The sequence below is a fragment of the Benincasa hispida genome, chromosome 10, assembly GCF_027475165.1.
Source record: "Benincasa hispida cultivar pf3 chromosome 10, pf3_genome.v1.1, whole genome shotgun sequence".
NCBI lineage: Eukaryota > Viridiplantae > Streptophyta > Magnoliopsida > Cucurbitales > Cucurbitaceae > Benincasa > Benincasa hispida.
Genome location: NC_143487.1, coordinates 13,481,294 through 13,553,382, shown reverse-complemented (window position 1 = coordinate 13,553,382; position 72,089 = coordinate 13,481,294). Strand labels below are relative to the sequence as shown.

General features: G+C 31.5%; 2 protein-coding genes, 2 non-coding genes and 1 pseudogene across 10 annotated transcripts; 3 read left to right on the top strand and 2 right to left on the bottom strand.

The window, feature by feature from the left end:
* Positions 1 to 14,735: 14,735 nt before the first annotated feature.
* On the bottom strand, positions 14,736 to 14,807 carry TRNAH-GUG (transfer RNA histidin (anticodon GUG)). The gene has a single exon. It is a non-coding gene; the product is annotated as a tRNA-His (tRNA).
* A 25,954-nt stretch (positions 14,808 to 40,761) lies between these two features.
* On the top strand, positions 40,762 to 44,557 carry RAD51D (DNA repair RAD51-like protein). 6 transcript variants are annotated; one of them, XR_016523907.1, is made up of 10 exons: positions 40,762 to 40,911; positions 40,988 to 41,067; positions 41,150 to 41,268; positions 41,330 to 41,411; positions 41,634 to 41,768; positions 42,558 to 42,671; positions 42,759 to 42,849; positions 43,273 to 43,343; positions 43,573 to 43,746; positions 44,315 to 44,557. XR_016523907.1 is itself a non-coding variant. In XM_039045830.2 (10 exons), the coding sequence occupies exons 1-10, from the start codon at positions 40,824 to 40,826 to the stop codon at positions 44,351 to 44,353; spliced, it is 969 nt and encodes a 322-aa protein (XP_038901758.1). In that variant the 5' UTR covers positions 40,762 to 40,823; the 3' UTR covers positions 44,354 to 44,557. The 6 variants fall into 6 exon arrangements, 4 of the variants coding, with proteins under 4 accessions (XP_038901758.1, XP_038901757.1, XP_090162079.1 ...); XR_016523906.1 differs by having other exon boundaries at positions 42,759 to 42,858; XM_039045830.2 differs by having other exon boundaries at positions 43,597 to 43,746.
* A 1,406-nt stretch (positions 44,558 to 45,963) lies between these two features.
* Positions 45,964 to 47,802, bottom strand: LOC120088549 (uncharacterized). The gene is made up of 3 exons (XM_039045939.2): positions 47,167 to 47,802; positions 46,992 to 47,067; positions 45,964 to 46,431 (listed from the first exon to the last, which is right to left on the bottom strand). Exons 1-3 carry the CDS (start codon positions 47,638 to 47,640, stop codon positions 46,247 to 46,249), a joined length of 735 nt encoding a protein of 244 aa, XP_038901867.1. The 5' UTR covers positions 47,641 to 47,802; the 3' UTR covers positions 45,964 to 46,246.
* Positions 47,803 to 50,102: 2,300 nt separating this feature from the next.
* Positions 50,103 to 50,176, top strand: TRNAR-UCG (transfer RNA arginine (anticodon UCG)). The gene has a single exon. It is a non-coding gene; the product is annotated as a tRNA-Arg (tRNA).
* A 13,800-nt stretch (positions 50,177 to 63,976) lies between these two features.
* On the top strand, positions 63,977 to 66,481 carry LOC120089299 (exocyst complex component EXO70H1 pseudogene; annotated as a pseudogene). Its single transcript, XR_016524100.1, has one exon. The product of XR_016524100.1 is annotated as an exocyst complex component EXO70H1 pseudogene (transcript).
* Positions 66,482 to 72,089: the final 5,608 nt, after the last annotated feature.

The following is a 72,089-nucleotide window of genomic DNA, read 5'->3' as shown; positions in this document are numbered from 1 at the left end:
TAAATTCACATAAGATAACCAAGGAGTTTTGTTTATTAGATATGAGTAAATGCCAAAATTAAATAACAATTATTTTATTCATCAAATAAAGTGTATCTTTACAAAACAATGAGACTCCAGGAGAATTAGGACACCAATCCCAACATCTCATACATCACACCAAGGAGTTTTCTTCTAAACTCTTTAAAAGTCCACATTTCACCAACTGCTCAATCCTATTGAGGTTGATGTAACCTAACCTTAGATGTCAAAAATGGGTGTTTTTTTTAGGAGAAACTTTTGGTCTTTTTGCAGTTGTCACTGTACTGAACATTTCAGTATTAAGCAAGGCTTTTATGACTAACAGTCTTAGTACATACAAGTTATTTTCCACTGAACCAAAATCAATCTCTATACCATTCTTGAAAATAAATACTTTACTCTCAGAAAATGAGACGGTATAACCTTGTTCAATGAGACAAGAAACCGAGATCAAGTTCCTCTTGATATGAGGAACTACAAAAATATTATCCAGTAACAGATAACGTTTCTTATCCAAAAATAACTTCAGCCTGCCCACAGCAACAACTGAAACAACCTCACCAGTACCAACTTGAAGAGTCAACTCTCCATCTTACAATGTTTTCCAGGAACTAAATCCTTGGTAGGAAGGACTGACGTGATTAGTAGCACCTGAATCAAGTATCCAGGCAGAATCATCATTCTCTACCAAACACATCTCTAAGACCAATAAATCATATTCATTGTCTTTAGACTTTTTCCTCTTCTGGAGAGTAGTGGGACCAGTATCAGAACTTAAATAAGCTCCAAGTTCCATTTCAGAGAACACTTCTCGTCGATGAACTTCACCAGAATCAGCAACACCTGCTTTCTCTAACTGAAGGTCATCTTGGGAACTGATACTACTAGTTTCTTTGTCATCCGTCCCTTTATGCTCAAAACGTGAGAACTAACGTTCAAACAATTCTTGCAACAAGTTCATGATCTCACGTGCAATGACCATCTTTTAAACCCTTTTGGCTAATGCATCAGGTGTGCTAGCCAAAATGTGAAGTCGGGCCAACAAGTTAGCCTTCATCCATACCCATATGCATTATGAACATTTTACGGTGCATCAAGGGTCGAGACTTGAGGACACTTCTCAATCATGACAAACTCGAGTTCGTTTACCACGAAATATGTTTTAACGGACTCTTTCCAATGAATATAATCAGTCAAATTAAAAGAGGCAACTAATGAAAAATCATTCATGTTGCTGGGGAAAAAAACACATTAACCTACATTAGGTTTTAGCAAATACTCGTTGAAAAAACAATATCTAATACAATTTAGTAAAACTGAAATGAACCCTGTGTGACATCTAGTTTCACAATGACGCTTCAAAGGTTTAGGACAAAAGCCACCGAAGGGTAGTCAATTTATCCCTCCTCTGAATTGAGACATTCTCAACCAGCCATTAATACCAGAACAACTTTTGTTCCCTATAATAACTAGCCATCATTGATTTGGTCAAGAAATCATTAACTTGCTTAACAATTTCTCATAAGTGTGACTCGTGATTTTAGGCCTTAGAGTTCCACCCTAAGCAGTCAATCCGAAGGGAAAAAATCCTATTGGAGCAAAAACTAAAGTGACCCTATCCATTTCTAGAGTTCACCTTAATATTGACCAACTGCACAAAACCCATCCGAAGGGGGACGCTCTCAAGGCGCCACGAAGGAGTGCAAGAAGATCTCACGGTACGAACCAATGAAGGAGACCGCAGGACGTGTTGACACACACCCTTCACTCACTTACTATAAATACTCTCTTCGTCCACCTTGATATTGACTCATGCAAACACCATCCAAAGGGGATGCTCCTAGGACAGCACGAGGCCAAGCATGAATCTCACAGCGTGAACATTCAGGGAGAAACGTGAGTGGAATCATTGACATATCATATATATCTCTTCCCCTCACTAAGTATTTTATAACCTAGAGTTTAGTTTACTTAGAAAAAAACGGGGCTAAGAATTTTAACTAAGTGACTTTTTAGGTTTGCCCAAAAGTAACTTTTACTTTGGAAAGTTGAAACAACTTTTTATCATCATTCATTAAACTCTTTAACGAAGTCTTTGATCAACTGTCGCATGCTTGCAGAAAATCTATCTAATTTATCTTTCCAGGTAGGTTCCCAAGTAGGGATGTTCCGTTTCCATCATCTTAAGTACCCCAATCTAGATAGAACCTGCCTTAGACAAAAGGTTCCTTATAGATAGATTTAATAAAAATTTAATCTTTTATGCAAATCAATTTAATCCTATTAAACTGATTAAGATTAAATTTAGGTATCCAATCTCATTAGAACCTTAAACCTAGGTCTATCTCAATCCAATTTTAAAACCCTTTAAAACATGAGTTCGCCTAAGTTCGCATGCAACTCTTTCTTATCGATTTTAGTTCTAATTTCCATTATAACCTTATAACAGGAAACAACCAAAACCATCCACAATGCAAAGTTACACATACAAGGCATTCATAACTATTACAAATAATCCTAAATATCATGCTTCATGCATTGTTCATTCATTGCTACTTTTATAGAACACTTATATAACACAACAACGAACCAAGCATACATGCTTCCATACACACTTATACTATAACTCTTATAATATAAAGATGATGCATGAATATGCTTAATGCATGCATAAATATAACTCTTATATTTCATGATGCATGTGCATGCTTTCTTGTAATTTCATCATGCCAAAAACTATATTATAACACTTATAATATATGATGCATGAATAATTACATAACCTAAGGTGGGTTTCAAATCTATATGTCATACATTATGGCATATAAACAACATACATCCCATGTACATTTAATAAAAGTTGATGAATCGGGATAATTAGCCTCAAATCCACAAAAAAAAATCTAACTATTACAAAGCACAATGAGTCTCCAATTCAAATAAATGAACCGGGTCTTGAACCGTCCGAGCGAAGAAACGCGTCTCCTTGATCGTGTATCAACTCTTTATGATCGCCTACCCGATAGAGCAAACTCTTTACTCAATTGTTTACCAATTCTGTGTGAGCATAGACGATCGTTTAGCAATGATCATGTACCTTTGACTATGTGATGAAGCATGAAGGCATGCGATCGTGCAGTGTGCATCTTACAATGCAAGCCTTAAACGATCAACTGAACGACAATGATGCGGTGAAGCACAATCGTCTAAACAATCATTGAGCAAGCGTAAGGTATTGTATACCGCGTAATTATGTAGTCAGTGACTATGCGATGAGGCATGTTGAACTACACGATCATCTAGTGCGCGCACCTTTTATTAAACGATAAGCATTAAATGCTCTACGCGATTGTTTACCTCCAGCGTCCACGCGATCGAGTAACCAACGCTACACGATAAAGTAAACACTTTACCTCATCATTTAGCATTAGCTAAACGACCGTTTAGTAAATACTACACGATCGCGCAAAACTTTTCTACAAAATCGTTTAGCCAAATCTCAATGATCGTTTACCTTGGGCTACATGACACGACCAACCTTTGATCTTCTTCCTCGATGAGAACCGCATCTTCATGATTCAAAACTTCATCACAAACGACTTAATAACTTCAAACACTTTGAATTACATACTTGATTTCTTGTTAATTATGCCAAAAAAATGCAAAGGTCCTTACAAATTAACACTTTGTAATCTTAAAGAAAGCTTTAAACAGAGGCAACCATTCCATAAACATTCATCAACACATCCACAAACACATTTAACACTTAAACGCAATGTAGAAAACCCACCACAACTGTAAAAGAAGTTCAAAACAGGAATGAAATTTGGAATATCAGAATAATCTGGCTTTAATACCAATTAAAGAAAATCAATCACAAGAATTTTCATGAGCAGCGGAAGAGATCGTTTCAAATTCCATTCGAATGAACATAATCAACTACAGTATAAACAAAAACTAATAGGTCATGCACAACAAGAAATTACAGCATGCTAAACAATGGTACAAGGGATAGAGGATGCATACCTTTCAAGAACCATTCTTCAAGACTCCCTCGATCAATCTTCAAGCGTCTAAGAACAGTACACTCGAACGCAACGACCGGTACACAACACGAACACGATGAACACAACCTCCACGATACCAATCGAGTCTCACTCGATCCACGAACTAAGTGAGGACATCACTAAATGGTTACCTTGGTATTCTCGTGTGAGAATCCAAAAGTTGTGGGTTCTGTCTTTTCTTGGCTTAAGGAAGAGACTGGAGGTCTATGATCGAATATACGATCGAGCAAGTGGGAGACATGACACTATCTATCATATAGACGATGTGCTCAATCATGTAGCAAACGGCGGCCTATCGTATAGACTTAACCATTTGATCATTTAGCTACGATCAGCTGAATGACTATCGCATAGTCAAAGGTAAGCAATCGTTTGGTCTCTCAACAGTTATCGCTTAGTGAAACTCTTTCACTTGATAGCTTATCTGTGAGTTCTTTCCGAATAAAGTAACTCCTAATTTTAGGAAAATAATTTTCCTTTTATCTCATGATTACCATAAAACCACCAATAACCTTCCACTCAATCGGTTATTAGAGAAAAAGAAATTAATTATCATATAATTAATATATTATAAATAAATACGATAACCAACTTACCATATTATATTTATAACCTATAGTTTTAATATTTCATCTCATGAAACATATAAACTATATTTTTCTATTTTATGGTACTTAATGTAAATCATATTTACATTAATTCCTCTATTTGATGTATCTCATACATCACACCAATTATATCATATATATAATTGAATTTCTTCTTGTTAATTTGAACACTTCAAACTAACTCCAAGAACTAATTTTCAACTTGAATTCATTTAGCTACCAAGGGGACCTTATGGAACTGTAGCTTAAAGCTCCAATGATACGTAAATAACTGACTAAACTCTTTACTCATGGGATCCACCATCCGTTAACTGTCGAGCACTCCATTAAAGACCGACAGTTGCACTCTTCTCACTACAGATATATTTATGTGTCCATATCAACCAATCAACAGTGCGATAAAACTTCACAGATCGCTCGTAAGTACAACTGGGCCAATTTATCGTTTTGCCCCTGTAGTTACATCTAACTCCTTAAGTACCACTGATTTCTCTAATGAACAATAAGTCATAGTCCTACTATGACTAGGTCCTCTCTTCTAAAGAAAGGATGTGGCCATTATGTTCAAGACTCTACTTACCCCTGCTTTGGGGAAGGAGTGAATTCCGTCTTGTGTAACTGAGTTCTTAGCTCCCCAATCAGACAAATCCCCAAAAAAGTAGGCTTGTTGAGTTGGCAATTTTTCCACTTTCACTCATACTAATCAAAAGATCGCCCTCATAGGCAAGAGTTCCCAAAACACTCAGGATTAAGGTCATGTCACCTATAGTCGTTTTAGTGAGATATAAGTCTCAATATCAACAACGTTAAATAAAGAGACGAATCATCTCATGGTTCAATCTTATATAAACTCTTTGTATAGGACACTCCCGCTCGCATGTCTCCACATGACTGGTCAGGATCAGACCACCTATAGTAGTTCATAACACTTATAAATCTCTACAAAGAGGGTCGTATCCGTAGTGTCACCAGGATAAGGTATCTCTCCTTAATCCATATACTATAGACCATTTAGGTTATTACTTAAGGCATGATCCACTTGTATATCTCATATACATGCTTAAGTTTACATACAATAATCACGAATCTTTTTTTATTGGATATGAGTAAATGCAAATAAAATAACTCTTATTTCATTAATAACAATGTGTATAATGTTTACAAACTACGAGACTTCAGGAGAATTAGGACACCAATCCCAACAATTCCATGAGGCCGTAAGGAATGGACCACAAATGTTTGTATGTATTAGTTCTAAGACGTCTAGGCATCTGTTGGCACTTAATTTTCTTATGTTTGTCTAAATTCCCTTAATACATTCCACACAAATGTTAGAAGTTACTTAAATCAAGGGATCAAGAATTTCATCTGACACAAGTCTCTAAATTCTCTGTGTTAGAGATGTGACCTAAACGCTTGTGCCATAACATAGTAGAATTCTCATTTAATTTACGCTTTGTACCACATGAATTAGATAACAGGATCTTGTTAAATGAAGCAAAAGAATCAAGCATATATAGACTATCAATTAAAGAACCAGTACCAATAAGCTTAGAATCTTGAAAAAGACTAACTTTATTATTTCCAAAAGAGCAAGAAAGACCAAATTTGTCCAAACTGGAAATAGAAACTAAATTTCGTCTGAATGACGGTACAACAAAAGTCTCATTTAGATCCAAATAACAAACAGTTTTTAAAAGTAATACAAAATTCCCAATAGCTTCAACTGGAATTGCTTTGCCATCACCCACATAGTTGTCTTTCAGCATCACTTGGCGATCGGCTCCACAAGCAATCCTGCATTGATATACTTATGTGAGTAGTAGCACCAGAATCTACCCACCAAGTATCTGTAGGTACAGAAGCTAAATTAGCTTCAGAACAAACAAAAGTAAGAAGTTTACCCTTCTTTACACGCCACTTGGTGTACTTAGGACAATCTTTCTTGACGTGACCTTTCATTTTGCAGAGAAAACAAAGATTTTCAGTAGCTTGTTTTTTGGTTTTATTCTACTGAGATGTCTCCTCTATAGCATCCACAAATTTTCTTTTCTTCTTGTCATGAGAGCCCGTTGCCAAGTGAGCACTTTCTGTCCTTTCTCTCTTAATCCTATCTTCTTCTTGGACACATTGTGAGATAAACTAATTAATACTCTATTTATCCTTCTGAGTATTATAGTTTATCTTAAACTGAGTGAATTGTACAGGAAAAGAGATAAGTACCGGATGCACGAGTAAATTTTCATTTATCTCGATAACAAGTGCCTTGCGAGATTGGACATTTCCATAATGTACTCCCTTACGTTTCCATTACCCTTATATCTTATAGAAGTTAAAGAAGTCGAAATACTACTTGCTTCCCTTTTCATTTTTAGCAAAATATTTCTCAATATGAGCAAGGAACTTATTGGCATTTTCACTTTTCGTGATAAAGCCCCGAAAAGACTCCGGAATGGAGTGCCTAATGATCATCAGACACATGCGATTTGACCGTTCCCACTTCTCTATATGTAGAAGTAGGTTTATCAGTCCTTAATGCAAGGTCCAAATTCATACACCCAAGAAGTATCTCTAGGCTTTCCCTCCAAATCTTGAAGTTTGATCCTTTCAACTTAGGGATTGAACTCAGATTTCCAAATATTTGAGTAAGACAACTAAAACAATAAACAAAAAAACATATGCTCACAATTAAAATATAATAAAATAATTTCACATATGTGGTGGGTCCCTTTAACAAGATACCTAGCACAATATTGATGTCCAGCCTTTGGGCAAAAAACACCAACTATAAAACTGTAAATGGTACTCTCACCATAGTAATCAAAATACTGACAATTAACTCTGTAAAAAAGTGGCCTTTCTTTAGATCGATTATTTTTTACATAAGCAATCCTTATAATTACCACATACTTATCACCACATGCATACCCACAATTTGGCCAAATAATTACCTTCCTTTGGGCCGATAATTATCCGCATAAATTCATGAATATGCACATATTATATTTCACAATCAAACCGATCTAGATAATATAGGCTACTTTGGTAACATATTATTTTTTACTTCAATAAAAAATATAAGACACAATAATATAATAATATTATTGTAAAAAAATAAAGGATGAAGAACACCAAATAGTCTTTATTAATATTCACTTAATAATTGCATACACGACATATAATTAAAGCAACATAAACATGTGAATATCACCAAATATCATCAATCAAATTTAATTTGAAACCACAACATGATCAATTAATCTTTGAATCTACAACATGATTAATCAAATTCAAACTTAAATCCACTATCTGATTAATCAAATTTAAATCTAAATTCATAATATGATTAATCAAATTTTGAAATTGAATCATCAATCAAACTTTAGATTCAAATTCGCAAACTTATCAATCATCAACAACTATCGGCCAGAACTTCACAGAAAGAAATGCCGACATGAGCACACAAGAAATTGTTTCCAACTGATATCCTTAAGAAAAACTTAGATTAAACGTAAAAATTGAATTATTAAATCAATGGCAGGTTGCCATAAAACCCATTTAATACAAATTGATAATTCAAATAAATTAGTCAAACTGTTGACCCAAAAAAAAAAAACAGTATCCTAATTTATCAATCAAATTGATAATTAAAAAGGAAACAGTGCTTGATGGACTGTGTGATTTGGTAAAGTCAATGAGATTGCTGCTGACAAACTAATGTCGGTGATGTCCCTCCGCCGGCGAGGCTACAGTCGCCGTTCGATTGCACATGGTTCCTTCTTTTTTTTTTTTCAATTCTCTCTCTTTAATTTTTTAACCAAAACAAAAAATTGAATCAAAATCTCAATGGAAAATAAATATAAATAAAAAATCCAACGTAAAATTTATGCTCTATACCATAAATTCTTAATATCTATATTGAATATATAAATTATAGGATCATTCATACCAAATTGTCATGAATAACATACCGGATTCCATTACAAATTTTTAATATCAATCATAGATCTCGAGGTACCTTAAGGAAATAAAATTTTAAGAATATTCTATTTCATTAATTTAAGAAAATATAATAAGAATTCACAAATGTACGTTTATTAATTGGTGTAACAATAAATTTAATCTATCGAAATAAATAGAATAAAATTTAAAATATAGAATGAAAAATGAAAGGGAGTGAATGTAGTTTGAAAAAAAGAAATTAGAATAAATCTTTTTTTCTTACTTTCTCTATTTTTTTCCTGTGTTGACTTCGATTTACTCCTCATCATAGGGTTATAAAGAGGGCAAGTTTGGGGAGTAACTATCACAAACATATATGGATCGCATCACAAACATCAAAATTCATGTAAAAAGATAAACAATAATTATAGAAATTGATGATTACCTTGTTTGCAGAAGATATATTAAATTTTTCAGAAATGTGTGTTCATAAAGGGGTAGCTTTTCCACAAGTTTCAAAATGGAGGACTAAGGAAAAATTGTATTCATTGAAAATTTTCACATAAAAATGAATGTAAAATTAAATGAAAAAGGAAAAATGTTAAATAAATTTATATATAATATTTATCTGATTTTTTAAATTGTATCTACTCCTTCATATTTATTAATTTTATATAGATGTGGTTGTTGAATGAGGAATTTTGGATCAATCACAAGTTGCCACATTGTATACAATTCTAAATCATTAAATTTGGGTCAAATTAAAAGTTAACATATGTCCCGAATTGAATTGAAGACAAATTTCGATGACGCCACAAGTTGAATATGAGATTAATTTGGCCCAATTTGATATTATTATTTAGGTTTAAAGTCTAACTAAAAAACTGAATTGGACCCAAATTTCAAATCTAAGCCCAAAACCAACTAATTGGGTACAAGGGTCAAGCTTATGGACCAACCAAGCCCAAGCCCATGAAGCCCACTTGAGAACTCTATAAATAGAGAAGTTATCAGTAATTCTCTAGAGAGCTTATAGGGAATTTATAGGGAATTAACTCTTTGACTCTTGAAGTTGACCACACCTGAAGAGAGTTTGAGACCGATGAGGATGTTGTTATGGTCTTACTTCTTTACTACACTGAATGTATGATGATGGGAAAAAGACAAGTACGCTTTCGTTGATACAATGTTATTCGTTGACCACACCTGAAGACTGAAGTTTGACCTGAGCTGACCAAAGACTGAAGTCCATTGAAGACACAAACATTCTGAAGGTTGAAGTCCTTTGAAGATACATACAAGTCAAACAATTCTATGACCTTTGAAGACACAAACATTCTCCCAACACTTCTACTTGTTCGGTGTTTTTCTTCTTCAAGTAAAGCATATCCACCAAACTGAGAGAGAATCAGAGGATCAAGTATTAGAGATCGAACCACATCGCATCAAATCGACATCAATACCAACTCAAGTTCAATTCCACGAAAGTTTATCCAGAAACCTCATGCCAACAATAATCCTCCAAGAAGATCAACAAGCCCAAAGATCGATCATCCAAGAAGATCAACAAGCCCAAAGGCCGAGATCAACATGTCCAAAGCCCGATCATCCAAGAAGATCAACATGTCCAAAGACCGATCGTTCAAGAAGATCAACCAACTTAAAGATTATAGTTTATTTTGAAAGCATCAAAATACTCCAAGTACTCGCTTCCCACAAAATTAATATAAATACAAAGTTCAAGTTCCACGAAATAATTTTCTCTTGAAATCTCGTGCGAACAGTGGCAATTGGATCAGATCGACGGCGACACGACAATGGAAGAGAGGAGCCAATGTTGTAGCACTAAAAGACCTGTGTTGCACTTGATGCCAGTGCGACAACAATAAAAGACTTGTGTTCACTTGATGTAGCTGCACTAGAAAACGAAATATTTCATAATTTTGGAGAAAATAAATAAGAAACAAATTTGGAAAGATTTTGGAAAACTATATAACCAAATACGATATATTCCATAGATATACAACCCATATATTTAATAAAGGGGCCTTTTTAAATATTTGCTCTTTTGAAACTTTTTGCTACAAGGTGTAAATATTTTAGGAATTTTTTTATTTATAGGAATTTTCCTACAATAAAAAAAAATTACTCTAACAATTTATATATAAACATCATATCCAAATGACCAACGAAATCTCAAGACAAATCTATCATAACAATTTTCTGTTATTTCTCTTCTTCTTTTCTGCACTTAATTCATTTTGTTCTTAATAATTGACTACCATAACAATTTATATTTCTCAACTTTTTAGTCTTTTTTACTAAATATCCTTTCTTATTCTCTTTCTTTCAAAAATAAAAAAATAAAAAAAAGAATGAAACCCATCTTGATCCAGAAAATACTTCCGTATGAGAGTCTTGGGTATTAGTGACAATAGAAACCCGTTGAAAAAAACAACCAATATAACAAATATACGAAAGAGGATCAAGACCATCTTAAAATGGAGAACAAAAACTTCATTCTAAAATTCTTTCCATAACAATATAAAAATGAAGAGATGGGGCAAAAGAAAGTTAAAATGTTTGTATTTATTATTTGAAGATTTGGTAGTTATAATGTGAATCAATGTGTCGTAATTTTGTAAAGAGATGTGTCTATATGAAGTAAGTGTGATGGTAAAATAAAAAATATTGAATGAGCGCAAAATAAGAAATTTTAAAATATTTAAGGGCAAAAAGGGGAGACGAAAATTCTGTAGATAGATTATGATAAAATAAAAGACTGAGAATGAGTTTTCAGATGAATTTTTGACAGATTTTAGTAAGAAATGAATGAATTGAAAATTATATATTTTATAATGAAAAAAAATTAGAGAAATAAACATTTTGAAGAGTAAAACTTTTAAATATAAAAAGAAATTAGAAAGTGGGGGTAGAAATAAATTTTAGAAAGAAATTTAAAGTTTCAATAGACGTGAGAAATAGAAGTTTTCGGGAAAAAATTTTGAAAAAATATTTAACTGCATCATTTAAAGAAAAACATGTGAAACAGAAAAAAAATTTGGCAAAGAGTTTTTAAGTTGAAAGATTTAATTAAAAATCAAAGAATTGAAAAATATTTATTTTAAGTTAATTAGAGAAGAAATAATTATTTTTTAAGAGAAAAAAACATTTAATGCTAAAAGAATTAGTAAGTGATCCAAATATTAAAGAGAAACAATTGAAAGTGAAATGAAAATTGTTGGAAATAAAATTTAAAATTAGTTTTTGAAATCTGAGAAGACAATGGTTGAGGATTCGGAAATCGGATTAGACATTATTATAAACATCTGAAATAAATAAACAAAATCAACCATAAGAAAAAAATACCCCTTAAAATAAACACACACCAATTTTATCAATTGTTTAAATCAGCTCTAACTCTAATAACAATCATAGAGAAAATGGGTTTTAAATCGGAAAAAGAAAAATCTCAATACAGGCAGCGGAGGAAGGTTATTTTTATATATATATATATATATATATATATATATATATATTTGAAAGTTTGTTAATTGATAAAATGATTAGAAGCCACATTGGAAGGAAACTCAGAAATCCCAGCTTCGATTTTGGAGAGCAGAAGAATGGATTCACAGTAATAAATTAGGATTCATTAATATCATACACTTAATTACTATATCAATCACATCAATCTCTACGGGTGTGTTGTTTTTGTTTTAGTTTTTGAAAATTAAATTTATTTTTTCTATTTTTTTATAATGATTAGTATCTTTTAAATATAATAATTAAAATTTTAATCAAATTCCATAAAAAAAAAGTTCATAAAAACTACTTTTTTTAGTTTTAGATAACAAATGAAGAAATTTGGAACTGAAATTAGTATTTATAGGTTTAATTTTCAAAAACTAAAAACTAAAAACGAAATAGTTATCGAGCTTTAATTGTTAAAAGAATCAAAAGTGATGTAAAAAAACTCACAAATAGGATTTCCGATAAGGGATGAAAATATTGCAATTCGAATGAGAGAAAATGAAAATTGAGAATAAAAAATCTCTCACACAAACCGTTCTTTGAGTTTATTTCTCGTGAAGTTCGTCTCTTGAAGTTATTTTACGAGACGAGCTTAACAAGACAAATTTAAATCTAAATCATCAACTTATTCAAATAAATTATTTGAATAATTTATTTGGACAAATATGTTAATTTAAATGGTTTTGTGAGTGACAACGACATTTTAAATCTATTATTGAAAATTATGATTAAACCAACTAATTTAAAATTCTAGGAATCAAATGCACTTATTCTAAAAAGAATCGGAAACTAAAAATGTATTTTTCCTTGATTTATTTTATACAATGAAACTACTTTTTTCCACATGCCATTCGTTATTTCATTTTTCAATTACTGTCTACTGGCTCTTATTTATTTATATATATAGTTTATAGTACACTATACACATTCTTATATGATTTTTAAATATAGTGTATTTTTAGAAAGAACGATGTAAACAATTTTGACTGATAAGTGATAACACAAACACTGTCTTCAAATCTAATTTAATAATTTAACTTTCTACGATTTGGATAATGACTACGTTTTGGCACCTATTTTAATTTTTGTTTTGAGTTTTGAAATTAAATTTATTTTCCCTCATTTTTTTTTAATGATTTATATCTTTATCAAGTATAATGATTAAATTTTTAGTCAAATTCTAAAAACAAAAACAAGTTTCTAAAAGCTACGGCCCCGTTTAGTAACTATTTGGTTTTTTGTTTTTTATTTTTGAAAACTAAGCATATTTCATACACATTTATTATAATCATTTGTATTTTTCTTAAATAAAATGGTTAAATTCTTAACCAAATTTAAAAAATAAAAACAACTTTTTGAAAGCTATTTTTTTTTTAAATTATCAAAAGTTGGCCTGGTTTTTTAAGCCATTAGTAAAAAGTAGATAACAAATGAATAAATTTGGAGGTTTTGGAGGTGGAAGTAGTATTTATAAGCTTGATTTTCAAAAACAAAAATAATAAACAAAATGGCTACCAAACGGAGCATATTTTTTCTAGTTTTCAAATTTTGACTTCGATTTTTTAAACGGTTAGTAAAAAGTAGATAATTAAGGAATAAATTTTGAGGTAGAAGTAATGTAGCTTAATTTTCAAAAAGAAAAACAAATAGTTACCAAACGAAATTTATATTCTTATATTTTGTAATTCAACTAAATAATCTAATTTTTAATTACATAATTTCAGAGCTTTGCCATCTAATAAATCTCTCTTTACTAATTATAAATTAAATTACAAATTTAATCTATATATTAGAATCAAATTTGTAATTTAATATACTTTTATAAATAACTTCAAGAGGTTTGTGTAAGTGTGTTGTTCGCTATTATGTATCGAAATTTTTTTAGCTAATATATTCTATAAGGGTGTAAATGGATTGAGTTGGATTGGAGATATTTTTTGGATCAACCCAATTGGATTGGCAACCCAAAAGACCCAAATGAAGTCTCCAACCCAATCATTGGGTTATAACTTTTTTTTTCTTTTTAATTAAAAATATGTTAATTTATCTACAATAAATGACTAATAACTAAATCTCATAACATTCAAATGTTAAATATCAAATATGTATAATATTTATTACAAACTTTAAATAGAGACAAACATCGTTAACAATTCTAAAAGAAATAGATTGAAAATACACAAATTAATCAATCCAAAGTAATTAAATTTTAAATCAAGAGAAATATAAATATATATTTTTTTATTAATATATGTATAATTTGGATTGGGGTATGTCAATCCATTCTTTTAACCAACTCCTAACCCAATCTAACTTGTCAAAAATTGAAAAGTTTAATCAATTTTATAAATTGAGTTGGATAATCCGAATTGTCGTGTAACAGAATCTCGTTTAAAAAAGAAAAGAAAAAAAAAAGTAATATTCCGTGTAACTACAAAATAATAATAATAATAATAATCTATCGGCCTCTTTGGTAACTACAAAAGGCCACCCTTGAATTGTAGGCCCAGAATCACTATAAAACTGATAACGGAAAGAGAAAGTAAAAAAAATAGATAATTCCTGTGGCTGCTGGGATTCGAGCCCAGGTCTCCACGGCCACAACGTGGAATTCTTACCACTAAACTACAGCCACTTTTTGTTATGATATACAAATTTATATATTAATTAGTCTTTTATTTTTCAATTTGGTCCCAAATGTCAAAACTGTCAAATTTGCTTGTTTGGTAGGAAATCTAAAAGTAGAAATTCGAAAATAAGAGAATGAATAAAAACTAAATTATATTACAAGTTTTTAAATATATGTTTTAGTTGTAGATACAAAAATAATATTAAATTTTAACAACGGTTTTAAATGCGTTTGATAATATTTATAAATTATATAACTAGTTGTTGTAGTCTACACAATTATATATATAAGAGGATTAAATTCAATAAATGAATTGTACGACATAAATATCAACATATAATAAAATCATATATCAACTTCTATGAAGAGTCTATATTTTTAAAAATTATGACCTGAAATATTAAATGAGTTACTTCCAAGCTGAGCTTCCAAATAGACTTGAAGAGTTGCATCCCTTCAAGTATTAAAGCCACTAAGAGTCACAATCATTCTTAAAATCTAAATTCATCCACAACCATAATGAATTATTTATCAATTTAATATAATATATTTATATCTATGAGGTAGTTGAAAGGATATTAGATGAATTTAGACAATTAGATTAAAGGTTGTGACCTTTCAAGCTGACTTTTCAATTAGTATAAATACCCATGTACTTTTGTTATTTGATAATAGGATTGGAATTGAAATTCGAATGAATTTTTACTATAGAGTTTAGTCTCTCAAGCTTTATGTTTTCTTTGTATTCTTGTGTTTAGAATGCATATTTATAGAACTGTTAATCTAGTTTGATTTATTAGATTGTGGAGATTTTGAAATCTTAAAGTTAGGAATAAATTTTCCTTTCTTCTTGGTCATCGATTAATCTTCCAAGCCAAATATGTTTTAGCTTTTTTGGGTTGTGATCATCTTATTCATTGGGGGTTATTCTTATTAACGTTGTGGGGGTTCACTTGGAATTGGGGTGTTTTCATACGTGGTTGAGGTAGTTCCCTTTATCACTTGAATGATAAGCAAATAAATGGCAATCATAAAGAACTGACTAATGAAGGAAATATTAAGGTTCTATCAGATGAAAGTAAAACTCAAAATCTCAAACCAGCTTAAAGGAAACTCATGTTGAAATTTAATGGAAGATCCCTTGAAGTCAACCCATTATAAAGGCAATCACTATATCACAAAGACCAATGATGAGCTAGAGCTAAAAGATCTTTAGAAAGATTAAATGCTTACTTCAAAGATACGTTTCTAGCCAATGGTGAAGAGTTGCAATCTTTGAAACTCCAAGAGTCATTTGGTTACCCAAAAGTCATAATGAATCTGAAAATTTATATTCATTTACATTATTTTTCTATGTATCTATTTAATTTATGTATTTGAATTTATTGAAGGTTCATGCATTTAGTTGATAATGAAATATTGTGTCCTTTCATAGTATCTTTTCAATTAGTTTAAATAATGTTGTAATTTTAGCATTTAGAAAAGAGAGAAGAAGATTTGAAAATGTAAAATATTAGGTTTTAAACCTTTGAAAGCTTCTAAGCTTGTTTCTTGTGTGTTCTTATGATAGAATGCAAGAATATTTGGAGCATTTAAGTGAGGGTTGATCTATGCTATTTATGGAGTGCTTTGAAGATCAAGTATTGATGGGAGTTGTAAAACTCTGTCTAATCCTCGGTTTATTAGAATGTTTAAGAAATATGTTATCTAGCCTATCTTAAGGGTTGAGAGCAAATTGGTTTTAGGGTCTATTGGGGTCGAGTTCTTTGGCTCTTGTTTTTCAACATGGTTCTTAAATCTAATGTCTAAGGGTTTTTTATCATTCGGTATCAGAACTTGGGGTCTAGATCAAATATATCTTTCCATTGTTGTAATCACTTTTTCTTTTTTAATTTGAAATTTCTATGTTTTTCCTTCTCATCTCGTCACATTCTATCTATTACATAAATATATATATATATATATATATATATATATATATATATATATATATATATTATTGTTTTCATATTACATTTTCGTCTTCTTCAAAATTTTAGATATGAGTTTAATCTACAAGTTTTTGTTTCAAGGCCTTCCAATTCGGTTTCCTTCAATGTCAAATGTTCTTGTTTTGAAAATCTGAAGAAAAAAAAAGGTGTAATCTTATAGATTTCCCGTTGAATTTTGTTGTTCATGGATTCAAGTACAAGAAGATGACTACAAAGTTGCATCGTAAAGACATCCTTAAGATTCGAGGATAAATCTTCTCGAAGAAATGGAGAATGATAAGCAAATAAGTGGAAATCATAAGGAGCTAACCAATGAAGGAAATAATGAAGTTCTACAAGGTGAAAGTAAAGCTCAACAATCTTGAACCAGCTCAAATGAAGTTCATGTTGAAATTTAATGGAAGATCACTCGAAGTCAAACCCAATTATGAGGCAACCAGCCACAAGGACCAATGATGAGCTAGAGCTAAAAGACTTCTAGAAAGATTAAATGTTTGCTTCGAAGATATGTTTCTAGCCAATGGTGAAGAGTTGCAACTTTTGAAGCTCCAAAAGTCAAATATTTGATTACCCAAAAGTCATAATGAATCTAAAAATTCATATTCATTTACATCATTTTCCAATGTATCTATTTAATTTATGTATTTGAATTTATTGAAGGTTCATGTATTTAGTTGATAATTCATAGTATCTTTTAAATTAGTTTAAATAGGGTTATAATTTTAATATTTAGAAAGGAGAGAAGAAGATTTGGAAATATAAAATCTTGGGTTTAAAACCTTGGAAGCTTTTTAAGCTTTGTTTCTCGTGTGTTCTTGTGATAGAATGCATGAATATTTGGAGCATTCAAGTGAGAGTTGATCTATTTTACTTGTGAAGTGGTTTAAAGATCAATGGTTGATAGGAGTTGTAAAACTTCGTCCGATCCTTGGTCTATTAGATTGTTTAAGAAATTTGTTATCTAGTCTATCTTAAGGGTTGAGAGCAAATTGGTTTTGGGTTCTGTTGGGGTTGAGTTATTTGGGTCTTATTTTTCAACATGGTTCTTAGATCCGACGTCCAAAGGTTTCTTAACATTTGAAGATGACTAGCTAATTCAAGATGAGAGAAATGTTCCACCAGCCAAAAAGGAAGTTTCCAATGATGAGGTTGTTGAGATGAATGATTTCAATCATCAAAGTTTGGGAGAAGAATCAAAAGGTAAAGTATTTATGGAGAGTGAATAAATATTTAAAATATATGTTGAGAATGAGATCATGACCAATTCTCCAAAGAACAATGAAGATATCGTGGAGATTAAGAAATTAAAAAAGAGCGAAGAGAGAGAAGTGACTAAAACAAGAGAGAAAAATGAGACAAAAGAAGCAAAAAATAGTTGTTACGAAAAAAAATCTTCAAGTGAGAAAAATCATGAGTGTGGGATTTATTTTTCAATTAATTTTCTTTCTCATTTCTTTTCTTGTGCTCTTAATGGATCATTTAAGACATGTTAAAAGGAGTGGCTTACTCTACGTATGAAGTTCACATTTATGACAAAAGAATATGTTACAATCCAATTGCTGAAACGAGTTGAGATAATGACTACAAAGTTGCATTACAAGGCGATCCTTAAGATTCGAGGATGAATCTTTTTGATGAAGGGGAGAATGGTAAGGAAATAATTGGTAATGATTAGTTGAAGCATTAAATGGGTTACTCCCGTTAAGTTTCCAAAAAGAGTTGAAGAGTTGCATCCCTTCAAGTATCAAAGCCACCAAAAGATACCATGAATTTGATATTCCATATTCATCTACGTGTTTAATGAATTATGAACCAATTTAATTTCATGTATTTTTTATTTATGAGGTAGTTGAAAGGGTATTAGATGAATTTAGTCAATTAGATGAAAGGTTGTGTCCATTCATAGTGTCGTTTCAATTAGTTTAAATATGGTTGTAAACTCCATATTTTAAAAATAAGACTTTGAATTTGAATGAAATTTTCTTAGAATTCATTCTCTTAAACTTTATGCTTGCTTTGTATTCTTGTGTTTAGAATGCATGTTTTTAGAACTTTCAATCTAGTTTGATCAATTAGATTGTGGAGAGTTCGAAATTTTGAGGTTAGGAGCAAATTCTCCTTTCTTTTTTATCATCAATCAATCTTTTAAGCCAAATCTGTTTAGCCAAATCTGTTTAGCTTTCTTGGGGTCGCTTACCAATTAGTTAATCAGGGTTACATATTCTTATTATTGTTGTAGAGGTTCACCTTGTATAACGAGGAGTTCTCAAACATAATTGAGGTAGCTCCTTTATCAATCGAGATACCATTATTAGACTCCAACTTCAAATAATACTAATGTTAGATATTTTTTGTCCCGTTTGATAGTCATTTTGTTATTGTTTTAAAAAATCAAGCTTGTCTATTCACAATTATTTTTTCATATTTTTTATACTACATTAGAAACATTTAAATTCTTAGTCAAAATTTCAAAACAAAAACAAGTTTTCAAAAACTATTTTTTTTCCTTTTTAGTTTTCGAAATTGACCTTAATTTTGCAGTTCAATAGTCCAAAGTAGATAACAAATCAAGAAAACTTAGAAGTGGCAATAGTGTTTAGAAGTGTGTCTCATTTAGGTTAGTGATTTGTTCGTTTTTTTATTTTCAGAAACAAACAATATAAAGAAAATAATGAAAATGTTGTGCCTGGTACACTTATTGTCAAAAATAACAAAATGTCATTTTCTTGTTTGTTAATTTTGTTTGCAAAATTATGAAAACTCGGGATGAGCTAAAATCATGTTATTTCCAAATGAATTGAGTTGGTCATTATTGTTTGTGTTTGGAGTGCCAAGTTGAGTAAGAAAAATTGTGTTTGGGGTGTAGAGTTGAGTTGAGTTGGACTATGTGGTGCAATTTTTCTAAATGAAATTGATTATATATTTGTTGATTTTGATTTTTCAATTATACACCTATTTTTCTAACTTTTGTAAGACAAAAAAATAAAAATAAATAAATAAAAACTTCAAATTTTTTTCTATTATTAAAACATAACAAATTATTCATATACTAAACACAAAATCTTCAATTCAATTTTTGAATACTCAATTACATAACATATTTTTTTCTTCATTTATAAACACCAAACATATTCCAAATAAATTATAACTGAACACAAGTACTTAGCGCTCAAACATGAACGTCGAAGAATCTTAAATATTGGACAACATTTTTTTCTCTTTTTGAAAAGTGTAACATATTTATTTTTAATCACACAATTTGAACACTCACTTGCAAATTTTTACACCAAAATAAATGTCACATTCTAATAATATGCATATTTTCACTTCTATCTAACGATCACTTCTTAACCCTCAATTACTTATGCTCTGCTTCATCAAATGTTTCATACGACTTGTGTACTGCTCCCTTGTACTCACTGACTTGTCTACGATATTCGTTTCAAGATAGGTAGATCACCAGGTTACGACCAACGAAGACCACATAGAATTTGGATTTTCCCATCTACCTATAATTTCATAATATGGGTAGTCGATACCAGTGATAAGTGTTAGGTGAAGGGTATTTTTTGGGTTAGGATTTAGGGTTTCAGTGGTTATGGTTTAGGGGTTCTCATTCAACACCCTCTACTGCATAATAAAAGATAATAATTGAGCAACTTTGCCAAATTTTAAGTGTAACTCGGTGACATCTAAATAATTTTTTATAACTAATGGTTAGTTAGGCTTATCTTTTCAGTTAGTATATGATTAGGTTGACAAATATCTCATGGACTTAGACCCAATGAGAGATCAATAAGTTTACCTAAAATATGTTTACCAACTATTTTTAAAAAAATTATTTACCAACTATTTTTTTTTAATTTATTTACCAAATATATTTTTTTAAAAAATATATTTACCAATAATTTTTTAAAATTTATTTACCAACTATTTTTTAAAAAATTTATTTACCAATATGTTTTTTAAAACCGGAACTTTCCTCTAAGGTTAAAATTTAAATTTTTACCAACAAGAGCGTAACTCGCTTGACCTAGTGTTCATATTATCGACCTCGAGTTAGAAATTCGATTCTCTTAGCCCACATTTTAATTACAATACCTTTGCAAAATAATAATAATAATAATAATTTTGTAGGGATATTCAAAAAACCCGATGATTCCAAAAAACCGATCAACCCAACCCAACCCGTGCAGTTTGAGTTGACTCATTTGGGTTGGATTGAGTTCAAATAAATGAAAATTTTATGAGTTTGGTTGATTCATGGGTTCACTTAATATAACCCGAACCAGTCCGAATTTATGATTAACTTTAAAGTATATATTTTTTTTTATTTATTATAACACAATTATTTATATATATATTGATTTTAATTTTATTTAATTCCAATCTTTTTTGAATAATTTATTCTTCAACAACTTTTAAAAGTAGTTTCTTTGCACTTTAGAAAGAAAATTTTCACTACATAAATTGAAATTGAGTTGTTAATCTTAATTCAATATATGAAAATAATTAAATTATATTTTTACATATTTACGTTTTGCTTCATTCTAGAACGAAATTTTAAATAAATGACCTGATTAACCCGAATCAACCCAACCCAAATATTTCATGTTTGGGTTGGGTTGGGTTCATTTTTTAATGTGGGCTATTTGGGTTGAAGAAATTTACAACCCGAACAATTAGATTGGGTCTAAAAAGTCTTTCAATCCAACTCAACCCAACCCATGAACACCCCTATAATTTTGTACAAATTTTAATAAAATAATAATTTTTTACCTTTTGCACGTCAAATTCAACAAAAATTTATCTGGCATTTCAAATGAAAGTGTTGAAAACTTTTGTATTTCAATGACACTTGAAAATGAAATATCACGCTTTTTTATGTGTTAATCATACATTTTTATTGGTACGTTTTTAAACATTTTAAGGTATAAAAAATATCATCGTAGAAAAATATAAATTGAAGATTTTTCTTCAGATTGTAGTAAGAAAAAAAATTGTAATTTCATATTAAACATGTATTATGAAAGAATAAAATTCCTTGAGGAAGCATGTGAACAATGTACAATTTGAAATATGTGGAAATGTAGAGAAGGAAAACATTATTGTATAGAACAATAAGCATGTTGAAGAAAATTAAACAAAAGTCCATGAGAAACTTTCCCTTGAAGACACCTCTTCAATGTAATTCCTTTCCAAGTCCCGAACAAAATCAAACTTGATCTCTCTCGAACAAACGAATACAAACCTTCTCCGGATCCCAAACAAACATGAACACCACCACTTGGGCTTCTTTGCTATTCTATGGCAAAGGAACAAAAGATTGTGGAAGCAAAGGGATTTTGTGGGAGAAAAGTTAAAGAGATCTAGAAGAGTTTTCTATAAATCTTTTTATAAAAAAAGACAATTTATCAACCCATTTTGAGTATTCTATGTGATTGATGATGAAAATGAGGGAGAGTCCTCTGTAATAGCTCCCTCAATATTAACTTTTAATATCTCCCTTGTGGGTGTTATTTTAAATATATATATATTTATTTATTTATTTATAAAGTTAATTAATGTATAATTAAATATCATATATTTAATTTCATTTGGATCTTATTCAAATGATATCATCTCACATAATCTATAGTTTTAATATGAATCATATTCACATTAAATTTTAACCTATATTATTTATATGAATTATATTTATACATAATGTCTGAACCTTATTCAAATATATCACTCTCATATGTTATATAATATTAATTATAAATCATATCTATAGTTAACTATATATTGTAATGTATCAATATGCATTTGATCAATTTCAATCTCATTCAAATATTTATCTCTCTTATGATTATAAATCATATTCATAATGAACTATAATGTATCAATAAATATTTTATTTAATCCCTTCTACATAGTATTAATTATAAATTAATTCATAATTAACTATGTATAATGTATTAATATACATTATACTTTTATTAATCATATTAATATAAATTTTTCCTTAAATAATTTGAACAGTTCAAATTATTCCAAAATATTTGTTCCTTGTTTTATCCTTTGTGAGCTAGCAAAGGGACCTAATGGACTTACAGATTAGAAGTTCAAATATTATTAGATTAATTAATTAAACTCTTTAACTAATCAACTTTCATTAACTGTTGGTGACTCCATTAAAGATCGACAGTTGTACTCTTCGCACTGTAGATATATTTCTGTGTTTATGGATATAACTAGTCAACAGTGAGTTGACCCTTCACGAATCGCTCGTAACTACAGCTAGGTCAGAATTACCATTTTACCTCTGTAGTTACATCTAACTCCTTAAGTACCATTGATCCCTCTAATGAACAATTAGTTATGATCCAATTATAAACTAGACCTCCCTTTGGCCAATGAAAAGGTGAGGTACCTCATCATTCAAGATTCGGAATTAACCCTTAAAGGAGCAACTCATTTACTTACCCTGTGACCGAAAATGAGCGAATTCTATCTTGTATAGCTATATTCCAAACTCCCTACTCAAGAAAATCCCAAAATGGTAGGCCTATTGAGTTGGTGAATCGGACCACTCTCACTCATGCAGATCAAAAGATTAACCTTATAGGCAGGAGTTCACAACTCATTCAGGATTAAAGTCAAGTCAAATGGTCATCCTAATGAAATGTAAGTATTTTCAAGCAACGACGTTATAAAGAAAGACTAATTATTTCGTGGTCCAGTATTATGCAAACTCTTTATATAGGATACCTCCACTCACATGTCTCTACATGAACGATTAGGCTCAAATTGTCTGTAATACTTTACAACTATTGTAACAATTACAAAGTGGGTCGTGCCCATAGTGTCACCATGATAAGACATCCAACCTTATCCATATACTACATACCAATTAGATTAGTTACACAGTTTTAAATGTCAAGTAAGATAACTCGTTTTTTTATTAAATAAATGAATATCGATATTTATACATTACAAAACTACAAGATTTAGGGCATAATCTGTTGGATTTTATGTCCTAAAACTCGTAGTTTGTAAATTGATAAACATATTCTATTTTGTTTTTCGATAAAATTGTTTTGGAATTGTAATCTCGAATCCAATAAACTAAGGTCCTGAGGCTATTTAATGTAAACTTGAACTTTATGTAATGACATAAAACATGGATCAAGTTCGAGTATATAGCCTAAAATGATCTGTAGTATAGGGATAAGATTGGGCGCCTTGTTCTGGGGACACTATGGATACGACCTACTTTGTAGTTAGTACAAACGATGTGATCCTGAATCATTCATATAGAGATATGTGAGTGGAGGTATCCTAGGCAATGAGTTTGTATAAGACTGGAGCACGACTTAGTCGCTTTTGCTTTATAACACCGTTTACTGTATAAAACTGACTAATTCAAATTTGATGACCTAGGTAACTCGATCTCAATCCAGAGCTAACTATGAATTCTTATTTATTTGGAATTATCCTTAGATCTACGTGGGTGAGAGTAGCTCAACAGTGCTGGGTCGCTGGCTCAATAAGCCTCCCATTTCAGGGGTAAGACCAAGTAAATAGTTGGGAACATAGGGTGTAAGACGGACTTCACTCTTACCCGTCTCTAGTGGTAGCAGATAGGTTGTTCCTTTAAGTGTTGATTTCGGAATTAGAACAAGGGGCCCTACCCTCTCACTAGGCTGAGAGGGACTCGATTTGTTGGTTGGATCACAAATCAATTGTTCTTTAGAGATTCAGTGGGACTGAAGGAACAAAAAGTGTTCTCGGGGGTAAAACGATATTTTGACCCAACCAAAACCACGAACAACCTGTGAAAGATTGACTTACTAGTTATGGTTATATCAGATGGACAGAATTATATCTACATTGAGGGGAGTGCAACTACGAGACTTTAGTAGAATGGCCCGTTGGTTAACAAATATTGATTAATTAGGTTAAAGAGTTTTACCGGTTAATCTCGGATTGTTGGAACCCATGATCTGTAGGTCCATTATGTCCCCCTGCTAGCTCATATGGATTAAACTTAGAACAGTGTGTTGGATTAATTCGAATTGTTCGAATTAGATTAAAGGAGTAAAACCGATAAGTATATGTGATATCGCTATCGATTTTTTGTATGGTGCTTTATATTTAAATGTGATTTGAATTTTGAAAATATAAATGCGGATTCATGTTCGGAAGGTCAAAATTAGTCAAGAGGGTCAAAACTGTAAAAAGTCAAAGGGTTTACTTTTTCGCTAGGGAAAGTCAAAGTTTGACTTTGACCAAATGGAAAAAGACCATTATGCTCTTAACTAGAGTTAGTGGAATTATCCAACATTCTATAATGTTTACACATAGTCCACTTAAGTTAGTGGGATTATCCAACATTTTTGTTGGATAATCCCATTAACTTAAGTGGACTATGTGTAAACATTATAGAATGACACATAGCCCACTTTGGTTTAGTGTTTTGTGAGGTGTTGATTTTTGGTGAGCTTTTACATGCATTAAATGCATGTAATTGTTTTATAAAAGAAAGTATTTGTTTTTGAAATAAAAAGTTTTTTGCTTCTTCTAGCTGAATTTTATATATTTTATTTGGTTTCCAAATTCTCACTAAAACTCCATTTTTCTCATATTAACCTTGAACCTCCTTTCTTCTCTTTTCATTCCTTCATTTACCATGTCCCACAACCCGGTTCTGAGTCCAGAGAATAGCAAGGAAACTCTAGTGATGGTCCGGTAGAGTTCGGGTCGAGATTCAACGAGAAAAAGCATTTTTCGGGTGTTACAAAGGTTGTACACTATCCCTTTTAATTTACTGTTTTTTTTTTTTTTCATTTGCATGCTTATTTCCTTTTAATTAGAGACAATTAGAGTGTAATTAGATCCTTATTCTGCTGTGTATGTCTCGTGTTCCATCATGTGGTATTAGAGCATGCTTTAATTACGCTCAATTGCTTTTGGTGGGTATTTCTTTTTCCTTTTCTTTCAAATGTTGAATGAAATGTAGACTAAAGTGGATATATTACAGCTTTGACATTTTTTTTAAAAAAAATTATTATGAAAATTTGTAATTTTTCACATGTTTATGAGCATTAATGTGTAAAAAAGGGTCTGTAAATTTGTTAGAGTCATTAGAGTTGAAATTAGGTTGTAATTGCTCGGTTCTAGGAGATTGGACAGCTTCAAACTTTAGAAAAATTTGATTCCAGACCCGTTTCGGCCACCAAACCCGACGACCTGCCCGCTAGCCTGAGGTTCGACCTGATTCGGAGTAGCCCCGCACGCGCCGCTTGCCCGCTCCCGCCTCTGTGACCCGCGCGCTTGTGTGCTTTCCGTCGACCCAACTCGCCCCGCGCTTCCGTTGACCGTGCCAGCACGCGTTGACCAGCCGGTACAGACGGTCTGGACCGGTTCATTTGACCTTGTTGAGTCGGTTTGACCAGTTTAACTTGGTTTTTGGTGGTTTTGGGTCGGTTCGAGTGGTTTCTGAGCGGTTTCAGATGGTTTAAAGTGTTTGAAGCTGGTTCCGGGAAGCTGGTTGCTGTTTTCTATAATGAATTAGTTATTTATTTGTTTTTAATGCCAAAATTGGTCCACTTTAGTGTTGTTTACCTATTATGCATGTGATGTATAATGTTGTTTGATTATGTGTGCATATAGTATGCCATATAGTTTTAAAACCCCACCATAGAAAAAGCATGTGACATGCATTTGTTATATGTTATAAATGTTATAAAATATAAGCTATGCATGCTTAGTTTTAATATAAGTGTTATATTAAAGCATGTTTGTTTGAAGAAAGCATATTATAGATGAATGCTCTAAGGTTATAATTGTTATAGTTTATTTTATAATGGTTGTAAAATAACCTAGACTTCTAAAATCTATAATAAAGATAAGATGCATGCTCACTTAGGGTTAACCATCAAGCAATCCCAATTTTCATAGAAAATAGGTCGATATCTTGTAAAATCGAAGTTACAACAAAACTCACCCGACAAGATCTTGACAAAAAGTCAGATAAGATGACTAAGGTTGAAGGTTTTTAAGTTGACGGTTCATGGAACACCTACTACCTAGAGATCGAGTCGACGTATGAGTTAGGTTAAACCGGTTTTATGAGCATTGCGTGAGCGGTGTGAGGTAATAAAATTTATTTATCACCTAGATATCGTAGGTTATAAATTCAGTATAAAAGTTATACTCGGATGAATCACCTAGACTCAGGATATGTTTAAGTCAGCCGAAATATATCGCTAAATATTTTATACCCTAACCGTCTAGAACACTTCAGCTGGAGAGAAATAATGTACTTTTAGCTCTTGCGTCCCTAAGAGTTCACACCGTGACATTCATGCTTGGCTTTGGGCCGCCCTGGGAATGGACTTCATTCGGAGAGTGTTTGCATGAGTCAAAACCAAGGTGAATAGGGGAAGTTGTTCATAGTAAGTGGGAGAAGGAAGTGTGTCAACACATCCTATAGTCTCTTCCATTAGGTCGCACCGTGAGATTCCTATAATGCGCCTGCATGTCTTCCCTGATGCAACCTTACCGATCGGAAGGTTGTATTATAGGATTTGGAACTCCGCGAACTCTAGAAATTGATAGGGTCTCTCAGGTCCGTTTTCATTCTTGTCTTTCCAACTTTGGGAGCATAATGATTCCGATCTTTAAGGTCTGAAAATGGAAGGTCATAATTACGAGAATTACCAAGTATTAGTAAATTCTTGACCAAAGTAGCGATAACTAAGTTACTATAGGAATAAGAGTTATTCTGGTGATAGTATCTAGTCAAGATAGTCTTGGTTCAACGGAGGAATAGTCGATCACCCCTCAGTGAAGGTTATTCTAAACCGTTGAAATATCGTTGCAAATATAATAATGATGGGTACATTATTTTTTTTTGCTAAACTTGATTGGATTTTAAAGATGATGTTTTTTTTACTAAAAAAGATATGTTTTTTTACTAAAAAAGATATGTTTTTTTTCCAGCATGACTAGCTCTTTAGTTCAACTATTAGCGTCTAAAAAACTTAACGGCGACAACTACTCAACATGGAAAACAAACCTGAATACTATACTAGTAATAGATGACCCGAGAATTGTCTTAACTGAGGAATGTCTTCAGGCCCCTGCCTTGAATGCTAACCGAACTAGTCGGGATGCTTATGATCGATGGGTTAAGGCTAATGATAAAGCCTATGTCTATATTCTTGCCAGCATGATTGATGTATTGGTGAAAAAATATGGATCCTTGGTATAGCTAAGGCTATCATGGATTCATTAAAAGAGATGTTCGGGCAACCGTTATCAATCCTAAGACACGAGGCAATTAAGTACATTTACAATAAGTGTATGAAGGAAAGGACCTCTGTTAGAGAACATGTCTTGGACATGATGGTCCACTTCAATATTGCTAAAGTAAATGGTGGCACCATCGACGAGGAAAATTAGGTTAGCTTTATTATAGAGTCTCTTCCGAAGACCTTCATACCTTTTCAAACGAATGCTTCTCTAAATAAGATAGAGTTTAATTTGACAACCCTTTTGAACAAGCTTTGGCGTTTTCAAACTCTTACAAAGTCTAAAGGGAAAGAAGTGGAGGCAAATGTTGTCACCACAAAGAAATTTTTAAAAGGATCGCCCTCTAAAACTAAAGCTAGACCTTCAAAGAACAAAAATGTTCAAATGAAAAAGAAGGGTAAGGGGAAGACTCCCATGACAAACAAGGGAAAGAAAGTTGCAGAAAAAGGAAAATGTTTCCACTGCAACCAAAATGGGCACTGGAAGAGGAACTGCCTGCAATACATTGCTGAGAAAAAAGCAGAAAAAAAGCACAAGGTAAATATGATTTACTAATTGTTGAAACATGTTTAGTGGATTATGATACCTCAACCTGGATATTGGATTCAGGAGCCACAAATCATATTTGCTTCTCTTTTCAGGAAAATAGTTCCTGGAAAAATCTTGAAGAAGGTGAGATCACCCTAAAGGTTGGAACAGGAGAGGTTGTCTCGGCTGAAGCAGCGGGAGACTTGAAATTGTTTTTCAACGATATATATATCATACTTAAAAATGTTTTGTATGCTCCTAAAATGAGACGGAATTTAATATCTATCATATGTATATTAGAACAAATGTATAAAATATCTTTTGAAATTAATGAAGCGTTCATTTTCAGAAAAGGTATTTAAATTTGCTCTGCTATACTTGAAAACAACTTATATAAGTTAAGACCAACTAAAGAAAATTTTGTCTTAAATACTGAGATGTTTAGAACAGCCGAAACTCATAATAAAAGACAAAAAGTTTCTTCTAATGCCTATCTATGGCACTTAAGACTTGGCCACATAAATCTCAAAAGGATTGAGAGATTGGTTAAGAATGGACTCCTAAATCAGTTAGAAGACAATTCTTTACCCCTATGTGAGTCTTGTCTTGAGGGAAATGATTAAGAGATCTTTTACTGGAAAAGGTCTTAGAGCCACAATACCCTTAGAGCTCGTACATTCGGACCTCTGTGGACCGATGAATGTCAAAGCTTGAGGTGGGTATGAATATTTCATCAGTTTTATTGATGACTATTCAAAGTATGGTCATATTTACTTAATGCATCACAAGTCTGATTCTTTTGAAAAGTTCAAAGAATATAAGGTTGAGGTTGAGAACTAGTTAGGTAAAACAATTAAGACACTACGATCAGATCGAGGTGGGGAGTACATGGACTTAAGATTCTAGGACTATATGATAGAACATGGAATCAAGTCACAACTCTCTGCACCTAATATGCCTCAGCAGAACGGTGTATCTGAAAGAAGAAACAAAACCTTGTTGGACACGGTTCACTCAATGATGAGCTTTGCTAAGTTACCTGATTCCTTTTGGGGACATGTATTAGAAACTGCTGTCTATATTTTGAATAATGTTCCCTTTAAAAGTGTTTTAGAAACACCTTATGAGATATGGAAAGGACGTAAAGGCGATTTACGTCACTTTAGGATTTGGGGATGTCCGACACACGTATTGGTACAAAATCCTAAAAAATTGGAACGTCATTCAAAACTATGCCTATTTGTAGGTTATCCAAAAGAAACAAAAGGTGATCTATTTTACGATCTTTAAGAGAATAAGGTATTTGTATCGACAAATATCACATTCTTAGAGGAAGACCACATAAGAAGTCATCAACCTCGCAGTAGACTAGTATTGAATGAAATTTCCAAAGACGCTACAGATAGAGCTAGTTCATCTACTAAAGTAGTAGATAAAACTAGTCCATCTGGTCAGTCACATCCTTCTAAAGAGTTGAGAATGCCTCGACGTAGTGGGAGGGTTGTTCATCAGCTTGACCATTAATTGGGTTTAACAGAAACACAAGTCATCATACCTGACGATGGCATAGAGGATCCATCGACCTATAAACAGGCGATGAAAGATGTGGACCGTGATCAGTAGGTCAAAGCCATGGACCTCGAAATGGAGTATATGTACTTCAATTCTGTCTGGGAACTTGTAGATCAACCAAATGATGTAAAAACAATTGGTTGTAAGTGGATCTACAAGAGAAAACGAGACCAAACCGGTAAAGTACAGACTTTTAAGGCTCGACTTGAGGCAAAGGGTTATACCCAGAGAGAGGGAGTGAACTATGAAGAAACTTTCTCTCCCGTTGCCATGCTTAAGTCGATTAGAATACTCTTATCCATTGCAACCTTTTGTGACTATGAAATTTGGCTGATGGATGTCAAGACAGCCTCTATAAACGGTGATCTTGAGGAGAGTATCTATATGGCTCAACCAGAGGGGTTTATTGCACAGGGTCAAGAACAAAAGGTTTGTAAGCTTCAAAAATCCATTTATGGTTTGAAACAAGCTTCTAGATCTTGGAAGATCAAATCTTATGGCTTTGAACATAATGTTGACGAGCCTTATATTTACAAGAAGATCGTCAATTCTACTATAGCGTTCTTAGTTTTATATGTTGACGATATTCTACTCATTGAGAAATGAAGTAGATTACCTAACTGACATCAAGAAATGGCTAGCAACACAGTTCCAAATGAAAGATTTAGGAAATGTGCAGTATGTTCTCGAGATTTAGATTATTCGAAACCGCAAGAACAGAACACTAGCCATATCTCAAGCAACTTATATAGACAAAATGTTATCTAGGTATAAGATGCAGAATTCCAAAAGAGGTTTGTTACCTCACAGATATAGAATTCATTTGTCAAAGGATCAATGTCCTAAGACACTTCAAGAGGTTGATGTATGCAATGTTATGTACTAGATCTGACATATGCTACGCAGTAGGGATAGTCAGTAGGTATCAGTTCAATCCTGGATATGATAATTGGACTGTCGTTAAAAATATCCTCAAGTATCTTAGGAGAACGAAGAGCTACATGCTCGTGTATGGTACTAAGGATTTGATCCTTACTGGATACACTTACTCTGATTTTCAAACTGATAAAGATGCAAGAAATTCTACATCGGGATCAGTGTTCATTCTGAGTGGAGGAGTACTAGTGTGGAAAAGTGTGAAGCAAAACTGTATTGCAGACTCCACAATGGAAGCTGAATACGTAGCTGCATGTGAAGCAGCAAAGGAAGTAGTATGGTTGAGGAAATTCTTGACAGATTTGGAAGTCGTTCCAAATATGCATCTGCCTATCACCCTATATTATGATAATTGTGGTGCAGTTGTGAATTCAAGAGAACCAAAAAGCCATAAGCGCGACAAGCATATTGAGTGCAAATACCATCTTATCTGGGAGATTGTACATCGTGGAGACGTTGTAGTGACCCAAATATCTTCTGAGCAAAACATTGCTGATCCTTTTACAAAGGCCCTCACGGCTAAAGTGTTTGAAGGTCACCTACAGAGTCTAAGTCTACGAAGTTTGTAAACTAGAACAAGTGGGAGAACTTTTGGGTATATGCCCTAGTTTATTGTATTCATATGTTTATTATACTCATATGTTTCTTTTCCTCACGTAAATTTAACTATGTATAATCCACTAGGATTTTTAGTCCAAGTGGGAGTTTGTTGGATTTTATGTCCTAAAACTCGTAGTTTGTAAATTGATAAACATATTCTGTTTTGTTTTTTGATAAAATTATTATTGAAATTGTAATCTTGAATCCAATAAACTAAGGTCCTGAGGCTATTTAATGTAGACTTGAACTTTATGTGATGGCATAAAACATGAATCAAGTTCGAGTATATAGCCTAAAATGGTCTATTGTATAGGGATAAGGTTAGGAGCCTTATTTTGGGGATATTATGGATGCGGTCTACTTTGTAGTTAGTACGAACGATGTGATCCTGAATCGTTCACATAGAGATATGTGAGTGGGGGCATCCTATGCAATGAGTTTGTATAAGACTGGACCACGACTTAGTCGCTTTTGCTTTATAACACCGTTTACTGTATAAAACTGACTAATTCAAATTTGATGACCTAGGTAACTCGATCTCAATCCTGAGCTAACTATGAACTCCTGTTTATTCAGGATTATCCTTAGATCTGCATGGGTGAGAGCAGCTCAACAACGCTGTCTCAATAAGCCTCCCATTTCAGGGGTAAGACCGAGTAAATAGCTGAGGACATAGGGTACAAGAAGGATTTCACTCCTACCTGTCTCTAGTGATAGTAGATAGGTTGTTCCCTTAAGTGCTGACTTCATAATTAGAACAAGGAGCCCCACCCTCTCACTAGGTTGAGAGGGACTCGATTTGTTGGTTGGACCACAAATCAATTGTTCTTTAGAGGTTCAGTGGGGCTGAAGGAACAAGAATTGTTCTCGGGGGTAAAACGGTATTTTGACCCAGCCAAGACCACGAACAACCTGTGAAAGATTGACTTACTAGTTATGGTTATATCAGATGGACAAAAATATATCTACAGTGAGGGGAGTGCAAGTACGGGACTTTAGTGGAATGACCCGTTAGTTAACAAATGTTGATTAATGTGGTTAAAGAGTTTTACCGGTTAATCTCATATTGTTGGAGCCCATGATCTGTAGGTCCATTAGGTCCCCCTGCTAGCTCATATGGATTAAACTTAGAACATTATGTTGGATTAATTCAAATTGTTCGAATTAGGAAAAGGGAGTAAAACCGATAAGTATATGCAATATCGCTATCAGTTTTTTGTATGGCACTTTATATTCAAATGTCATTTGAATTTTGAAAATATGAATGCAGATTCATGTTCGAGAGGTCAAAATTAGTCAACAAGGTAAAAACTGTAAAAGGTCAAAGGGTTGACTTTTTCGCTAGGGAAAGTCAAAGTTTGACTTTGACCAAATGGAAAAAGACCATTTTGCCCTTGACTAGAGTTAGTGGAATTATCCAACATTTTTGTTGGATAATCCCACTAACTTAAGTGGACTATGTATAAACATTATAGAATAACACATAGCCCACTTTGGTTTAGTGCTTTGTGAGGTGTTGATCTTTGGTGAGCTTTTATATGCATTAGATGCATGTAATTGTTTTATAAAAGGAAGTATTTTTTTTTTTAAATAAAAAGTTTTTTGCTTCTTCTAGTTGAATTTTATATATTTTATTTGGTTTCCAAATTCTCACCAAAACTCCATTTTTCTCACATGAACTTTGAACCTCCCTTTCTTCTCTTTTCATTCCTTCATTCACTGGGTCTCACAACCCGGTTCTGAGTCCAGAGAATAGCAAGGAAACTCCAGTGGTGGTTCGATAGAGTTCGGGTCGAGATTCAGCGAGAAAAAGCATTTTTCGGGAGCTACAAATTTTGTACATTATCCCTTTTAGTTTACCTTTTTTTTTTTCTTTTCATTTGCATGCTTATTTCCTTTTAATTATAGGCAATTAGAGTGTAATTAGATCCTTATTCCGCTGTATATGTCTCGTATTCCATCACAATCCCCAACATATTATACTCACACTGAATAATGTATAACATAACAACTATCTACATCTCCTTTAATAATAAGGTCCTCAATAATGTCTAAGTACATGTGAAAATAAATAGATATAAATAGCAATGACCCACAATCGCAACCCATTATATATAGTTCACCAAAATTTATAGATAGATATTGGATGATGAAAAAATTTACTCTGAATATAAAGCAATGAACCTCAAACTAATTCGGAATGGAATGTTGAAATGTTTAGTGGAAGTGTTTAATTAGTTTGGACCTTACAAGAAAGAAAACAAAGTATATTTAGATTAGGATGAAGGTAAATGCAAATGAAATGAGAATTAAACATACTATAACTTACGTTTTGATTAGGTTCAGAGTGATAAGAAGTTAAAACACCAAGAATGGATGGAGGTAGATCAGAGATGTAATCTAACAAAAGTAATAAACCACATTAATAAAATATCTGATTTATTATAAAAGAATGGAATGAAAGTGTATCTCTTTTAGCACAATCGTTCGACTCGTAACCACCCTTGTATGAATGTAAAAACATTGAGAAATTACGAGGGGGAGGGGGAACAAAAATATTACAAAAGGCAAAACATCCAAATGATTGAAGTCGGAAGTGAGGATAAAAAAAACAGAAGGGAAGATGGGAAGGACTCACCAACAACGTGTATCAGAGGAGGCAATAGAGATTTCTCGAGAAAATGTGGAGGAGGAAGACATGTATAAATAGAAGGGATACTTAAATGTGGTTGGTCGGGGGAGTTGGATGCACTTAAGGGCAGCTAACCTCATTAATTTTAGATGGTGAGTCCATTAAACAAAAAACAACTCCAAACGGTGCGGGGCCAAGCCTTTAGGTTTTTCAAATTTGATAAATGTTGATTGATCAAAAGTGTGAAATCAGGATTAACTAAAGCAGATAGGGTCAAGCCAATATTAAATGGGTGGTTGAGCATATTATTAAATATTTTTCAATGAATATTGCATTAACTAAAATATAATATATCACACAAAATTGCCAAAAAAAAAAAAAAATCCCATAAGCCTTAGGGATATGATTTTACTCTTTCATTTGAAGAAATCCAACTCCAATAAACAAAATCCACATATTGAAAGCAGAACAATCAAAACAAATATATTTTAATTCCAAAACAAAAACAAAAAAATCATAATTACTAAAAAAAGGAAATTCCAGCTCCAATAAATATTCAACATCAACTTCAATATATGATTCAGAAAACAAAAAAAAAAAAAGGATCAATTACTAAATCAAAACAAAAATAGATCACCAATGAACTGAAACAAAAACAAGATGATTTAGATGTATATGTTTTTTAATAATACAGATCAACGTACAACATAGAAACAAGAACAGATAGTGAATTAACTAAAGTGAAAATGGGAAAACATGAACTTTAATCCGACCTCAGATATTTTAATACGAATTTTGGAACACAAGTGACATATTGAAAAAAAAAAAATCATCATCACCCTCTGGAAAAAAAATGATAGAAGACAAACTTGTTGTAGGTTGTAAAGACGATTGAACCCCCCCCGGCAAGCTCCAATAAGGCAAATAACACACATTTTATGTGCGTTTCACCACCCCAAACTTAAGACTTTACTAGTCCCGAGCAAAGATAAGACGAGATCATAAAGAAGTTCTATATTAGTGTGTTAATGACTCATGCCTTAGAGAATAGCCAAATAGAGACCTACATATAAATAGTCAAGCAAGTCAATTGTTATCATCGTTCATGGCTAAATCAATTATCTCCCATGTGTGTGTTCGCAAGCCATATTCAATTTAAAACACGTGAACTAATAGTTGGGTTCAAGAAAGCTTCTCCAATTTCCCTCTACCCTGGCTCATGCACCAATCATCGAGCATCCACATTTTAAGAAAGTAATATGTCCACTAAGGTGCCTTAATACTAACAACAAAGGACCCTAAAGTTGCATTCTTTTACCTAGGGGCCCTAACTTTCACACATGTACTGCAAGGAATCGTACCTAAATAATTCCCAAGCATCTTAACTTATCACAGCAAAGGTAGCTCTTTTTACCCTATCCATGCATGCACATTACAAATTTAAACAATAAAAAGATTTTTCCTTTAAGCACATGAGTGTTGTTTTTTCAGAGGCAAACGTAATATTCTTTTCTTTTCCTCTTAGTCTAACATTACAAATCATCATGTACATCAACACTTTAAACCATGGGGTCTTTCGAGGTGACAACCAAATACACTTAACATGATTCTACTTTTAGTCAACGTTTCTAAACAAAGTGACTACGTGCTAATGATATGGGAGACTCAAAGAAGGACATAAATAGATTATACTCAAGATATTGCTATCATATTTTCACAATAAAGCATCAAATCATGCATATTCAAGTCTCATCATGGACAATCAACGTCAATAATACACAACAAAGAACTCTCATCATCTTCTCAAATCTCAATAAAAAGTTTTAAAATTTTCTCCAATTTCACAAAAAATAACATGCATATTATCAAGAAAACCACATTAGCATGCATAGCATGATGACAACAAACAATATAAAAGTACGAACTCACCCCAAACTTAAAAATATACATTGTCCTCAATGCATGAGAAAGATAAAAATACAAGCCTAGGAGTGTACGGGAGTCTAACTCCTTAAGTACCACTGATCCCTCTAATGAATAATAAGTCATAGTCCAATTATGACCAAAACTCTTTCGGGGTAAGAGAGGGTTTGGCGTCACATTGTTCAAGCCTCGGAATCAGTCCTTAAGGGAACAATTTATCAACTTACCCATACGTTAGAAAATAAGTGAATTCTGTCTTGTATAGTTGTGTTCCCAACTCCCAATCAGATGAATCCTCAAAATGGTAAGCTTATTGAGTAAGGGATTTGACCACTCTCACCCATACAAATCAAATGACCGCCATCATAGGCAGAAGTTCACAACTCATTCATGATTTAGGTCATGTCACTTATGGTTATCCTGGTGAAATGTAAGTCTCTTTTATGAACGGTGTTATATAATGAGACTAGTCATTTTGTGGTCCGGTATTATACAAACCCCTCTGTATAGAATAGTCCCGCTCACATGTCTCCACATGAGTGATCAGAATCAGATCAATTATAGCACTTTACAATAATTGTAACATCTACAAAATGGGTTGTATTCGTAGTATCACCAGAATAAGGTACTCAACCTTATCTATTTACTATAGACCATTTAGGTTATCACTTAAACATGATCTACCTGTATGTCTCTACATACATGTTTAAGTTATAGAACATAACCTTGGATGTTAGTTTATTGGTTTGTGAGTTAATGCTGCTAAATGTCAAATAAAGCATCTCATATTTTATTAAATAAATGAAATATTTGTACATTACAATCATAAACTATAGGATCCACGAGATTTAAGATATCAACTCCAACAGTGTCAAGTTCTTTTGGGAGGTCTAAGCAACTAATGTCTAATATTTCCATGGTTAACTAGATCTTAGATTAACTCAAGTTCAGTTTCTTTATCCTATGGTGTCCTTTACTTTTTAGATGACGTGACAATCTTATTTCTATGCTTGAGGTCCCATATTCCTGTGTGACATCCGCTTACACTTTAACCTTCTCAGCATCAGAGCTCCGCTAGATAATTAAATTAAGTGGCCAGCTTAACTTACCGATTTTATCTTTAAACTCCACAAAGAGAATGGGTAAAACAAAGTGGTATAAAACACTACGTTACTTAAGTCATAAGAACCTTAGAGCATTCACATTGCTAAACCCCTAGGAAGATTTAACTCATGACAAATGATAAAATAATAAACTTTATTAGATCATAAATCATAGCTACAATAAATAGTTCGATTGGTAGAATGAAAATAAAGGAACTACAAGAAATAAATAAATAGGAGAACGTTGGAAAATACAAATCAAGGAATCTTGAGGCAATTCCTTAGTTTTTCCCTAGGTTGATTCCTCTTTTTCAAGGAAGAATCATTCCTTACCACACGCTTTTCAAGGGATGAGATGACCTAGAGCCGCTACGCTTAAGAGGAACTTTCATTCTCGAAGCTACTGACTTAAGAAGTTGAGAAGATATCCAAGGGGACTGATAAAAATGGCAGGAACTGTAAAAGGGGAGTGATGAATTTGGAGGTGGAGAATTGTGTCTCGAAATGAAGGGCTTCTCCTCTTTATATAGGCCCTAAATCAGTTGAAGGGGGTTGAAATCCATGGTTTAAGGGTTTCAAGTCGCAATTGTGATTGCCTAATAGCTTGGAGCGTGAAAATTGCAACCACCTTTGACTGGGTTGAGCTTTGGAAAATTATAGCTCACTGATGCGGCCGTAGTAGATCTAGTGATGTAACCATATTAGTAAAAAAAAAAAATCTGCAATCTGACCTCAATCTTCTACCAAAATCCACAAAAACAACTCCAACTTAGTAAACAACATCTTTTAAGCTCAATCAAACCCTCATAAGCTCATTTGAACTAATTAGGACTAAATTTAGGAGGAAACATATGCAAAAATCCACTTTTCCATGTAAAAGTGCACAAATAAAAGTCCAAAAACATTCATTTTAAGGCATGTATCAAGGACAAAGAAAGTAGCAAACATGATGTAAGTGGTATGTGACATAAGAAAATGTTAAATTCATTGTTTTCAAAATTCAGCCCATTTAACATTAACACATAACATATTAAGTCATTGGTATAAATAACTAAATTGATAGTTTACGAACGTATTAAAAACAGTACTTAAAGCTACTTTCTTACAATGATTTGTAACTTTTTTAAGTGCAATAGTTGAATTGTTAGCCAAATTTCAAAACTCAAAAACAAATTTTAAAAGCTACTATTTTTTTAGTTTTCAAAATTTGGCTTTGTTTTTAAAAGATTTAAATCCTAATTTAGTTCTTAAACTTTGAATCTTATTCTATTTTGATCCCTAAACTTTGAATCTTATTCTATTTTGATCCCTAAACTTTCAAAAATATTCGTTTTAGTACCTAAACTTTTAAAAAGTATTTATTTTAGTCCATACTATTAAAATTATGTTAACCATTCAATAGAAATGTGAGAGAAAGCTTGTATTTTTAAATGACTAGGCTCTAGATGTATTGAGCAACTTGAATGTGAAGTAAAATGCCAACATCCAACACGTCAAAATACATGGCCACTAAAATTTTGAACTAACAATATTTTTTAAATTCTCCCACTTTACCACCTTATTCAAAATTGAAACTCTAGATTTTTTTAGCTAATATATTTGGTGGTCTAGTCATCAAAAAATACAATACACCTCGTTTATTTTGTTCAAGAGTTAACAAAATCTTAATATTGCAGGAATCAAAATAAGAACTTTTTAAAATTCAGGGACTAAAATAAACATTTTTAAAATGTTGGAAACCAAAACAAAACAATATTCAAAGTTCATGGACTAAAACAAACATTTTTAAAAGTCTAGGGACCATAATGGAATATTACTCAAGGGTTAAACCTAAATACACATTGCATGAATCAAAATAAACACTTTTTAAAATTCCAGGGACTAAAACAAACATTTTTAAAAGTTCGGGAACCAAAACAAAACAATATTCAAAATTCAGGAACTAAAACAAATATTTTTAAAAGTTTAGGGACCAAAATAGAATATTACTCCAAGATTAGAGACCCAAATAAGATTTAAACATTTTTTAAACCATTGGTAAAAAAATAGAAAAATAAATGAAAAAATTGGGAGGTGGAAGTAGTGTGTAGTAGGGGTGTTAAAAAAACCCGATGACCCAAAAAAACCAATCAACCCAACCCAAACCGTGCGGTTGGATTGGGTTGGGTTCAAATAAATGAAAATTTTATGGGATGGGTTGGTTCATGAGTTCACCTAATATAATTCAAACCAACCCGAATTTATTATTAACTTTAAAATATTTTTTTGTTATTTATAACACAATTATTTATACATATCTTGATTTTAATTTTATTTAATTCTAATATTTTTTTGAATAATTTCTTCAATAACTTTTAAAAGTGGTTTCTTTGCACTTTAGAAAGAAATTTTTCACTATATAAATTGAAAATTGAGTTGTTAATCTTAATTCAATATACGAAAATAATTAAATTAGATTTTTACATATTTACGTTCTGCTTCTTTTTAGAACAAAATTTTAAATAAATGATCCGATTAACCCGAACCAACCCAACCCAAATATTTCATCGTTGAGTTGGGTTGGGTTCATTTTTTAATAAGAGTTATTTGGTTTGAAGAAATTTACAAACCGAATAATTGGGTTGGATCTAAAAAGTATTTCAACTCAACCCAACCCAACCCATGAACACTTGGCTTAATTTTTAAAAACAAAAAATTAAAAGCCACATGGTTACGAAATGAGGTCTAAGGAAATAAGTTTTTTTAATTAAAAAATCATTATAAATTCTTTTTCTTTTATAATTCTTATCATTTTTTTAAAAAAAAAATCTTACCAAAATATTGTATCAACAAAAAACGAAGACAACATTTTTTTTATAGAGTTTTTATTCGATTTTCTTAGAAATAGAGGGAAAAAAACACATTTTAGTGGAAAAGATTGGTGAAAATTTGAAGAAAGTAAGAAGGATTTTAGACACGTAGAATTAATAAGTTTGAGGTTAACATATTGAAGTTAATAAGTTTATGTTTGAGACGTAGAGTTTAAAATGAAGTTTTTCGATAATCATGAAAAATAAATTAAAAGAGAAAGATGAAGTTATTTTATAGATGTGAAAAATAAAAATATATGAAAAGATAAAATTTCTCACTGAAAAATATAAATAGACGAAAAGATGGTACTACTCGATTATTTACCCCAATTTTAAAAAGTCTATGGCCAAATTGCCCGTAAGGATATAAAAGTATTTTAACCTTCCATCATCTTCATAGTAAAAAAAAAAAAAACACACACACGCGTAATTTTTTAAAGGGTCAATTTTAATTTCCGTAAAATGTAATGGCACATTTTTTTTTAATTTTTTTTTATCAAATTTCGAAAGTTAAAAACGACGTAGTTTTGCCATGAACTGATTCGAATGAAACGCAGCCCTAAAATCTTCGGAGCGCGAAAAAGAAAATGGCGCCATTGAAGTCTCTGGAGCAGGTCTGCCCACTCATTGACTCTAATTTCCAGACCTTTTGTGCTTCACACGGCATTTTCACTGGTACTTTCTTCTTCTTCTTCCCATTTGATTTTGATTCAGTTTCACTGTAACCCCATCATTTTGATTTTGCTGCCAGTGGAGGATTTCCTCATCCATGATCTATACGCTTTAGCTGCTTTTGCAGAGCAACAGCCTGCATCAGAGAAATTGAAGCAGGTGAAAATCTTCCTTACAGTTTCCATTCTCTTATTTACCATTCACTGTACTCAACTTCCCATATCTTGTATGAGTGTAACAGGGGATTACCCAAATCCTTTCAATAATTGATGCTGCTGAGCGACAGCCATGGATGAACGGTTTGGAGCTTTTGGAGGATGCTCGAGAAAACAAGCATATTCTGTCAACTGGCTTTGAAGGGTATTTTCATGAACTTTGAGGCTCAATTACTCACCCGTTTACTTAATGAAGTTTATGACAGGATTGATGTTTTGCTTGGAGGTGGGCTACGCGAGGGACAGTTGACTGAAATTGTTGGGCCATCGTCTTCTGGTAAAACTCAGGTAGCTAGTTGGGCCTATTTTGGCTGTGATGATTTTTGCCTTTGAAGGTGATTGCTATGATTCTACTTGAACGCTATTTCCAAAGTTTAATTTAATTATTCAAGCACTGGATTTATGGGTTAGGAACTTGATTTCAATAATTGGTTTTATTTCTCTCGGCCTGTTTAACTTGCCGGTGGTAAACTGTACATGATATGTTTGAAAATTTTAATTTATGGGAAGGTTTGTCTGCGAGCTGCTTCAAATGTGTCAACGAACTACAAGGCTAAGGTTTTCTACTTGGACTCGGGGAATTCCTTTTCACCCCAACGCATCTCAGGCTTTGTTAATTGGAAGCCCGGAACTGCTTTGGATCGGGTAACTAAAATTCGTGTGCCTGTTGGACTTTTTGTTCTTTAAGATTGGAAATAACAGATCTCTTTGAGTTGAAGTTATGTAGTGACCACCACTTCAACTACCAAAATTATAATGGTGATCGGTTACCTTCGGCCATTGTTATATGGAATCTCATAAAATGTCGTCCCAAATTAGCAGTTTAGGGCCGTCAACAAGTCAAGCCATTCAGAGGCAGATGTTCAACAAATTCAGCAACTTAAGAAATACAATCTTGTATATTTGTTTTCTCCTAAATATGATATGATGGTGTACCATTTAAACAGGAGAAGGTTTAGGGATCAAATACTTGCACACTGCACCCTTTTATTTATAACCTCTTCTCATCACGAAGGAAATGATTGTGCAGGCTAGCAATGATCGTTTTTGTTGTAATGGACACAGGTTATAAATAGTAGGGTATGCAAGTATTTGGTCCTTTAACCTTTTCTTTGGTTTAAAAGATATACCATTGTGTTATGAAATTGTTGAAGGCTTAGACAAACAAATATTATACATAATTAATCATTTAGGTTGCCTTATTAGTTAAGTTGCAAACTTGCAAACTTGCTGCCAGCCAGAACAAACTGCTGGTTTGCCAACGATCTGATATTGACATTGAGACATTCTATATAACAATGACGGGAATAAAAAGTTGTCTTCATTTCCCTCTTTTGTGACTTATTCTTATATTCTCTATGTTTTCACCTTCCAATTTGTATTTTGTGAATGCTCCAACTTTATCTGGATCTGTCTCTTGAATCCATTTCATAGACTGAACAGAGCATGCTTCAACAAGTATTGAGCAGTATTTCATGTCACTCTGTGTTCAACATTTTCACAATGTTTGATGCCTTGCATCAGCTGGAATTCAATTTGAGATCCCAGGTTCACATTATCATTATGAATCTTAAGTGGTGAGTTTGACCCGGTGTAATTTTTTAAATGCCAATTAACAAACTAAAACCATATCAGATGTGCAAAGGGCATCAGAGAGTGCAGTTACTGATTGTAGATTCAATTTCTTCGCTTGTTACACCCATCCTTGGTGGAAGTGGTTCACAGGGTATGCAAGGTTGGATGTAAATATATATCCTTTATATATGCACAATTTGTCGACCTCGATTGGAAGTACATGTGCAATTTCTAGCTTCTTCAGAGTTCAGACAATACAAAGATATGGCATATCATTCTGGAAAGAAAGTTTGTGTAACACATACATGTGCTTAGACGAGATATTTCTGAAGGTTTATTTATGACATTGATAATTGTTGGCATATACCAAGTGACTCGAACTTGGACATTAGTTTTCTTTGTTTGCTTGGGTTGTCATTTCAGATTTCATTACACTTTTATGTTCAATTCTATGGTTTTAAAAAGATAGTTATTAATTAAATGTTGAAGTAGATGCATTAATCTGTAAGAACTTCATGTCTTAGTCTTCTGTACACAATAGAAATAAAGATTCATACTTGATGAGTATATACAGGACATGCTTTGATGATATCTGCTGGAACACTACTGAAGAAAATAGCTCATGAACATAATATAGCAGTACTGGTAATTTCTTACTTGAAGGTTCTTCAATTACATATATGGCTTTTTTCAACAGTAACTGTTTCTTAACCCTTTTTGATCTTAGTAATTTGTCCTAAACTTCTGCTCTCTCTTCTCATCACTTGATTCCTTGTCTCTTGGTGTATAGAACAACCACCCCCCCTAATCATTATGATGCTTTTAATTCTAACTAATAAAAAATGAATTAAATGGACTTTTTGTTGACTTCCAGTAACTTGTAATTGTAATGCCAAAGGTAACAAATCACACTGTGGGTGGAGATAGAGGTACTTCAAAACCTGCCCTAGGCGAGAGTTGGAAGAGTGTTCCACACGTGAGGCTTCAGCTTTCCCGAGATGCAGGAAGCAATGTCTGCCAAGCTTCAATATTAAAACACTCGTCCATGGTATGTTCCTTTATGCACACGCATCATTGAGCACATCTGCAAAGTGTTCTGTTTACATTTTATTTAACGCAAGAAGCTGCTTGTTCTCGTTTTTTAACCAGTTTATCTAAGAAAAGAAATTTTATCTTGTTGGAATGTCTTGAATCTATTATTTGGTGCTTGATGGAGCCTTGCTGTCCGATCGAGTCGGGGTTCAGGGGCAACGCTCCTGAAACCTAAATTGTATATAGATTATATGTAATTTATGATTTTGGGCCTAGGGTTTAGCGATGTGTCATATATAAACCCACTAATCTCATTGGCGCCTCTGTATTTGTATTTTCCAATATTCCCCTCAAATAATAAAATTGCTTCTTTCCCTCCACTTGTGAATGTAGTTAAGACACTGTTAGCAAACCACATAAATCTCTGTGTCATTCTTTACTATTTACGTTTTCTCTGCTTGTCGATTTTGTTTTTGTCATAACACATCTTGTTTGGTAACTATTTGATAAGCTTATCATAGAATTAGAATCTGGACAACTTGCTTAATTTCGTTATGCCAATTGCATTTTGTTTGCTGTCTCAGGCATCTGGTACGAATGCAAAATTTGTAATTTATGAATGAGAAGAAGGAACTCCTCGTAGGTTGAACTATAAAATGGCAACCTCAATTTTTGATTCTTTAGTGGAGTGTGAAGGTCAGTACATGGACTGCAACGTTACTAGCTTTTGCTGGTTGCTTTATCTGTAAACTATCTTGATGAGTAGGAGACTTCTGTAGACAATGATGATGAATCTAAATATTAATTTGCAATTTGGTTCTTGCTTATTTCTAGTTGCTACAGAGGGGAAAAGGGTATTCATTTCGGATGGTGGGCTGAACCAAATGACCATATTTCTCAAATCAAACCAATATAGAATCTAAAAAGTAGACACTGTTTTTAGCTTCTTCTATCTTCTTTTTTCCTTCTTTAGTGCTGCCTTAGGTTATGAAATCAAAGATACCAAAGCTATGAAAATTTTCATAAGAAGAAAGAGATGTGTAAGATTAAATAAAACTCTTGTCGCCTCTGTGTGGAAGATTATGATAAATTTTTAAGCGAAGATAGGGTTAGAGAAATCAGAGAGAGGAAGATGACCCACCATTGGAGAAGTTGAAAAAGACTTGGGAGCAAAAGCTCCACCTTGTTGTCCTTGTCTGGTTCACCATGGCTCTTCTTCACAATGATACACTTAAAGTAAAAGAGCACTCTCCAAATATGCTGTTCACATCAGACCCACCTCTCTTCTGAGGGTTATCTTCACTAGGGGTTGGTGGTTGTCTTTGCCCAAAGTTATGTCAAAACCTTTTCTCCTTTATTTTTCTTCCTTTTCTTCGAATTCTTCCCTAGTCCTATGGTTAAAACATCTATGCCTCTTTAAAAGGAAAGTCGATTTGAATCCCACTGTCCACTCATTGGTGATAAAATATTTCGTTGAAAATAGTTTTTGTTATTAGAATTGATAGTTGGAAAATCTATCCAAAAGAACGAGACAAACTAAAAATTTCAATTTTATATTATAGAAAAATGTAATATATTTCTCTGATGTAATCTATTGAAACAAATTAGATAAACTATCGTCGGATTTGAAATTATTAAAAAAATCGAATAGATTCATACTCACGAGTATGTTCATTCTCCTAGTTATTGGTAGAGCTTAATTCGTTAGTAGGTCTTTGTTTTAGTCATTCAAATATGTGGATTTATAGAACGTGTTACGAGGGAGTTGGTTGATGCATCGGACATATTAAAATTGGCTAAAAGATCAAAATTAAAGCAGTTATTCAAACATGGTATCAGAATTATAATATAATTTTTTTTTTCATAAAGTGAAAAGGTTACTGTTTTATTAACCCCATGGTAAAAAGAAGCATTGGATATTTCCAAATAGAGATACTGTGAATGTTGTTAGTTAAGTGGGCAAGACAATCCATCAGACAGGAAAAAGAGAAGTGTTACAAAAGGCAACTTTCTTCCTTTTGAGTGCCCACCCACCACTGCCTACCGCATGCATTTAATTTCTAACTGTTGGAAAGTTTTAATGATGTTTTCTCTTCCACGTTTCAAACTCCATGTCCTCTCCCACTACAAACCTCTGCTCAAACATAATCATGTTCGTAAAAAATTATTACGAACAAGAAACGGTTGAACGTAGATTCAAAAATCTTATAAAAGAATGAACGATCATGATCACATTGTAGATTTCAAACCTGCATCGAAGGATTATTTACTCTAATGCATTGAGATTTGATCTCAAAAACAGTGAGACGAGACGAGACGAGTCTTTTCATTTATTTCCCAAACTAGACCATAGGGAAATGCAAAAGTACTACTACTACAACTCCCTCAGAAAAACAGCAAGATTTACACCCAAAAAAGAAGGAAAATAAAAAACCCCATGGATTCTGCAACCTTTCTGCATAATACAAGTAAACCCCAAATGGGATTTTTGTAGCAAAATATTTGCTTTTCATTAATCAAAATGTTGATGATGATGATGAGGAGGAGGATGATTGTGGAGTTGAAGATGAAGAAGAATTTGGTGATTGCCAAAACTGAGCATACTTCACTTTTGACACACTGGCCAAGACATCAAAAGGGGTTAAATCTCCAATTATGGTCACTTTTTTTGTTGTGAAATCCACACTATATGAGGTCACCCCTGCATGATCATCAACATTATTTTCATAAATTCATACTTCTAATTACTATATATATATATATATATATATATATATCCTTTAAACTATAGTTATATCACTTTAACTAATAAATACATCAATTTAAACCTTAAACTTACACCTTCCATTACGTTCATTTTAAGAAAATCTCATGTGAAACTTATAATTATATCAATTAAATTCCTAAACTTTTATTAATGGATCAATTTAGACTGTTAGTCATAATTTCTTTGAGAATCATTCATATACTAATTATCCATTTTATGAAACCAATATTTGAAGAAATCTATATGCATGTAAGAATTAATACATGTTTGATTTTCAAAAGTGATGACAAAGAAGAATTTAGATCGATTGATTTATGAAAATTTAAGAGTTTAATTAACTCAAATCACAAGTCATAAATTTTCCACCCATTGAAACCTAAAATAAATAAATTAAATTAGCACACTTAGCAAAATAAGTTTTTAATGGATACAAGTGATATTTACTCCAAAAAAAATCAATAACTTTCTAGCTTCGAAATGTGCAAAAACTTCACCTTCCATCTTTGAGATATGCTTTTTCACCTTCTTTTCGCAGCCTTTGCAGTTCAGTGAAACCTTCAGAACCACCACCTATGAAATGAAGATCAATAACAAAAAACTTAGCACTTTTGATTTCAAGAACAGAGAAGAAGGTTTAAAGAAAAAAAAAATTGCTCATTACAAGAGAACCTGATCACGAGAGTGAGTCAAAGAAGATGTTTTTAAAACAGGGGATTCAAGAACAGAGGAAGGAGATTTGAGGCCACGATATTCATGGACAGTCAATGACCGACTCAACGAACAAGATTTCTCTGAACTATTGCTTATTATCTTCCTCTTCTCCGGCATCGGCGCCGGAAAATCCTCGCCAGATACCGCCGGAAACCAGTCAAGGAACGGCGAATCACCCAAAAGATAGCGAGCAGAGGAACCAGAAACAGGGCTCTTCAAATCATCAACATCAGCACAGCTTTTTCTTCGTAAATCATTAAGTTCCTTTCGATTCACAGTGGAACAGCTCGTACTCTTTCTGTGATTCTCAAAATGAAGCTGCCCTTTTCTCCGATCGCCGGAGTGGGCATCTCCGGCAACCGGACGGCGGCCAAAACTTGAACGAACCGCCGTGGAAGCTCTAGATTTGCAAAAAAGGTCTAGTTTTTTCATGTTGTGGATTGAAATGACACTTTCTTAGAATTGTAAGAGGAATTAAATGTTGTGATGAAATGAGAGCAACCAATTTGCTTTTAAGCAAAGAGAGAAAAGGAGGGAGTAAGAAGTAGAAGAAGAAGGGAGGGACCCATGAGAAAGAATTGGTGATAATTACTTAATTTGAAGTTATGTGAGTAATGGGGTCCTTTGAATTTTTTTTTTTTTGGGAGTTTTTTTAATGTAATTATTTTTGTTGGGGGGTGGGTTTGGAAAAAAAAAAAAAAGAAGTTTATATCATCTTTGATTTGAAATGATTACTACCACTTCTAGTAACATGAATGACATAGAGTGGTGTTTATTATATGGTCTTATTTTTTTACATAATAAATAATGACAATTGTTTAGTGGATATTGTTTCACAAATCCCAAGTGTGGACTTTAAAAACCTAATTTTTGGAAGAAAAAAAAAGAGAAGAAATTCACTTATAGCCAATCTTAACTGTCACATAGGTCAAGGTTGAGTCAAAATTTTGACTTGTTTTCCTTTGTTTAGGTTCTCTTGAATAACTATTTTTGGTTGGTAACTTTTCTTCCCCCTATTCCACAGGGATCAATGCATCCAAAATCATTTTAAATAAATTTAGAATTCGTGGGATTTTCTTTTTCTAAAAGAAAATATAAATAATGAACAAATTATAGAAAGCAAGGTAGAAAAAATGTCATCAATATATGTTAGAATTAATGGAACAAAAACAAGTAGCAGAGCGCCGAAATATTGCAGAAAAGCATCATGATATTGTTGCATTAGATGAAAGAACACTACAAGGTTTTTAGTGTTGAGAAACTAGATTCACTCAACATTGTAGAATCCTACTCAACATTATTGATAATAAGGTTTAAGTCATGACGCTAAACATCTAATTTTTTGCTAGATTTTTTTGGAGTGACATTTTGGTATTACTTGTGGCACCTTGCGTGTGAAGAGAGAATTGTAAATTGTATTAACAACTGCTATTTGTGAGTCGAAATTTTTTTTTTGTTCGTTATAACTTCTAAACTATCAAATTGTGGTGCATGAAAATCAAGTAGTCATTATCGGGCATACGTCTTAAAGGGTGATTTGTAGCACGAGTATGAAGGTTATTGTGATAACTTTTATAGTAGAACCTGACATTGCATAAAACTAGACAAAGTTTTATATATCTCAAATGTTGTTCACCTTTTCCCTATTTTCTTTTATATTTATCATTGTACTTTACCAATTTGATTGCGACGTAGAAAATAAATGTCTAATAACTAATTATGGTATATCCACGACATAACATTGTCATGTTGTTGTTTACTATTATTTTCTCCCACCAATATCTTAACCATAAAATTATGTTCAAAGTGACAATGTGAAAAGTTGTAAGTAGTGAGTAGTACAAATTCTTGAAAATAAAGTAGTTTGATAATGTTCTTAATTTAATTTAAAAGAGTAAATATATAAAGAAAGATCAATTTACAATTGGATTAACAAGGGTAGTTAGCTAAATTATTTGAGGTCAGTGAAGTAGGTTAGTTAGACAACAAAACATTATGTACTTATTAATATTTTTGTAATATTTGGAAGTTAATGAGATTGTAATCTTAATTTATAGGTGTTATTAAGATACAAACAAATGAAACAAACCAAAAATTGAGGAAAGTTTTTGGAGCAATTTATTTAGAAGGGCATGGAGGCTAAATTATGAGAGCATAAGTAAGTAAATGAAACAAAAAAGGGGTCAAGAAAACCAAATATTCAACAACAACCCACTAATTCTTAATCTAAACAAAACCTTATTAACTCAAACTTTAATTCTTGACAAGAGTGCTATGGGACATGGGGTTGTGTTTTTCCTTATTTAGTTTTTTATAATCATTTTTTTAAAACTTTCAACCTTTATCTTTTTATTTCCTCTTCTTTTCTTTTTGTTAAATTATAAATTTAGCCTTTATAATTTTTTTTTTAAAAAAAAAGAATTTGGTTACTATATTTTCATAAAATATTCCTAAATAATCTTTATGACATATGACTATTTATGATGTTTTATTAAACTATATAAACTAGTTGTGACATTTTATCAAACTATTAAAAGATTAAATTATATTAAAATTGAACTTCATTGTAATTATAGAGACCAAATTCTTTTTTAAAAAAAAACTATTGAGACCAGATTTGTTTTGTTTTTTTTTTTTTTTTTCTCTTCAACTCTGTGCTTTACTCTTTAATTTATATATTGAGTTGAAATTTTGAAAAACGACAAGTTTTTTTTTGTTTTATAACATAAATATATGAAAAGCAAAGTGGCCGATCCTGAAATCAAGGGGTGCCATGAAGAATGGCAAATTTTTCCTTTTTGCAAAGTCCATATTTACTTTCCGTCTTCATTATTTTATATTAAATATTTGTTCGTAATAGTTTTATAAAAGTAAATTCATTTCATTAACAAAAGGACCGCATAGCGCAGTGGATTAGCGCGTTTGACTTCGGATCAAAAGGTCGTGGGTTCGACTCCCACTGTGGTCGAACATTTTAAATTTTCTTAAATTTTTTTTTCCTTCACAGGTCCCCCATTCTTTTGGATCTCAGCTCAAATTACTTTTCACGCACGTGGTGGTGCCCTTTAAAAGTCCGAATTCAATGTGTTGTAAAATGGGCCGTATTCGCCACCTTTTTGGGCTTGATAGGCCCATTATTTTGGATCTCAGCCCAAATTACATTTTAACCACGTGGTGCCCTTTAAAAGGCCGAATTCAATGTGTATCTAAATGGACCGTATTCACTACATTTCTGGAGCCCAGCCCAAGTACTGCTTCTGGAGGCCCAAGTTACTTTAAAAATCATTATTTTCAATTTCAATATCAAGAGGTTCGTATGGAGATTTTAAAAAGAAATATGTACCAATTACTGCTAAATTATAATTATGATGTGAAGAACTATATTACTCGAACTTATTATAGGGAGACTGGCACAAATGATTATGTTTAATATGATTTTGTTTTTAGTTCGATATTTATAGGAGAGATTCGAGTATTTAAATTTTTGTTTGGACCAATTGAATTATGCATAGAAAAATTGAATAAATTTTAGCAAAAAAACAGTGGAAAGTAAAAAATCGGAAAGATTTGGAATTCCTTTTGATTAATTTTTTTTAACCATTTTGTTACTGAAACTAAATCTACCTGTAAATTTTCTGGGCAATAATTCTTATGACTTGGGTCATTTATTTAAGGATTAAAAAAAGGCAACTTTCTAAACGACATAAATACACCTAGGTAAATCTTTAATAATCTTAAATTTATAATCTTTTTTATATAATAAAACTAAAGGCATTGTTTGAAAATCTAAATTCTAAGGTTCTGTTTGATAACCATTTTGTTTTTAAAAATTAAGCTTATGAATACTACTTCTACCTCCAAATTTCTTCATTTGTTATTAAAAATCAAGTCAAATTTTCAAAACAAAAAAGTAGTTTTCAAAAAATAGTTTTTATTTTTAGAATTTGGCTAAAAATTCATTGTACTTAAAAAATATTCAAATCATTGTAAGAAATGAAGATGAAATAGACATAAGTTTTAAAAACAAAACAAAAAACCAAATGATTACCAAATGTAGTCTAAATTATTAAGTAAATCTGCAAAAAAGAGGAGGACAAACTACAAAAGTACAAAAGCCTACATAAACTCAAAACCACACATGTTACACAAGAAAGAAACACATCCACAAAATAATAATAATAATAATAACAAAAAAAAATGTTGTAAAATTGAGGAGCACAATCGAACACAAATATGGATAAAATATAATATAATAATAAAATATATTTAAAATAAAATTAAATAACTAAATAATTAAATTAAATAAAGAAATTATAGGAAATGAAAAAATATAGAAATTTCCTTAAAGCCTTTTAGATTTCTTACCAATATGTGTATCTTCCAAAACCCATCAAATACCACTATTTATAGACAACTTGGCAAGCATGAGGTGGATTACATAGACACTAATAGTGTGTAATGTTGAGACATATGAACAACACTGGAGAAATGGGGTATGACACATGGTTAATGGACATTAAGCATGACCATCTAATGGACATCTATTATTATAATATTTATAATACTCTCCCTTAGATGCCTATTATATATATGAAATATGTCTCATTAAAACCTTACTATTAAAAATCCAACGAGAAAAAAAACCTAATGAAGAAAAAAGAGTACATATTTCATATAATATACCCTCTTAAAAGAGTACAATATATTTACTCCCCCTCATGAAAACATTGCTTAAGATATTTGAGTCGCCGCATTCCAATGTTGTGCACCGATTTTTCAAAGGTTGCGGTTGATAATGATTTTGTAAATAAGTTTGCCAGATTATCTTTTGAACAAATTTGTTGTACAATGATGTCACCATTTTCTTCAAAATCATGAGTGTGGAAAAGCTTTGATGAAATATGTTTTGTTCTATCTCCTTTCATATATTCTCCTTTGATTTGGGATATACATGCTGTGTTGTCTTCGTACAATATTGTTGGAAAATTTTTGTTAGAAGACAAGTCACATGTTTCACGAATGTGTTGAGTCATTGATCTTAGCCATACACATTCTCGTCTAGCCTCGTGAATTGCAAAAATTTCAGCATGATTTGAGGAAGTAGCTATTATGATTTGTTTCATTGACCACCACGATACATAAGTTCCTCCACATGTGAATAGATAATCAGTTTGAAATCTAGCTTTGTGTGGATCAGATATTTATCTAGAATTTGCATAACCAATTTGATCAAAATTTGATTTATTTGAATAAAACAAATCCATATCGATCGTTCCTTGAAGATAACGGAGTGTATGCTTAATTCCGTTCCAATGTCTTTTTGTTGGAGAAGAACTATATCTTGCTAATAAATTTTTTGAAAATGCAATATTTGGTCTTGTATTATTAGCAAGATACACAAGTGCACAAATTGTACTAAGATATGATACTCTAAGACAAAGAAGTTCTTTTGTTATTATCTTAAGGTCGAAATATACATTTCTTCACATCTAATAAACGAACTTCCATTGGAATGTTCAATGGATATGCTTTATCCATATAAAATCTTTTCAAGATTTTCCTTATATAAGTTGACTAATGAATACACTCCATATGCTAAATGTTCAATTTTCAAGCCAAGGCAAAAATTTGTTTTTTTGAGATCTTTCATCTCAAACTCTTTCTTAAGATATTCTATTGCCTTTGAAAGGTCTTCAGGAGTAATACTCCTGGAGGTTGATAATATAAATATTATGCTAGCTACGCTCTTGTTGATAATAAGATTCAAATATTAGATTTATATGAATTAGATTCATAAAGAGATGTATACATATAAATATGTGATATTTATATGTTAATTAATTTAATATTAAATATGATTTAATTGATTAAGAAATAATGGAGATTGGAGATTAGTATAAATATATGATATTTATGATAATTAATTAAATGTATATTAAATAAGATTTAATTATTAAATGTTGTTGCTCTAGTTGGCTGAGATTCATAATTTTTTTCTAATCAATAACTCGTTATTTTATTTAGCCACGAGAAGACATCAGATGAGTGCATAATACTTTTTAAAATATTTCTCTTGATATTGCTATTGCATGAGCATATTCAAAATATAGAAAAATGTCTTCTCTAATGATTTAAAATTTTGGAGTTTCAAGTGCATTTCATCTACAAGTTTTAGGAAGATTTTTTTTAGTGATCATATTTTTATGACATCCATGTGTATTTTGGCATCAAACCCTAATGACAAATAATTATAGTAACACTACTACAAAATATTATTTTTATATTTGAAATTTAATATGTACCAAACATGTACAACAACATTTAATTTATTAATTATAACGAAGAGGGGAAAATCGACATACCTTTACGACCTACCTTTAGCAGAAAAAATGATAGGAGCTTGTGCTGATAATGTGTTGTAAAATTGAGGAGCACAACGAAACACATATATGGAAAAAATATAATATAATAATAAAATATATTTTAGAAAATAAAATAAATAAATAATCATAGGAAATGAAAAAAATATAGAAATTTCCTCCAAATCTTTTGGATTTCTTACCAATATGTGTTTCTTCCAAATCCCACCAAATACCACTATAGGCAATTTGGTAAGTAGAGGTGGATTGCATGGATATTAATAATGTATAATGTTGAGACACATAAACAATACTTTAAAAAATAGGAACATGACACATGATCAACAGACACTATTATCCTAATATTTATAATATAAAAAAAAAAACAAAAACAAAAAGAAGAAGATAGAGAAAATGGAAGGTAAGGTTTAACTGTGTGGAAACTTCCAGGAACATAATTGTGTCACGAACTTGCCTAAACCCAATTCAATGTAAATGGAGTAATATTCATATCAATAAATGACATATTATACCATTTATAAAATCTTATAAATGTATCATTATAGCTGAATTTAGTATGATGGAATGTGCCAAAAGCTTTAGAAAAAAAATTCGACTTAGACTCAAATAAATTCCATCGTCAACTAATGATTGAATCAATTAGATCTAATCCTAATTTGTGTAGAATAAAGAAAAATCTATCTCATGAAGAAAAGATAAACTCCATGTCCCCTATAAATACATTATTATAACTCCATAATCTTGAACTTTATCTTAATATGAAACTTAAATTTCTGATTTCTTATTCACTCTATTGTTCTTCATCTTTGACTTAGGTATTAGAGCTTGAATTATAGGTCTCTACCCTCCGAACTATAATTGACTATTGTCATATGAAAGGTAAGTATGTTTTTCTTTATCATAATTGTGGCATCAACATGTATTATACACAATCTTCCGACTTCTTATCTACTCTACGGTTCTTAGAGTCTAATTTTCAAGTCTCTTTCGTCTAAATTACAAAATTATCATTGTTATTACGTATAGGTCTAGTATATTTTCTCTCTCTAGATTTTGGCATCTAACATATTTTTTTCTATCTAGATTTTGACATCTAAATGTATTATACGCAATTTTCAAATTTTGAAAGCCAAACTTACAATTTATAACCCAACAGAATCACAAAATTCTGGAGGAAAACTTATTTTCATAGATAAACAGTCTATGGTCTCTCGTAATTGCTGATGGCATTTGACAATCGACATGGATATACAAAGTCAATGTGGGCTCCTTTATTGGGCCGCCATCAGGGCCCATCAACGGTGGCCCACTCCCTTTCATCTCGTTGTCTGGTGACCCTTGACGTGGACGTGGGAAAATGGATTGGACCCCACGTTTCCCTTTTTAATAGGTAATTAACTTATCAAAGGCTATTTATTTATTTTCTTTCCTTCTTTTTTGTCCCCAAAATAATAACGGAAAGAAAAAAGAAAAGATTGTGTCCTCGTTAACCAAGGTGCGGTCAAAAAAATTCGATCATTCAAAAAAATCGATAAATCCAACCTAATTTATGCGGTTGGGTTATCAACTCATTTTAATTGAGTTGGGTTGAGTTCAAATAAATGAAAATTTTATGAATTGGGTTGGTTAATAGATTTACCTAATATAACCCAAACCAACCCGAATTTATTATTAACTTTGAAGTATATTTTTTATTACTTGTAACACAATTATTTATACATATATTGATTTTAATTTTATTTAATTCCAATATTTTTTTGAATGATTTATTCTTCAACAACTCTTAAGAGTAATTTCTTTGCACTTTAGATATAAAATTTTCACTATATAAATTGAAATTGAGTTGTTAATTTTAATTCAATATATGTAATTAAATTAGATTTTTACATATTTACGTTTGGCTTGTTTTTAGAACAAAATTTTAAATAGACGATCCGATTAACCCGAACCAACCCAACCCAAATACTTCATGGTTAGATTGGGTTGAGTTCATTTTTTAATTGGGTTGAGTTCATTTTTTAATAAGGATTATTTAGGTTGAAAAAATTTAGAACCCAAACAATTGAGTTGAGTCTAAAAAAGTTCTTTAATTCAATCCATGAACACCACTAATTCACACATCTACTCATTAAAAAAAAGAAAGAAAAAAAAAAAAGAAAACTGTGGTCCATAAATATTTGGTTTTCAAAGTTTAGTTAGTTAGTTATTTTTTTTATTTTTTTATTTTTTTATTTTTTTTTGCCAACTTTCAAAATTGGATTAATTAATATTTTGAAAATTATCAAAATCATTAAATCCCAAAGAAAAATAGCTACGCGCAATAGTTAATATAATCATAAATACACCGGAGCTAAAGGCTAAAAATAGAAACTACACTAGAATTTTTTTTCTTTCTTTGTTTTTGCAACTTTTCTAAATGTCAATTAAAAATGATTATAACTATGATATTTATACATTTTTATTGATATTTCCACATTATATGGATGTGATAGATGTGAATCAACAATTCTTTTATATGGTAAAGAAAAATATAATAAACATTTTAATTTATTTAAAAAACATAAAATATTTACACATATGGAATATTTTTCAATATTTTCATAAATATCCATCCACATTACATTTTATTCATATTTCCATTAATTTTCTTCGTAAAATTGAGACTTCAACATTTTCATTGACATTATAAATTTTGATTAGACCTTAAAAAAAGGAAATTTCAAGTAAAGCAATAACACATTAATCCAATATCTCTCTTATAGCATTATAATTATTGTATAACTTATTATTAAGTCATCAAATTATAGCATAACATAGTAGACAACCAAACTAACACGAATATAATTCAACTGACATAAATCTATAGTATAAACTTTAAGGTATGAGATTCAAATCTACCTCACGAAAAACAGTGTTTCATTTGGTTGAATCTAATGTGAAAAAGCCAAAGAACATTATAAAATGAAAAGGACATTACATTATGATTATTGATTAAGTAGTGAATTAAATATGGATTGAGGTGGTCATAATCATATCAAAGTGAGACTTGAGAGATTGAAGTAAGCAATGAGGTAAGAAAGAGAGAGTAAAAGTCATATAGTTGAAGCCAGATTTTTTCTAAGTCTATATTGGTGGTCTCAAGCTCAATATCAATACATATCTCACTTCTTCAGCTGTAAATATTTGCAAGAGCTCAAACAGAAGCATGAGACAATAGAGATATTATAGTAATTACTTTTTTATATAACTCAACCAACATCAATTTCTACTATCAACTTCGACATTTAAAGTAATCTCCACTATATATGAAATTTTTTTACAAATCAATGCAACGATAAATTAATAATTTTGTAGATTTATTACTTTAATTTCAATTCAATTTTTATAATTTAAATAATATTTTAGTAGTAGTTTCCAAATTTTAAATTTAATTTTATATTAAATATGTAGTACGCTTTGTTTAAAGTTACAAATTTTCATATACTTGTTAATTGTAACAATATCATAGTTCAAACTTATGTAGAAATGTGACGAATATTTTCTTTTAAACGTATAAAAGATGATATATGATATAAGAATAATTCAATAAAATCTAACAAAATTTGTAAAAATAAAAAAAAAAAAAAAAAAATGAAACTACTACTAAGATGTAATTTAAACGGTAAAAGTTGAATTGAAATTAAAGTAATAAATCTAACAAAATTCATAATTTTTTTTTAAAAAAAATCAAGAAGTAAAAGAATCAAAGTTGACCCAACATGAGTAATAGATTTTGCGAGATCCCTAGAAATGCCTGCAAATAATAATAAAAAATTTAAAATTTCGGTTTGAACTTTTGTCTATTAATAATTAATTAATTTGATTTTAGTCAAACATCCCCTCTTCCTTCATCCTCTAATTTTTATGTTCACTTTTTAAATAAATAAGTTAAATAAATTAGGCTCCCCTCAATCTTTGCCACGTGTATTGTGTTGATCTTTTTTTTTTTTTTTGGACAAATATGAACCTCTAAATTCGTGGAGGATTTATCGTTTCAAATCCTATACTAATAATTATATTAATTTAAATCTCGAACTTTTGTAATTATATCAGTTTTACACTCTTCTTTATATTTTATTCGACCAATATCATATAAAATTTATAATTTGATCATTAAACTCCTAAATTTTCATAAGTAAATCAATTTAGGTCATCCATTACAATTATCTTTGAAAATTGTCCATGTTTAATTCTTAAATGTTAGTTAACTTCTTCAAATGTCAGATTTATAAAATGGATTATTAGAGTAAATGCATGGACTATTCTAAGAAAATTATAGCTAATAGTCTAAATTGATTCATTTGTGAAAGTTTTGGGATTTAATTGATAAATTTTTAAGTTTCACATGAGGTTTTCCCAAATAATACATAATGGAGAGTGTAAATGATACAATTATTAGTTTAGAGTTCATAATTTAGATTGATACAATTAAAGTTCATAATTTAGATTGATACAATTATTAGTTTAGAGTTTAAATTAATGTAACCCCTAAAGGGGCCGTTTGGATTAAAGTTTTGTAGATGTCTAGGAATAAAAGATGTCTAAGAATATGATATTTAAGAATAAGATGTTTGGGAATAAAAAATGACTGTGTTTGGTTATGTATGAGAATGAGAATAGGATGTTTGAGAATGCGTGTTATACTTTTTTATGCAATTTTAAAGTATAAAATTAATAAATATTAATTTCAATAATTAATTTTCGTTTGGTAATTTATTTTATTACATTAAGGTATCAAATCAATTTTAAACCAATAAAATTTAACTAAATTTACCCACTCATCCTCTAGTTTAATATATTTATTATCAATTAAATTTTTTATTGCACATTTATATTATCAATTTTTTATTTAAAATATATTGATAATTAATTTAAATATCTATTTTGTTTTCTGTAAATTTATTATTGAAGAGTTAATTAACTAATTGTTTAATGTCAATTATAAGCCTTAGATATATACAAAAGAAGTTGATATAAACTAATTGACTTTAAATCACCAAACAATGTTTTTAATTAAAAAAAAATAGCTATGATCATAGATTAAAACTAGAAGTACAAATGTAGAAGATGGTTTAATTGAAAAAATTAACTTATTTTATTATTAGTCAATTAATTAATATTTTTGTAAATACTAATTAATAATTTTAATAAATAATTTATGATGTTAATATATATTACTAATAAAAAGGGATTTAAGCAAATATAATTATGGTTATTCATATATATTTTTTTTAAAATTATGGTTTTCATATTAATTCATAATAGAATAAATTATTATATTAACATTATTATTAATAAAATTAATTATATATGTCAATTATAAATAATTTAATTTAAACACATCTATAAAATAAATTAATTAATTAATCAATATCAACAAAGAAAAAACAAATAAAATGAAAAGATAAAAAGTAAGAGAGAGAAAAACAATTGGAAAAGGAGAAAACTCATCTATTTGGGTGGTTACAAAAAAAAACATTTATGAATGATAATATAAAACGCCTTGGAATAAGATATTTCCACTCCCAAGGTTAAAAATTTGAACCAAACATGGTGATAAAATATCATTTCCCATTCCCACATCTTATTCCCATGAACCAAAAGGGCCATATAGGTTAAATGTATAAATTGATATTTTCCCTCTTATTTTAATAATTATAAAGTCCAAATATTTATCATTTTTGTTGAGGTTTTCCCTACGCAAGACTCAATGCCCAAAGGCGAGCCAAAGAGAAAATTGGGAGGCGACATGAGGAAACGTGCATCCCAAAAGAAAAAGCCAAAACCTCTGATTCTGGGCAAACCATATTCATATATCAATCGATAAATAACCAAGCTACGCTAGGTTAGGCGCCCTGTAACCTTGAGTATTGTAAACCACCCTAACATCGCAAGAGTTATACGTTACTACATGCGACGGTCAAAAGGAAGGCACTATAAATAACCTCATTTGATGACCATAAATGGAAGAGCAAGTAATTATCTTCAAATATAAACCCTGTCCTTATTTTTATGTTCTTATTTGAACTATACATTCATTGTACTTAAGCATCAAATTGTTGTAAGCTCTACAATACACCGGTATAAAGATCTTTCTCGCATGTCAATGTAAAAAACGAAACCAAACTAGAAGAAACAAATCGAAAATCAAAGACTTGAACTTATGAGGGACCCGTGACAACGACGAATGCGTGTAAATTCGATGTACCAACCATTTTCGTTCTCTCTCTTCATTACTTAAGTAATCTTTGATCACTTCAAGATGTTTAGAGCACAAGATATTGAATACAGTAATTGGTGGAAAATCAATCAGTTTACTTCCAATTCTATATAGTATATATACTTTTGGTATTAAGTTTACTTCCAATTACTATATGATATTTTAGAAACTGATGCATCTTTCTTGATTGATAATTAAGTTTTCTTATGTCTTATCATTGACTTGGTAAACTATACACGAAAGAAATATAGAAATTAGATGAAGAAATATACCATATTATATTTTGAGTACTATACTACGATTTATAATTGATAAAAATAATAAATTTTGAAATCAAGAAACTAATCATCACAACAACATCAAGTTGCAATATCTCAAAAACTATACAACTGTTATAGATATACAAGTAAGTGTAGTGATAAAAATAATATTTTAACCTTTTATATCTATTCCATATATTAAAATGATTACGAGGAAAAAAATCTTTACATTCCTATTTTGTCTTTACATATTTTAGTAATTTTTTTCGTGTCAATTGTTATAATTATTTGAATCAAAGTGATGTATCATTCATGTTTGAGTGTAGTACAAACTGTAAATATAAAACATGAAATTCTAACAATTGAGATGTATATGTTTGACAAACAATCATCTCTTTTGTTCCATTACAAATTACAACTATTCAACTTGAAGTGGTTATTAGGGGTGTATATGGATTTGGTTGGGTTGAGGATGTTTTTTGGACCTACCCGAAAACCTAACCTGAAAATTCAGATTGATTGGATTGGCAATCCAAAAGACCCAAACAAAATCTTCAACTTAACCCTTAAAGTTCGAGTTGGGTTGGGTTCGGTTGTTGGATTATAACTTACTTTTTTCTTATTAATTTAAAATATGTAAAATCACATACAATTCAAATGTTAAAAACCAAATATCTATGATAATTTATTACAAACTTCAAACAAATACAAACATCATAATAGTTTTAAAAAAATATATTAAAAATTCATAAATTCATTAACCAAAAGTAGTCAAACTTTAAACTATATATATATATATATATATACGTAATTCGAGGTTGAGTTAAGTCAACCCGAGACCCAACCCAACCCAAGAGTAAAACTAATCCAACTCAAACAACCCAGACCAACCCTTATAGTTCGGGTTGTTTGAGTTGTTGAGTTTTTTTAACATTCTTAGTGGTTACGTAGCAAAGTGATGTATCTTTTTATGCATGAATAATAATCTACATCTAGACCATAAATACGAAACATCACGATATTTTCTTTTTTAAAATTTCATAAATTCATCCTTCTCGAAAAAAAAAAAATCAAAATTCATATTTTGTTTTTCTCGTAAAGAGAATTATTTTCATCCATCATCATATGCCAATATTATTAATTAATATTATTATATGGACCAACCTTTCTATTACATTACATTCTAATTTTCAATAACATTACCATCTATTGAACTTAAATTATTTCGAGTTGTTTCTTTGAGAATTGATTTCCAATTTCCATGTAAGTTAAAAGAATATGGACAAAATCTCCTAACAATTTTTTTCCAATTTTCAAATAAAAAATTATTCAATTAATTAAAATTATATAAGATACACATTTATAAGAATTGGTCAAAATCAAATATTTGGATCTTCATTTCAACTTGTAATATTAAATTTAGTTTGTCCAATATACACACGAACACATTTCTCAGGAAGCAGGATATATATAAAATATATATGTGTGTGTTAATTAGATGAATATATAATGAATTAAAGTAATGAATTTGATTAACGACCCAAACCACGTCCAATTAAATTAAAACAGGGAATTAGTCACAAACTGTTTGAATATGTATAACTGTAAACAGACAGGTAATTAAAGGACAAAATGTAAATTAAATAATAATTTATGATGGTTGAAATAATTTAAATATGATTAAAATAAACAGATTTTAGAAGAATAAATTGACTTTAAAAAGTGAAATTAGGAGAAGAGTCCGAAAAGGGTGGCAACAAAGAGGCGTGGCTATTTTGGTGTGCTTCAGAGCCAACATTTTATGATTGGACTTTCCAATAGTAGATGCTCAAAATAATAATTTAATTATTAATTATTGTCTCTACTAATCCCATTCTTTTACACGTGAATTTTTATTTGTAAAATATTTTTAATTAGATTAAACCATTTAATATTAACGATTCATTCAAACCAAGAAATTTGGCTTAGCACTTGATTTTGGAATGAGGGTCAGAGAGCGAAAATCACATTCAGAAATGGATGATTTGTGATTCTTGATTCTTGTTTCTTTTTAGGGAAATTCGTAAAAACCACCCTAAATAAGATGATAATTATAATTATATCATCAAACTTTTAGTTATAAAAATTAAGAATTTAAATTTATTTAAGTATTAAAATTGGATCCACAAAATTATATAATCGTAGAATTTATAACAGTTGTATAAGTTTGAAGGTTCAATTTTTATCATTTGAAGGTCTAATTTCTATATCTGTTATAAATTTAAGGATTCGATTTTAACATATAAATAAATTTGAAGTCTCAATTTTTACAATAGAAAGTTTAAGGGTAAAATTGTAATTACGATCATATTTAAGGGTGGTTTTTGGAATTGTCATTACTTTTGAGTTAGATCAAGTTGTTGGTTTTGTAAGTTTTATGTATTGATAAATTTTATTTTTATTTTTATTTATTGTATTGAATTCACATTCGATCCGACCTTTAGTTTGAAAACATATTCCTTAAATCAACCAAGTTATGCTCTTTTGATGCTTTCAATATTGATTTTCTCATCTTTTATTTAAGTTTATTCTCATTCAAAATGTTACCATACAAAACCATTTGAGAATGTACATTTTTCCTAATTCCATGACAGCTCTAATGGATGCTTTTTCAATTCAATTGATTCTTATTCTTTATTATCTTCCATACAAATCCTAATTAATGCACATTTTACTGGTAAGTTTTAAGTTTAGTTTTTTCATTTAATTTCTAGATTTTAAAATTTTAAAATTAATTTTAGCAATGCAAAATATATATATATATATATATATATATAGTGAAAATTAATAATTTTTTTAAATTAATTAATAAACATTAATACACAATAATAAAAATGAATATTTAATAAAATATCAAGGTTAAAAGTAAAATTTTTAAGGTAAAGCATAACACTTAGGAGGGATTTGGGATAAGGAGTTGGTTATTATATTTAGGTAAAGATAATTTGTGTTTGGGATATAGATTATTTTAGTTTGGGTTATAATAGTATTTGTTTGAGGTGTAAACTATTTTAATTTGATAAGAAAATATTAAACACTATCGCGTAAAATAGTAAAAGCGTAAAATAGTAAAAACTATAACAAATAGTAAATACTGTAGCAAATGAGGATTTTGACCTAGTATTGATTGTAGCTAATTGGGAATACAAAATAATATTTACTATAGCAAGAAGTTGTTATTATAGTCTTAGGATAGTCCCTGCCCCAAATGCATGCTTAAAGTATAAATCTTGAAACCTAGAAACAAAATTGGACAAAACTCAACAAGGATTCATAGGTTAAGTTAAAATCAAGTTGGTTAGCTTTTGGCCATTCTTTCCCTTTAGTCTCTAAATTATAAAGTTTATGAATTATATCAACTTCTAAATTATACTTTTATTTTATTCATACCCATTGATAACATCAACAAACATGCGCACTAATTCATATAAATTATCTATCACTCAACATTGAAGACATGTCAATTATCATTCCTTCCTTCTTATATGATAACACAAACCTAGCTCAACTATTAAATCACCCTTTACCTTCATTAAAAATTAAGGTTCGGAACCTGCCCCACAAAAAACCAAAGGATGTATAAACTTGTGCAACATTTAAAATGGGGAAAAGTGGACTTTCCATGAAGAAAATTTGGTCATTTTTCAGACTTGTAAAAGTCCAAATACCAATCAAAATTTGGGTATCTCTTATGTTTTACATTCATCTGATACTCTGCACGCAATCGGATTAGAATGGTAAGACCGTGTTTCTCATTTATCAACGTCACACCAAAACTAACAAAACAAATATTTTTGGTCAAATGCACCCACATACAACATATACAGCTATTACATTTTTCCTCTTTTATCCTAAGATTTTTTTTTAATTCATTATTGTCTGAATCAGCTTATACAAGCCACCTGACCCTATAATATTTTGATGTCAAAAAAATTTATAAGAAATTAATTTTTAAGTAAGTGACCACCATAAATTAAACAATTGACTTCTTAGTCATTTATTAAAACTATATCTACATTTTTACTGCTAGGTCAAAACATGATTATTATTTTTTAGCTACAAATTTAAATTAACATCAACTTTTTTAATAATAATATCCCTATTACTCGGTTTCTCTCTCTTCCCTATTTGCTTTGGGATCAAGCTAATTAGTAATTCCCTTTCTTCCCCTTTTGTCTATAAATACCCCCCTCCAATTCTCCATTTCCCCCATCAAATTTCCTCTATCAAATTCTCTCAAATCACCCAATTCCAAAAATCTATACAATTTCATTTCATTTCATTTCTGAGTTAATTAGGTCATTTTGTATTGTTTGAATTCCTACTTATCGATGCCGCCAAAGGGAATGAGGAGTGTGTTCTTTAAATCTCCAACTTCTTCTTCAATACCGAGCACGCCGTCGCCGTCGTCGTCGTCTCACTCGTCTCGCCCCACTTTATCGGATTCAATGGTGGAAGAGAATCTTGAAGTTGCAGAATCGTTTGTGACAAAATGGAGACCTGATTCCACCATTGTTGGTTCTTTGTTTCAAGGGGATGGTCGTGATGAAGCTCGGCAATATATCAAAGCGGTGAAGGGTTTGTATGCTTCCATGCACTGTCTTGCTTCTCGGGATTCATCTTCCAAGAAGCTTATGCGTGCTCATGATTTGATGAAGATTGCCATGGAGAGGCTTCAGAAAGAGTTTTACCAGATTTTGTCTGTTAATCGAGAGTATTTGTATCCAGAACCGGTTTCTAGCGTCCAATCGCCGATGACGTTATCCGCCAGATCGAGTGTTTCTGATTTTGAACTGGAATCGGAAGATGAATTCCGATTTGCTAATGAATCTATTGCGGAGGTTGAGCGAGTTTCTATCTCGGCTATGGCGGATTTGAAAGCAATTGCGGATTGTATGATATCGACTGGCTATGGTAAAGAATGTGTGAAGGTTTATAAAACTGTGAGGAAATCGATTATTGATGAGAGTCTCTATAATCTAGGGATTGAGAAATTGAGTTTTGCGAAAGTTCAGAAGATGGATTGGGAGGTTCTGGAGATCAAAATCAAAATCTGGTTGAAAGGTGTGAAAACGGCAGTGAAGTCTTTGTTTGAAGGAGAAAGAGTCCTTTGCGATCACGTTTTCTCAGCTTCTGTTCCGATCAGAGAATCGTGCTTCGCTCAAATTTCTAAAGATGGAGCAACGATTCTGTTTGAATTTCCAGAATTAGTTGCGAAATACAAAAAAACTCCAGAGAAAATTTTCATTACACTAGATCTATACGAAGCCATAGCCGATCTCTGGCCGGAGATCGATTACATTTTCTCATCCACGGCAACATCAATGGTACAATCTCAAGCCGTCAGTTCACTAATCAAACTCGGAGAGAACATTCGCACATTAATCAACGACTTCGAAATGGCTATTCAGAAAGAATCATCGAAAACGCCTGTTCCTAAAGGCGGAGTTCATCCACTAACTCGCTACGTGATGAACTACATATCTTTCCTCTCAGATTACAGTGGAATACTGAACGACATTGTAGCCGATTGGCCTTTAGCAACGAAATTATCAATGCCAGAATCATACTACGGAACACCTAAAGAAGAAGATAGTCCGATTACCTTACGTTTCGCTTGGTTGATTCTCGTCCTCCTCTGCAAACTCGATGGCAAAGCAGAGTATTACAACGACGTCGCTCTCTCCTACTTGTTCTTAGCGAATAATCTCCATTACGTCGTTGAAAAAGTTCGTACCTCGAATCTGAGATTCATCCTTGGCAACGACTGGATTGAGAGGCACGAATCGAAGATCAAACTGTACTCCTCCAAGTACAGACGCATTGGATGGAATGGAGTGTTCTCGTCGCTTCCGGCGGATGTCACAGCGGGAATATCGCCGGAGGAAGCAAGAGAATCGTTCAGAAATTTCAACAGAGCTTTCGAAGAAACTTACAGAAAACAAGCCTCCTGGATCGTGCCCGATCAGAAGCTTCGCGATGAAATGAAGATTTCACTGGCGAGGGAACTTGGAGCTTTATACGGCGAGTTTTACGCGAGGAATCGGGTTCGGGTGAGGCGGATTTCTGGGTCGGATAATGTGATCCGATTATCCCCTGATGATTTGGGTAATTATTTATCGGATCTGTTCTACGGGTCTGGATCCGAAAGTGTAGGGAGCGGGTCCTCGTCTACTTCATCGTCTCATTCCTCGCCGTCTTCTCGAGGGAGATTCGCCCGTTGACACGTGGCCGCTACCGGCTGTTTTAGATTTTTCTGTGAAAATAATACATTATTTATGTACATAAAATTCTTTCCATTTTTTTATATAATAAATGAATTTAAGTTGGTGAGACACGCTTTCTTCTCATTTATTCCTCAAATGATTTGTTTTTATGTTTTCTAAATAAATTAATTACTATCAACTTTAACATAACTTTTTGTTTTTGTTTTTTGCAAAGGTACTAAAAGATAATAAAAGCTTGAATTCAATATATTTTTGAACTAATAAATAGTAATAATTTTTTTTTTTTCAAATGAGAGCTAAATGAGTGTAAAAATATCTGTGAAGTAGGAGTGCAACAAAAATTCAGAAAAAAAAAAAACCAAATCGATCCAAACATATCTACTGAATTGTTGTGATATTTTTAGTATAAAATTGGACATCTTGATTTGTTGGAGAAAACCAAAAAGTATTATTTTGATTGGGATTTTATTGAAAAAACCAATCAAAATCGAATCAAACGAAATATATATATATATATATATATATTCTAGTATTTTAATTAGTATGATGCACATAGATTTGTTGTTTATAAAGAATACGAATGATTGGGGATCGTGTATGTTGTTTTTTTAGAAAAGTGCAAAAAAATATAAAAAAGAGTTCAATTTCAATCTATAAAAATAAAAATAGACCAAATTTTTATTTAAAATGAGCAAAGAGGACCAATTCAAAACAAAAGGGGAAATAAAATAAAATTTTGTAAGAAAAAAGAAAATACAAACAATCAAGCAAATAAAAACTAATTTGTTGGCTTTGTCTTTTATTGGACATCGATTTGGATTTCTTCTTTATAAAATCAATTGGTTTGGTTTGATTCTTATTGGTCCTGAACAAAATGAAACTGACTATCACTTCTAGTGTGAAGGAATAACAATATGTAGGAAAATAAATAACTAGTCTACAAACTCTCGAATTACACTAAAAAACTAGCAACTATGAAATTGCTAACCAAACATTAGTCTTAATATGTGTTGAGATCGAATCTTGAGCGGAAGTGTGTGAATGCCTTGCATCTCGAAATTCCATTTAAAAAAAAAATGTTCTAAACAGAATATAGAAAGATAAACATGTTAAAAGCATGCTTGAGAAGAAGGGAAATAAGGAAGAACCATTCTTACCTTTGAAGATTCTCAAGCTCCTAGAACGATCCTCTCGCTTTTTCAACGAACACGATCTCCAACACAACCGTCTCCTAGAACAATATTGAACACGACCACGACCGACACAACCTTGTTATTCTTTAGGATTCCAATAGAAAGATAAGTGGCATCTAACTATTGGACGAGGGTGAAGAGGAGAAATTTTTTTGGAGAAAGCAGAGAAGATTTCTTTGGTGGCTAGGGTAACAATTGCAAAATGAAATCTGGCCCTCAGGAAGACTTTATATGGAGAAGGGTTAGCACCTTCTCCAAGTCTTTCCCAATTTACCTTTGTGCATAATTAATTAAATAACACCAATTTAATTAATTAACACATTAATTAAATAGTCCTTTATACATTAAATCCAATTTAACGTATTTATTTAATTACCATAAATATCGTATGTGTATATGTGACACCTCTCTATTAATTAATTCTTTATGAATCTAATTCACTTAAATTAATTATTTGAATCTCATTCAAATGTTTCTTTCCAACTTAATTTAAATTATAGATCACATCCATAATCAATTACATATTAATCATATTAATATACAATTTCCTCAAATTGATTTGAACAATTAAAATCATCCATCTTTAATATCCTTTAGTGAGCTAACAAGGGGACCTACAAATCAGAAACTCCAATAATATGAGATTAATTGGCTAAACTCATAAACCAAATTAATCAATATTTGTTAACTGTGGGTACACTCCACTAAAGATCCACAACTGCACTCTTCTCATTACAAATATATTTCTGTGTCCATGGATATAGACCAATACCAATAAATTGGTCCTTCACGAGTGTTTGTAACTCCAACTGGGTCAAATTATCGTTTTACCCTTGGTTTACCTCTGACTCCTTAGGTACCAGTGCTCCTTTAATGAACAACCTGTTTATGGTCCAACCAATAAATAGAAACTCCTCTTGGACTAATGAGAGGGTAAGGCCCTTTGTTCAAGTCTCGAAGACACCACTTAAGGGAAAACTCATCTACTTACCTTGAAGTCGGGAATGAGTGAATTCCATCTTGTATTATTATGTTCCCAGCACCTCACTCGGTTTTGTCCCTAAAATGGTAGGCATGTTGAGTCGGCAAACTGGCCACTCTCACCCATAAAAATCAAAGGACAATCCCTCGTGAATATGACTTCATAATATACTCAGGATTAAGATTAAGTTGCCTAGGTCATCCAATTGAAATATGAACCTAACTAGTTAACGATGTTACATCAAGTGGTTACTATTTTAGGGTCTGGTCTTATGCAAACTCATTGCATAGGATACCTCCACTTGCATGTCACCTACATGAACACATTAGATCATTGCGTTTGTATCAAATACAAAATGGATCGTATCCATAATGTCACAAGGATAAGGTACCCAACCTTATCTCTATACTATAGACCCTTTAAGCTGTTTCTTGAACATCGATCCCTATATGTCTCCACATACAGTTCAAGACTCATGAGGCAGCCTTGAATATTAGTTTATTAGATTTAGGGTTATTAAGAGAAAATAGAATACAACACAATCAATAACATTTATTGAATTAACATCGATAACTCTTTAGTAATGACAGTCAATTAATAACATTTACTATTTACGAGTTTTAGGGTATAAAACCTAACAATATGAAGAAACACTAAGCAAAGAATCAAAATGCATGCTTGCACTAATTTTTGGCATAATATATTCCAATAAGTTGAAAAGATTATGGAAGCAAATCAAGCTTCTTATGTCAATTAGAGCATAGCTTAGTAGATGAATGTAAATTACTATTTCAAAAGTTAATGGTTCAATCTTTTACCTCGTGTATCTCAAACTACAAAAAAATGGAAGAAAAAAAAATAAATTTGTCTATTTATTTTTTAAACTTTTCAAAGTGTCTAATAGGTTTTTGCACTTGTAATTTTGTGTCAAATAAGTCTCTAAACTTTAAAAAGTGCCAAAGAGATTCTTTGACATTCAATTTTATGTCGATTAAGTTCATGGACTTTAAAAGTGTCTAATGAAACCTATCACTAAAACTTTAAAAAAATTTAAGTTCATGGGCTTTAAAAGTGACATCATTAATAAAATTATTTGTATCTATAAACATAAAAACAAAAGTTTAGGACCGCATGAACACAAATCGAGACTCATAATTTAGCCTATAAAAAATAGAGATATCGACAAAATAAACCATTTTCCATCTAAGAGCCTTGTCCATTTAATCTGTGGGACCTTACCCCGAACGGGATGAAGAATCTCCGATTATATGTGAAATGAGGGAGAGAGTGTCACATCCCCTCCCGAGCTTACCTCTTTCACTTGAAAGGAGGCGGGAAGACAACATATACTACCCTTTTGAAATATCTACTATCCATCCTACCTTGTTTCCCCTTATCAATTCCTAGAACCATAAATGTTAAGCTAAGATATAATTTTTGTTGGGATTGGTGTCCTAATCTCCCGGTGGTCTCATAGTTTGTAAACATGTTGTACACACATTGTTATTAATAAAATAAGAGTTATTTTATTTTCATTGACTGAAATCCAATAAACTAAGATTCGTGGTTATTTCATGTAACTTAAGCATGTATATGAGACATACAAGTGGATCATGCCTTAAGTAATAACCTAAATGGTCTGTAGTAGATGGATAAAGGAGGGATACCTTATCCTAGTGACATTACGGATACGACCCTTGTAGATGTTTACAAGTGTTATAAAGTGCTAGAAATGGTCTGATTCTGACCAATCATGTGGAGACATGCGAGCGGGGGTGTCCTATACAAAGAGTTTGTATAAGACCGAACCACGAGATGATTAGTCTCTTTATATAACGCCGTTGATAATTGAGACTTACATTTCACTAAAATGACCATAGGTGACATGACTTCAATCTTGAGTGAATTGGGAACTCCTGCCTATGAAGGTGATCCTTTGATTAGTATGGGTGAGAGTGACCAGATTGCCAACTCAACAAGCCTACTTTTTTGGGGATGTGTCTGATTGGAGAGCTGGGAACTCGGCTACACAAGACGGAATTCACTTCTTCCCCGAAGTAGGGGCAAGTAGATAAATTGCTCTCTTAAGGGCTGATTCCAGGTCTTGAACATAATGGCGACACCCTCTCTTTGGAAGAGAAGACTCAATCATACTTATTGTTCATTAGAGGAATCAATGGTATTTAAGGAGTTATATGTAACTACAAGGGAAAACGGTAAATTGGCCTAGCTGTACTTACGAGCGATTTGTGAAGGGTTATCGCACTGTTGATTGGTCATATGGACACAAAAATATATCTATAGTGCAAAGAGTGAAATTGTCGGTCTTTAATGGAGTGATCAACAATTAACGGATGATGGATCTCGTGACTAAAGAGTTTAGTCAGTTATTCACATATCGTTGGAGCTTTAAGCTACAGGTCCATGAGGTCCCCCTGGTAGCTCAATGGGTTCAAGTTGAGAATCAGATTTTGGGTTTGTTTGAAGTGTTCAAATTAACAAGAGGAAATTCAACTATATGTGATATAATTTATAGGATGTATTAGATATGTTAATTAGAGGAATTAATATAAATATGATGTATATTAAGTACCATAAAATAGAAAAATAACTATAGTTTATATGTTTCATATGATGAAATATTAGAACTATGAGTTATAAATATAATATGATAAGTTGGTTATCATATTTATTTATAATACATTAATTATATGATAATGGATTCATTTTCTCTAATAACCGATTTGAGTGGGAGGTTATTGGAAGTTTTATGGTAACTGTGAGATAAAGGAAAAATTGTTTCCAAAATTAGCGGGTTGATTCACTTGGAAGATTCTCACGAAAAAGGCTATCAAGTAAAAAGAGTTTTTACTAAACGATAGCCGTTGAGAGTACAAGATCGAGCTAAGAGTTGACTATACGATAGTTACTCGCTGATCGTTGCTACATGATCGAGTAGAAAAGTTTATAAGATAGGCTTCATCTTCTAAACGATCAAGTACATCGTCTATATGATAGATAATCTTCATTATCTCCTACTTACTCGATCGTATATCTCCTGTCTTCCTCAATCCAAGATCATACAGAGCCCACAACTCCTGGATTCTCACACCAAGAATACTAAGGTAGCCATTGTAATGTTCTAAATTCGTTCGTGGATCGAGTTGGATTCAATTCGGTTCGAGGTTCATCCAGTTGTTTGTGTTGTTCGCTGTTCCGTTCGTTGCATTTGAGTGCATCATTGGACGCTTTGGACATTGATCGAGGGATACTTGAAGAAGAGTTCTTCAAAGGTACGCATACTCTATCTCTTGTATCTTCTTGTAGCATGCTATAATTTTTGTTTATGCATGATCTGTTTGTTTCCGTTTAAGATTGTAATTATTGTGTTCATTCTGAATGGAATTTAGAACAATCTACTTCCGCTGCTCATAGAGATCTCTGTTTTAAATTTCCTTCAATTTTATTCCATTCCAACTATTAATGTCTATACAGGATTTATGGTTACATCTGACTATCTTAACAAAATTCTCATTTCCAG

Coding starts and splice junctions, on each gene's coding strand:
- RAD51D (XM_039045829.2), top strand. CDS start 40,824: ATGGCGCCATTGAAGTCTCTGGAGCAGGTCTGCCCACTCATTGACTCT. Junction 42,859..43,272: donor TGGTTCACAGGGTATGCAAG/GTTGGATGTAAA, acceptor GAGTATATACAG/GACATGCTTTGATGATATCT. Junction 43,344..43,596: donor AACATAATATAGCAGTACTG/GTAATTTCTTAC, acceptor GTAATGCCAAAG/GTAACAAATCACACTGTGGG.
- LOC120088549 (XM_039045939.2), bottom strand. CDS start 47,640: ATGAAAAAACTAGACCTTTTTTGCAAATCTAGAGCTTCCACGGCGGTT. Junction 47,068..47,166: donor TGACTCACTCTCGTGATCAG/GTTCTCTTGTAA, acceptor TTCATTTCATAG/GTGGTGGTTCTGAAGGTTTC. Junction 46,432..46,991: donor GCATATCTCAAAGATGGAAG/GTGAAGTTTTTG, acceptor ATGATCATGCAG/GGGTGACCTCATATAGTGTG.